The sequence below is a fragment of the Triturus cristatus genome, chromosome 1_1, assembly GCF_964204655.1.
Source record: "Triturus cristatus chromosome 1_1, aTriCri1.1, whole genome shotgun sequence".
In the NCBI taxonomy this organism is placed as follows: Eukaryota; Metazoa; Chordata; class Amphibia; order Caudata; family Salamandridae; genus Triturus; species Triturus cristatus.
Genome location: NC_140579.1, coordinates 1126682726 through 1126754814, shown reverse-complemented (window position 1 = coordinate 1126754814; position 72089 = coordinate 1126682726).

Genomic DNA, 72089 nt, shown 5'->3' with positions numbered 1-72089 from the left:
TGCAGTAATATTAGCGAGCAGCTGCTGTGTTACAATATTAAAAACACACATCACTATTACATGGAAACACAGTTAGAATTTGGACTAGTGTGTCTGTGACACTTTCTGTGACCCTTGACAGTTTCTAGTGCGTGGCATGCAGATAATTCCCTAGGCTATTTCTCTTGAATTTCACAGGATACATAGTTATATCTTGTGTTCTTCTCATGTATATTGTCAGTCGAGTCTATGGAATTGCAGGTTTGGGTTTTTCTTTCAAAGTTTCACGTTATTGTCCATTAATGTCAATTCTATTTCAGACCCTTCATAGTTGTTCTTTGTTCTTCAGCCATAGGCAGTTCCTGAGACAATAAGACCGCTCCTTGGCATTGTTCTGATTGCTGCCTCAGTTAAATAATCTGCTTTTGACAGTATTGTTACAAATGGCATAGCTTATATGTTAAGAGTTTTTCCCAATTTCTCATTAGAACTTTGAGCAAGACAATATAGAGGCATTTCATTAAACGTTGGAGGTTTCAAATCAAAATATACCAGATTTTTGGGCGATGGGGCAAAGTGATAGGTGGTGGGCCGGGCCTCCGGGGGGGCCCCTCCATCTGTTTTGCAGGGGGGCCCCCTCAAGTTTCGTTATGCCACTGTCTCCCTGGGATCCCCTCAATGTTGTAGGTGCCCGCAGAAGGCAGCGCACCGCCGATGGCAGCACAATGGTAGCTACAAGATTAGTACAACATAGGATTAAGGCAGGATCAGAGCAGTGAAGCTGGGAGCACATGTCCTATCAGCCACCATGCTAGGCCACGCCCCCAACTGCATACATAGTTACTGCATATGGGGGCACACTTCCCTCCACCCTCTGGATTCAAACCCTTGCACAAACATCTGTAGAATCTTAAGAATTAGTGCCCTTGATCTTGGCAGTGGACATATGTCATAAACTATTAACTTCAAATGGAAGAGGGATCTACACGCCTGCGATAGTGTTAATCAACGAATGTGCTTAAGTTGCAAAAAAGTAAGTGCCAAGGTCCTCGGTATTTCTTATGGGTCCACTGCAGTTGCTGCAGCCCACATGTCACTTTAAACTTCAGGTTCAAGTCTGAGTTTTATCATTTTTTCAAGATAAATTGAACAGTTAAATGCTTCACTAATAAACTTTACTTAACAATTACACACAGTGCCACCATGTGGTGGATTCTCATTAATAGGTGCCAGTGCTTACAAATAAGTGCAGGTGCAGAGCAACGGAAAACACCAGCACAATTTAATCACTGTGAATGACTACATCAAAATAATATTTCTTGAGGCTAGTAATTTTGACTCTTAGTGCCTGCATCAGTGCTGGAAATGGAAAAAAATCATCTCCGGGAGCCCATAAATTGGGGGTCAAGGTATGGCGGAGACTGACAGTCAATGTATACATTTATTTTTTAAGAACTCTGCCACAAAGGAATTGGCAACAAGGACAGATATGACCGTAAATCTGTTCTATTTTACTTAATTGGTCACAAAGAGGCAGCATATTTAAATAACTTAGGGAGTTAAGGAAACTGCATTGTATGTACAGAAACCTTCAGGGAATAATATTAACGAAAAGATAACTTTGGTGGTTAATGCACTTACTGGAGAGATCGCACAAGGGTCACAGTCATAAAAAGCAGAGACTGACAGTCAGTTTATGAATGTAGTTTTTAAGAACTCTGCCACAAAGGAATTGGTAACAAGGACAGATATGACCGTAAATCTGTTCTATTTTACTTAATTGGTCACAAAGAGGTAGGATTTTAAAATAACTTAGGGAGTTAAGGCACCTGCATTGTATGTACAGAAAATTTCAGGGGATACTATTGATGGTAAAACAACTCTGATGGTTAATGCACTTACTGGAGAGATCTGTTATTGCCTAGTCACAGATTCCTCTAATAAAGTAGCACAGAATGATAAATGTGCCTGCTGCAGGGAACAGCCTGTAACATGCAGATCATAGATTTGCATTTTATGTAGCTAATTATCAGCTTGCAAACTGCAAGGCGGATCTGCATGCAAACTGCAAGTCGTAGGTTTATAATCTTATTGCACTTTTTCTCAATCTTTCGTGTGTCTAAGGTTGCTAAAAAGCGTTTCTTTGGTTGTAATAAAGTCTTATTAGTACAGAAAACTCTAACCACTACATTCATTTTTAAATCCTGAAATTGTGATTTTCCAGACCTTGACTCCTACGTCTTTTAACCCTCATTCTCTTATGTAACTTTTCCTGTACATTGATTTACTCTCCTATTGTTAGAAATTGGGTCTCTAGTTGGCAGAGGTATGTACCCTGTCCAAGTAGAGTACCCAGTCCTAGTAAGTCACAACACAATCTGAATTATACTGTGCTCACCCTCTGGTAGCTGTACTCTGAGGAGGCAGGCTTAACTTAGAAGGCAATGTGTTAAGTATTTGTGCTATAACCCATACAGTAACACATTGAAAACACCACAAAAACACTTCACAACGGGGTAGAAATTTAAAGTATGACTTTATAAATAAAATAAAACCAAAATGACAAGCATCCAATGTATAGAAGTTGAGTTGTTGAATTTTGAAGAAATAAATGCCGTAAACCACTTAGAAGCAAGTAGTGCTGACAAGGTTACTTTAGGTCGCGTTGGACCAGGGCAAAGTCAAAGTTTAGGCTGATTGAGATGGAGCGCCAGCCGACTACAGGACCAGCACCGGCCTCGGGGAACAAAGTACCTTTCCTGGTCGCAAACAGCCAGATGCAGCGATCTTCTCCACGCAGTGAAGGTGATGCCTCCGTTCCGAAGACGGGTGCCTGAGTCGAGAGGCTTCAAGGGATGCAACGGATTCTGCCACACAGTCATAGAGATGCATCAATCTCACTAAGCTGCAGCGACGGTGATAGACTGTCCAATTCGTTGATCTCTGGAGGCAAAGCGTTGGTGTTGGAGGTGATGTACCGCTTTTACTGCCGCAACCGGGTTGATATGCTGGTTCTGCTCCTCAAAGCCAGAAGATTCGTAGAGAACCGTGTTGCAAGTTTCTGGACCACCTTCAGTGAGCCAGGCAAAGGAACAAGGATAGAGACTTTGCTATCACTTCCTCTCAATCAACAGGAGGCAAGTCCTTGGAGATCACTTGGAAGAAAGCAGAGTCCAGCTCTCCTTCAGCAGAGTCAGACAGCAGCAGGCAACAGGCCAACAAACAAAAAAGTAGTATAAATTAGCAGTCCAGTTGACTCCTTTGAGCAGCACAGCAGTACTTCTGACAGAGGTTCGGGTGTAGGTCCAGAAGTGTCTCTTTTACAGGGGTCCAAGTACTTATACCCAAATGCGACTTTGAAGTAGGGAGACTTCAAAAAGTGGCTTTGAAGTGCACCAGTAACCCTTTCAACCCAGTCCTGTCTGCCAGGCTGTCTGGGGTAATCAGTCCTTTGTGTGGGGTCAGGCCACTGCCTGTTGTCACCCAGCCCAGATGTGTATTGGAGACAGGCTGCAAGGCACAAAGAGCACTAACAGCAGAGAAATGCTCACTTTATTAAAGTGGCTTTCTAAAATAGTAATGTTAAATTCAACTTTACCAGTAAAGAGGATTTATCATTACCATTCCAAAAATACGAAACATGATGCAGCTACTCCTTCCTAATCAGGAATTACAGCTCAAAGGTATTTTAAGGCGTTCCCAATGTTAGCCTATGAAAGGGAGTAGGCCTCACAGTAGTGAAAAATGAATTTTGCAGTTTGTCACTACCGGGACATGTAAAATGTAAAAATACATGTCCTACCTTTTACTTACACAGCACCCTGTCCTATGGGCTATCTAGGACCTACCTTAGGGGTGACTTATGTGTAATACAAGGGGAGTTTAAAGCTTGGCAAATGGTTTTAAATGTCAAGTTAAAGTAGCATTAAACTACACACACAGGCCCTGCAATGGCAGGCATGAGACATGGTTAAGGGGCACTTATGTGGGTGGCACAAGAAGTGCTGCAGGTCTACTAGTAGCATGTAGTGCACTTTACTATGGTCTTATAAGTAAATTAAACATGCCAATTGTGTGAGCCAATGTTTCCATGTTTTAGGAAGAGAGTACATGCACTTTAGCACTGGCTCACAGTGCTAAGGCCAGCAAAAAACAAGGTCAGAAAAAACAGAAAGAAAAAGGCAAAATGTTTGGCGTAACCCTTCAGTGAGGGCCATTTTCCAACTGCTATAACATGCTGATGCTACACATTGTGTGTGATGTAAAGCACTCTACATTGGGATGAGTACTATTATCATAAATTAGATTAAAAAAATAGTAAGTGCTATATTTGTTATTACTGTATCTTATACTGACAGAAACAGCTGACATTCATACAGTGCATATTTTCTTTAAGTAATAGTGAAGTAAAACAAGCTGTGTGCCTTTTGTTCCTTCCATTGCATTGACACCAGGGTGTTAGGCTACAGATCACTCCCACTCCCAGTCCGGGTGATACTGAACTAAAGGAGGGCTGATGATATTTTCAGTGACTGTGTTTTGGGCCCAGTGAAAATAAGAAAGCCTCTTCACCGTGGTGCTGAATGGTTTCCAGTTTTAGCACATTAGACCAGCACAAATTCAGGATATTTCACTTGACAAGACAAGATCCAGGGACTAACTCAATAATATTTTCCGAATCTGAGACCCAGCTGAATCTCCTAATTCCTGCACTGACCTGCATACAGTAACACATGCCGGCAGAGCAAACACTGCGACAGGCTATTCTGCACAAAGACATACGCATGCAGGCAGCAACACACTCATACAACACATACAAAGGCAGCGATGTACAAAGAGAACACATAGGGGTATACATGGACAACTAGATATCTGGTAAGTAGGTTCATGTAACATGTTACTCCTGCCTGTCCTAAGTTTTGGTCAAAGCATTTTCTCTGTAAGAGAATTTTCAGCCTATAAGAACATTCCACCCCATGAGAGTGGAATAATGCCAAGAAGTCTGTCTTATTCATGAAAGTGCCTTTTGTGTCATTAATAGACTTAGGGATGCAATAAATCATTATACATGCAATCTGTCACTCATATTTGCACTCATGCTTCCATTCATCCATCCACTGACTCATTCTTATGTTTGCCCTCTGACATGACCATAATAAAACATACACAAACTCAACAACCTATGCAAGATAAATTACAAGAATACAAGTAGAAAAGAAAATATGCTGCTATTAAAACACAGCTGGAATAAGATTGCAATAACAAATCTAAACATAGCAGGAGGTGTCCATCTTGTGGTGGTATTGTACATAGCCTATTGTTTTAAATTGACAGCATAGGCAGCATGTTTAGAACCATGGTGTTGGCCATCTTGGACAACAGCATTCCAGAACGATTGCTTGCTTTAGAAGAAGTAGCTACATAGGATGTGGCACACTGCAAAAGAAATGAACAGTAAGCAAGCGGCCTGTTAGCAGTGCATGGGCGATGAAGTGTGCTCTTAAGAAAAATTAAAGCAAAAAGAAATTAAATGGGAACTAAAAAATATTAAAAGCTAAAGGCTTTGCCAACCAGCCCTGACACTAAAGCACACCCATTTTAAGGTCCATGTTTGCATGTGGGTGAAAATTGAATTATTTACAGAACAAGACAGCCAGTGACTTAAGTGGACTGAAACATTACCTTATGCAGTACGTTATCATGGATGGAAGTAGAGTGCAAATGACACTTGGACAGACCAATAGCAGAAGATGGCTGACTGAAGGGTTATATCATCCTGGCAAAGCAATTCTAGCAAGGATTATAGTGCAAATGTACAATCCCTAGGTTTTGTCAAAGGGGGTAACTATCACCAAATGTTTCTGTACCAAAGTAATCTGAGATTCCATGTAACACCTGATTGCAGGCTTCAAAACAGCACAAAAACAATCCACTCTTAAAGGCCTATTGGCTTTAACATGTGTGTTACAAAGTAAACAAATCGTGCCTACTACCTTTGTAGTAACTTTTCATGATAAACATTTCAGATTTTTGACATAAGAAATGCCTCTTCTTAGTGGAGTGGAGAAGTGTGGCTCAATGGTTAGAGCGGCAGACCCTTATGCAGAGGTCTGGCCTGGGACAAGGGTTCAATTCCCGCCTCGGCTGGTCTTGGTGGGTCTTGGGCTCATAATTCCTCGGACCTGATTTCTTGCCTCGGTGCCTATTCTAATCATGGGTCCTACGCTGCAACTCTGGGCAATAGCTTTCTTAATCTCCACAACGGCCCCAACAGCGCTGGGATGCCTGGCTTCACCCTGGGGATGCCCAGGAGTGGACATTTCACAGGGAAAAGCCAGGAAGGGTTCACTAGCGGTATGAGTACAGTGCCGGGAAACCCCGAAATGGGGTAGCTGTGCGCTATATAAGTACAAACACATTTACATTTACATTTAGTGAACCAAAAAGGCCTATCACTAGTTTCATTGGCTTCTTACCATAACCAACTCAGCCACTTTACTGAGCTGAAGTTTTCTGATAAGGCAACCACCAGGTATACAGTTCGTTAGAAATCTTTACTGTATATAGTAAATTAAAGCCATTACAAAAATACAAAACCAATAAAAACCGCTGAATTTTTAGAATGAAATTAGAGACTAGAGCGTTACAAGTAAAATAACTGAGAAAACGGTGCGAATTGCCAAGGAAACCTCAAACCTGTGTCCTCGTGTGCTGTTGCCCAAGGCAGTATTTTTGACTATTCCCAGGAGAGGCAGTTAGTTGATGGTTTATTGTAATGTGTGTTCAATGGTGAATGAGCTTTGTTGTGCAAAAAAGTCAAGTGAGTCGCAATTTCAAAAGAGGGCACCTCCAGGAGAGCAGCAAAATGATTTCTATCCAATGAAATGGCAAGCTGTTAAAGGCTGTAGTCCTCAGCAGCACTGTTCTTGGTTTGGGATTTTAAGTTCAGGTTGACCTCGGTTCCATGCTGGAAGAGTGGTTGTTTTTTATAAGTTAGATGAGGGCATTCCAGAAGTCGTTTGTGTGTGTGACAGTTTGTCTTCTATCAGTGCTAGAAATGTTACTAACTTGCAGTTTTTCTACGGGTCGTCTGGTTTGAAACAGGATATCACAACCTGTCTCAGTGTGTGGATCCCACGCTAGTTGAACTGCTGTTGGAGCAGAAAAGACCTCTCCTCCTTCAGGCTAGGGCATGTACAGATCAGGTATGCCATGTATTTGTTTCCGCTGCTGCATAGGTGGCAGTGTGAGGGTGTTTGCCCCTTCAGCCATGGTGGAATATGTGGTATAGCTGGGAGTTTTCCCAGCCAATTTTTCAGGAATTTCTTCTTCGTGTTCCTGAAGTATCCCAGGCTGAAATATGGATGTGGACTAAGCGATGTGCAGCCACTGATTTTCATCCAAGCATGGCTTTTCGCTGAGAAGGTGGCTTTGTCTTCTACTAGGGAGAGGCTCCTTATTGCCTTCCGTACTATTTATTGGAAACCTGCATGTGTAGTTTGGACTTACCAGAGCTGGGTTTGTCCAGTGTTTGTGATGAAATCCTGTAGGAGTTTTCTTGCCGGTGACGTCTATCTGTGCTGGAGCTCTTGCCAGAGTAGGTGGTTTAAACTGTTTGGGGAGGCGTTTCTGATTTTGTGCCAACAGGTCATGTAGGCCTCCTGTCTTGCTAGCTGTTGTTTGGTGAGGCTGAACTCCAGCCAAGTCTGTGCAGCGGAGGCACAGGGGCGTAACACAGGCCCCCGCATCCCCTGCGATGTGGGGGGCCCCAGCTGCAGGGTAAAATCAGGAGCGGGGGCCCCTTCCTGTACATTGCAGGGGGGACCTTAAACTTTCGTTACGCCACTGCGAAGGCATATGTTGGAATGTTGAACATGATTCTATAGGCCCTGATTAATGAGCTGTCCAGGGTTTTTGAGTCCCTTTCTCTTAGGGCTTCACTACCATACGTAATAAAGGGCAGTAGTTTGGCTTGTGCAACATAGAGGAGAGAGGGGAGCATGGGGCTAGTCAGCTTGGATTTTAAGTGCCTCAAAGTTATCGCTAGGGCCATGCGTTTCTTTTTTATTATCTCAAGCTGGCTAGCAAATTGGCCTCCATTGTCAATAGTTACCCCTAGATATTTATAGCTAGTTGTAGTCTGAATTTGGGTGTTGCCCCGGTGCCAGATATGGAGTTTATCCCTTTTCCTTTTTATGGACATTGTTTAGGTTTTTTCGAAGTTTACTTCAAGGAAGTTGTCTGTGGTGTATCCATGCAGAGTTATTTAGGAGGCGTTCCATACCCACATGCGTGTGGCTAACTAAGACTGCGTCATCGGCATATAAGATAATGGATAGAGCCTTGCCACCGATCTTCGGAGAATGTGCATTGCATGAGTCAAGGGTCTGTGTCATGTATGCCTTGTTGAGATTGAACAGAGTTGGGGCGAGCATGCATCCTTGTTTGAGCCCTTTGGTGGTACAGATGCACCTTGACAGGTGGGTGCCATCGCCCAGTTTTACCTGCACCCAGGTATCTGTGTGGAAACATGTTAAGCTGCGCTTACCTGATTTTCCAAGTTGCCAGCTTCCACCAGAGTCTTGCTCGTTCTATGTTGTCAAAAGCTGCCCTAAAGTCTATAAAGCAGAGGTGTTTTGATGACTTTGCCATGTCCATAATCAGCGACATGATTATGATGTTGGTTGCAGTCCCTGCATCTTTAGAGAAGCCAGTTTGGTTTAATGGTATGATTTCTTGCTCTGTTGTCCAGCCCTAAACCTCTTCAAATAGGGTGTCCAAAAATAATTTTGCTTAATTCTCGAGTAAGGCAACAAGGGGATAGTTCTTTGGAACAGATTTTTCTCCACTCTTGTAGATAGGAGCAATGATGGAGCCTTTCAAGGGGGCAAGTAGTTATCCCAGTTGTCTGGCTTCCCGAAAAAGTGAATATAAGGACACTGCCAGAAGTCTTAAGTCTGGCTTAAAGAGGACTAGCGGGATCCCATTTGGTCTCGGTGCTCCTTCTCTCCTGCCTATAGCAATCTGGCATTTTATTGTTCTGATGTGAGACGGTTTGTCCACTTCCTGATGGTTTGCGGTGATTTCAGAATTGTGATTTTTCTGGGGGTCCTCGATTGTGCTTGAGCCATGTACTGCATTTTCCAGCCCAGTTTGTTGATTGAAATGGGTTGACAGGAAGTCCGACCATGTCTCTTCGGTGATGTGTGATGTCGCTCCTCCATAAGATGGGCGCATTATTTTGCTCACAGTGGTCCAGAAGCCTGTGCTGTTTTTTGGTATCACATAAGACTTTTGCCCAGAGCTCCTCTTACCTGGACCTTTTGTTATCCCATTTTAGCTTTTTGAGCATGTTTCTCTGTTGCCGTAGTGATTATCTGAAATTCAGGAGTCTCACTGTTTTGTTTATTGTTTTTTCATTGCTTTTAGTTGATTCCATTGGGTGCTGGAAAGCCATCCTGTTTCTGTTAAGTCGTGAGGTGGGCTATATTTGACTGTTGTTGAAAAGACACTTGATAGGTTTGCAGTGAAATTTTCCCATTTGCCTATGGGGCTGACTATACGGTCGTTTTGATTCTGTAATAAGGCCTTCGCAACTTGAAGCACCTCCCCAGTGTTTGCTAGTGAGAATTTGATTCTTCTAAGGTTGATTGTGTGACTAGAGAGAGGACCCAAAGGTAGAAGTTCAAAGGTTGGTGTACTTTCCAAAAAAGTTACCTCTTGTGGTCGATGGTCACTATCCCCCTTGTTCCAGAGGTGAAAAGTGGCTATGCAGTGTAAGAATATGTGTAGTCAAAAGTTGAGCATGCATTTTCAGAGTAGTATGAGGCTGCTGGGGGAAGAGTCTTCAGGAAATCTGCCATGGAGTTCCCTGAAGTTAATGTGCTCCATTGCGGGTTTTTGTTTTATTCCGAAATGTTCCAGGCCAAGGATTGGGCCTGTGTCTTCTCATCTGTTGATGAGACTAGGAGATGAAGGTTTAGGTCCCCTCAGAGAAAGAGATTGGGTGTGTTGTGTTTCTTTATAGATGTCAAAAGACAGTCCACAAGATGCCTTGAATATATAGTTTTTTGTTTTGGATTTATGTAGGTGTTGAATATTAACACTTCCTCCTTCTTCCCCTTGGAGCGGAGAGAGATCTTGATTGCGTTGACAGTTGCTGAGGAGGGGATTTCTTTGATAGTGGTTGTACTAGTTATTGACACGTTGGTTGCCAGCTCGCCTGATAGGTGGCCGTATTGTGATTTCTTGGATGCTGGTGCATGGAAGCATATGAAGCCCTGCAGTTGGAGTGGTTCGGCCATCCATATTTCTTGCAGCAAAATTATTTCAAATAATTTGATTTACAAAATAAAGTCTGGGTCCGCTATTTTGCTTTTTCAGCTAATAATGTTCCATGAGCAAAGCCGAAGGAATGAGTTGCTCTGTAGAGGCGGCTCTTCTTTTTAGGTGTTTTGTCATTGGGTGCCCCTAAGCCAGTTAATGGTTCTAGTGATCCGCTGAGTGTCACAGTGCCCGGGCAATTGCTGTGATGGGGGCTGGGTTTGGCTGTGGCGGCCACTGTCAACCTGCTCCCTTGTAGATGATTGATCCCGGGCTCCCCTGAGTACTGAGACTGTGGTTTTCCTGTTGCTGCTGATTTTGTTCCCTATGTTGGTGAGCAGCGGGAAAGGGTATCCTGTAGTAAAGCGATATGCTTATGCCCCATGACTTGAATGTTAAATGTTCGTCTAGTACTTTGTTGGCCAGCGACGATGTTCTCCATGTGGTTTTGGTGGTTTCTCTTTCCGAGTGCACGTCTGTCCTGATAAATTCTATTGAAAGCAGGTTGGTTGGTCTTATGTCTCTTAGAGTTGGAATAGTTGATATCAACTGCAAAATGTTGTCTCTATGCAGGACATCGCAGTTCACCTTTGACTTGAATTCAGGTTTCAGGAGCATCGGTCTGTTTGCTGTCCGGTGAGACTGTCCCTTGTGAGATCTTGTCCCCTTGGTTGCCGTCCTGGAGAGTGGAGGTTTGATGTCCAGTCACCATGGTTGGCTTGCTCCATCGATGTCGAGTGTTGATTTGTTGGGGCCCAGTTCCTATCGACCGCCAATCAGTCGGGCTTACTGTGCCAGCCGCTCTGGGCACTTGATCTGCTGTGTTGTCTGGCACAATTGGGAAGCCAGGATTGGGGTCATGTTGTGTGCAGATTTAGATTCCGTATATAGGTTTCCCCGATTTATGCCCTTATATAGGTACAATTCACATTGCCCTTATTTGGACATAGAAATCCGGCCCTTATTTAGACATTGTCCGTACAAACCAAATACAGGCATGCCCACCTACATCCGTCCATCCACGTCACAACGAATTCTTGGAAAAGCAGACCCATAAGCCTTTAGGAATTTCCCTCAGCTTGAATATTGATTTCTCCAAGAACTCATTAAGTATGCATGAACATCTATTCCTGAGGGGTTCATTCATGACGTTCCTCTGCCTGACTTTTACGTCAATACTGGCATTCCTAGACACCTTCAAGGTATAAATATACCAGCACTTGCCCTGGCAAATTGAAGTTCCCGGAGTATTCGATCCTAACCAGACTACGCAGTTCGCCACGGCAAGTTCGGAAGGAGATCGAGTTCCAGCCTGATGCACTGACCTGACGCTGCCATCCTCCTTGCAGAGAATCCAGCTCCAATGCTCTGATTTCCCTTGCGGGGGTTAGACTATCGAGTCCAGAAAAGAGATTCCAACCTCTCTCATTGTGGTATGGAGCTGACTAGAACTTAGAGAAACTTTTGGAAACTCTGGGCTAAACTAAAATATAGCTAGCTATACTTTAGAAATAGCACCTACTTCAAACCTCGTACTGCACTTAGTTTAGGTACACTGAGGTAGAACAATTTAGAAGCATCAGATGAGTATCACATTTTAGCATTATGTTATTTATGTGTGTATTTTGATTAATATATGTCATAGCCTCAAACCATACTATTGCAGTATTATTTTATCTTACTGCTAACCTCGTACATATTATACTTCGCAGTCTGTCTTGCGATTGTAGCAATTCATATATCTTGCATGAGAAATAAGACTGTTCAATAAACCCTTTTATTGAAACGCCCGTCTCTCTATTTCTGTGCAACTCTGTAGAAACGAAGCATGCACGATTGACTGAGTGAAACTGTTATCTATTGTTTCCACGATTCTGAGATTGTTCCGATTCTAAAGGGAAACAAAGTTGTCATGTTTATGCGGTTGTCAGAGACTAATCCCTTCTTGTATATTCGAGAAGTTTCTAGTGACCTCTGAGTTAGCTGGCACACACAAGTAATTAAGTTTAATACACTCGATAGAGACATACTGACCTTAGTCCTATGTCAAATCTATAGTGTATGTTATTCCAATGCGCAGAGCCTATCAGGGATATAGGAACTACACTACAGTCATAGGTATCCGTGATCCTTGTGTCTCATCTCCTATAGTTTGTCTGTACAGTTGTTGAGGCTGTGCTTTCCCTGTCATTATCAGTTGCTTAGACTCTGGGCTCTGGGGACTGCTGAGTCTCTGCTAGGGTCTCCCTGTGCGAGATGAGCATGCACGTTTGATGGCGTGCTGGATGTAATACCTAGAGTTCTAAGAAGAGTGACTTGTGCCCGGGTTGGGGGGGGGTGTTTGGATCTCCTTATGTATCTGCAGTGGAGCTTTTGGCTTCTGAGTTTAAGGTGCGTTGTGTGGTGGTAGCCTCCTTTTGGTCTCTAATGATGGATTCGCCACCCTGGCTGGAGGAGGCTCGGTTGATTGATGTTTGAGAGGTTGCACTTGAGTGGGTTCCCCAGTGTTCCTTTGTTTTGAGCAGAAAAGTGGGTATGTTGTTAATTGGATTGTTTCTGGTCTTTTGATGCGGCCTTTTCTCCTGAGTTGTCTCCTTTGTTTGGTGTAGGGGCTTAAGGGTGGTGTAGTTTCTTGTTCCAAGGCTTCACCCTGCGGCTTATTTTTGCTGCCATCCTCCTTTTCTGTGAAGTGAGTTTCTGGGCTGTGAGGGGAAAACCTTGTTTGGTGGGACGAGTTTCTTTGCATTGGTTCCCTCTCTTGGATAGCTCCTGTGCGCATGGCAGCTTTCAGGCCGTGTTCAGGGGAGTGGTGTGGTGGTACTAAGGGCCGGTATGCCCCTCCCTTCTGCGGTATTTTCCCACAATATGTGAGTCATGAGGGTGCCTGTCTGTCTCGTTGGCCTGCTCCACTGCTGCTTGGGGGGAATGTCCCTTTTGCATCGCTTGCCTGACGTGAGGTGATGTGGGCATCGGATGAATGGGATCCTGTAGGCCTTGTATCCAACTACTAGATGAAAATATGGTGGAGCCTGCATCCTTTAGGAAGAGAATTTAGAGGAGATTGTAGGTTGGGAGAGGTTGGTGAAAAAGATGCTCCCTTGGCCCTCCTGATCCCTGTGTCTTCTAGGTGGCATGACCTGCATCGCTGGGTTGAGGGAAATTAATGCATTTTGTAGCTATGTTCCCTCGCCTATGGTTTTTGGGGCCTTCTTCTTGCATTTTTCCCCTCCCAGTTGTATGGGGGTGCCACCCTTGTCTTCCCTGACCTCATTGTTGCTGGCTGTCCCTGGCTGAGCCTTGTGCTTCCCTGACTACCTTGATTTCCTTGACTTGTTTGTGTCTCACTTTTTACTAGTGCTTAAGGCTGATGCTTAGCGGTGGTGCTAGGACTGCTAATAACAATTTCTGTTTGAATGGATTGAATACGTGGAATTTATAAGGTTGATAATCAGGTGGGGTCGTACTGGTTGGGTTGTGTGCTTTGATGTCATTTGCTGGCTGCGGCAGAGGCCTGGTGTAAGGTATTGGGCCCAGGCAGTGACCACCACACCCCTCCTGGGAAGCACAAGCACACACACCCTTTTCGAGGAGATCAGCTGAGTTTGGAACCGGGCAGGGCCAGTCACAATATGCGCCTGAATCTGTCCATTGTTCTGATGTTGATTTTGCTCTGGCTGCGGAGAAGGGCCTATGGTGGAGAGCAGTGCTTTAAATGGGGGCAAAATAGTGCAGGTACTCATTTAAATGTGGCGAGTGGGCGGGGCTTGGGGCGGGGCTTAGGGCAAGATGCCGATACTTATTGACTTCAATACTACTTGCAGCACATACCAAAACACATGAGAAATGTCTTTCAATAAACAAAGCAAGTTTGTTTACATATTATACAAAACAGATGCCAAAACGGCGATATTTTTTAACATTTCCTTGTTTTGTAATATGTGCAACATCAATACTGTTAATTGCTGTTGCTTGGCACAATTCTATGTATTCTCGAGTGACACAGAAAGAAAGAAGCAGACATGCACACAAAGCATTACACACATTTCCTTTAACATAACTTCCAAGAGTGTCTCTATTCTCTCCCCTTTCTCTCGTTTTTCTCTCCACCAAAAACAATTACAGGCAAGCACACAGGCAAGCAGACAAACATAAGCAGACACTTAACAAAAGAATCAGGTGGGATTAAAGCCATTTGAACCTGGTTACCTCCCGCGGCTTTCTTAATTACGCTGTCACCGGGCTGCCTCCATGTCTGTGTTTGCAACCCAGCATGATGTTGAACACCCGGACGGTATGGAAATGAGCACACGCTGAATTGTTCAGCTGGGCTCGGCTCAAGTCTACAGAAGTGCCTTGGCTATCAAAGAAAGGCCGCCAGCACCAGCATTTCATGAGTACCGGTACTCTCCTCTGCAGTAGAGAAGTGCCGGTACTCAGAGTGTTAAATCTAAGAAGTGCTGGTACTCAGTACCGGTGAGTACCGGCCCATTTAAAGCACTGGTGGAGAGGCAAGTGGGACCCCGGGCCTGCAAACCGCACCCACCCTAGCTAGGCCACTTCAGCAGGTACCCAGGACTTGGTGGCAGCTGATACATCTGTCACACTCGCCCATGCCTGATGTTTAGGCCGGGGTTGTTTACGCTGGCAGCTTAGGGCAGTTGGTGGGTGTCGATGGTCGATGTCGCACTTGGTGTAGTGCGGCGAGAGGCAGGAGGGTGGAGTAGGAAGTGGTGAAGTGAGGGAGGAGAGGGCGGAGAGTCCAGGCAAGGCCCGCCGGGCAGAGTGGTAAGCCCTAGTGCCCCTCACTATATCCCCCTCACCAAGGGCCCTTCCCTTACCAGTTAAGGAAAGTTCTCCTGTCAGGCTTGCACCTCTCCACTCACTTTTCCCCCTCTGCTAGCCCTGCAGTCAGCTGCCCCCCAGGCAAGTGTCAGTGTCTGCTCACCTCAGCTGTGTACTCCGCTTTGTCCTGATTCTAGTCCAGCCATGTCCTTGGCTGCCCTCAGCTGCCGCAGACGTGGTAGGTGGGCTGCAGCAGGGGTCAGCTGCCCGGACAAAGAAGGTGGTGGAGGGGGTGGCCATGCCACAGATGCCTGCAGCGGTGCAGTGATGCAAGGCTTAATGCCGTTCAACCCCCTCGGGGTTTTCCGAGCCTACTGCTGCTTTAAAAGCGGATGGGGAACCTGCGGCACCTGTTGCTGAGACCGGCGGGGTCAGACAAAGTCATGTCAGGGAAGGGGTAAGCTCCTGGGTATCTATGTCGTGGCTCTGGATGCAAGGTCTCCTCCTTTCCCCGCTGTTTCCTCAGCCACTGCCTCCGTTGCTGCCTTGGCTGCTTTGGCTGTCCGTGTCCGGCAGTCCGTGTCGCCTCCTCACTTCCAACAAAAGCACATACTCTGTGGGCAGTCAGTGATGGGGGGGGGGTGATGGTGCTGGTGGTGAGTGGGGCTCACCAGGCGCATCTACCAGCTGCAGCGGACCGCCTGGGGCTCTCCCCCAGGGGCGGCCTTAGGCATGTGCAAGCTGTGCACCTGCACAGGGCCACCAAACCCCAGGGGCCACCACGAGGAATCGGATACAATACATATTCGTGGCGGCCCCTGGCAGGGATTTGGCGCATGAACGTCTGAGGCGTGCTAAATCCAATGTGATGCACGCTGAATGGTTGTTCTTATACTCTTTTCCTTTCTAACCTAGTCTCGTCTTTGTGTGGGGTCGGCCTTGTTTCGGGCTCTTCTGGTAGGTCTTGTGCTTGTTTAGAACTTTTTTTCCAGGAGAATCGAGCTTGTTTTAATAGTCCAGATCTGGCACCTCCGGAGGCTCGCATGCGCAGTGCCGCGAGTCCTGCTGCGAAGGGGTTACAGAAGCACCACGCATCACTGGCGGCAGGAGTGTTGGCCGCACCTGTGCCCGGCGTGCAGCGAGCAGCACCGAGACCGGCCGAGGCCATGCACCGGCGCGCCTAGAGACCCTGGGCAAGAAAGGCCGCCTTGCAGAGGATAGCATGCCAGTGTGCAACCTTTGGTGCCAGCTGCGAGGTGAGCAGCCCGAGGGTCAGGGCATGGGGAGGGGGAGTGAGGAGGTCAGCGTGTGCCACTGCAGAGTGAACCCGAGGGAAGGTGAGCCATTGGACGAGGGTGTGGGGAGCCCTGGGGAGTAGGGCAGATCAGGCGTAGGAATGTATCCCAGCCCGTGGGGGTGAGGAGCCGGGGGCGTGGGGAAGGTTGGGTGAGGATGTTATTGTAGATGGTGTGTGTCTTGGTGGAGGTAAGCTATGTGAGGTGGCGAGCTGGAGGTATTCTGGTGGTCATGGGAAGGGAGGGCATGATGAATCGTGAGAGAGAGCCTCTTTCTCACGATTCATCTCTGAGAGGGCGCGGGTCGGAGAGGTGGTCACCGTGCGCCAGGGGTAGGGAGTGCTGTATGTTGAGGGAAGAGTGAGTCAGGAGTGCAGGGGCGGTGTTTACTTGTGGCTGAGGGGAGGCATGGTGACTTTTGGAGGTGTAACTTGGGAGGCACTGTCGTATTGGGGGGAAGAGGAGAGCAGGGTACGAGGTGTTAGACGTAATGTTAAGGATTCATTAAAATGATTACAATTACTTATCAACAATCATGAAAACAGAGTATGAAGCTGATACTTGTGATCTAATGAGTGGATCTGCCTGCACAAATCTTTGAAAACATCGAGTGTTCGAATGTACTTGGCATTTGGTTATGTCTGTTTGTATGGTGTTGAGGCAGACATGAAATGCAAGCACCTATGGATGGACGCCTGGAATCGGATGGCAGTGCTTACCCATGTTAACTCAATCTAATGCCCTTTTGCAGAGACCTTGGTAGGAGACTGGCTTCTTGATCATTTCTTTAATTACATTCCAGTGCTTGTCATGTGACTAGCAGAGAAAACTAGTTTAACTAGTGCTCAGTTTGCAATTGGTGAAGCAGCCTTCTCTGTCCATACTAGGGGCATAGTTACCATTGGTTCAGCAAGTACAGTGGTACTGAGACCCAAATCCCTCAGGGGCCCATTGAACCCTGATAATTGCTATATTTTACTTCCTGAGCAGCAGCCAAAGGGGCCATTTTCCTTGCTTATGCCACGGCCCATGGGGTCGTTGGTACGCTGTGCTAGTGATTCGTACGTCTGCTTGAAAGTTGTCTCCTGACTGGATGTTCCTTGCACATTAATTTTGCTTCAGTGAACCGCTAGTGCCTTTTCATAGCCTTAGGACTCACTGTAATTAATCCTTGTTTAATAGGTGCTCTGAAAGCGAGCAGAACTGGTTGCTGGAATATGGCACTATACAAGAAACCTTAATGAAATATATTGTATTTTGTCTTTTGACAATGTGGTAAAGTGGACGAGTCTTTGGTTACCTGTAGGCTGTCTTCAGGATCAGTTAGTGACGTACTGAGACAGGTCTCTGTGTGCCATGATTTCAAGGTAGCTTACTCTCTTCCTGCTAAGGTCACTTCCCAAATATATCATGAACTATTCTCCAGGCTCTACTGTTCTCAGTGGACTGAGAAAACAGACCTTGTATGCCAAGTCACATGATCTACCCTATAGTTTTATAACACTCTTCAAATAAACCTTCCATATGTGGCTAGTCCTCACAATGTGTCATACATGTAGTGGGAAGGGTAATTACTATCAATCAGTCAGGGTTTGTAAAGCTCAGCTGCTTCACACATAAGGGTCTTGAGGCGGTGTGGGATTCATGCTGCTGGATCATGCTGCTTGTTGGTTGAACAGCGAGGTCTTGTGGTCCTTCCTGAACTGCTGGAGCGATGGTGAGGCTCTGAGGTGCAGGGGGAGGGTTTTCAGGTCTTCACTGCCAGGTGGGAGAAGTAGCGGCCTCCACTGTTTTATCAGCGGCTGCATTGGGTGGCTGCTAGGGAGATGGTTCTGGAACATATTTTCCTGGTAGGTTGGTGGGAATTCACTTGTTCATTAAGGTATGCTGGTCCTTCATTGTGTAGTCCAGGGAAGACATGGCTTGGCAGTTCGGGCTGGACTGTTCCCATGAGGCACAGGGTCAAGGCTGATTTGCATATGGCCATGTCTGAAATGGGGTGTGTGGTGAGCAAAAAAACGATGGATTTAGGCCCAGATCTCTGTACTGGGGTGAATGTAGGACATTGTTCTGCATTCTGTCCATCAACTGTTGTTTTTGCAAGAAAATAAAAATGACACATCAAAATCTTTCAGCAGCCGCCACTGCTGATTGTCTTCTTTTTTTCCCTACCCACTGCTAGCCTCGCCCGCTGCATTGCAAGCAAAATGAAGAGAATTCCAGTACACAAATCTGGTTATTCGAAACGAAAGAGAAAGGTGGCTCAGCAGGCTTTCGTAGTGTCACAGGAAGGAGCAATCCTGAACTTTATCACCCAAGGGAAACCTAAAGATGGAGAATCCTCTGGCCAGAGTACTGCTGATGCACTAGGTAAAACAGGCGCTGACGACCATAAAGAAGAACAAAAAAATGATGATATCCATGAGCAGAATGATACTCATGAGCAGACCAATGAAAATGAACAAGGTGACTCTGAAATTGATACAAACATGCAGCAATTACCAACTCAGGATGAGGATTATTACAAAAGACCCTCAGACAGAGAAACTGAAACATCATTCATCGGTCCATCAACATCTGGCATTCTGAAGGAGGTTAAGAGTTTACAGACGGATGATGCTGGTATTGAAAAGGAAGCCAAAGAGCAAGACCATGTAACAGACCCGTGTTCTGAATATGATTTATGTGATTGGAGGGATCCTACTTTGTGGCCGCACTCTCTTACAGACGCGCAACGTGTTTTTCTTGTTGAAAGGGGTCCCCCCAGAGACCCAGATTCTAAAACAAAGTATCCAAGTGATGAGCACTCAAAAAGTAAACGTCGTTTTTCTGTTACCATGTTACTGGTCATCTAACGCCTTTTCTGGACGTTTTATTAAAACACCTTCCTGAGCTCCGCCCCGCCCGGACCCCCTCTTCCGGGGCCCCCTACCTACGCTCCCTGCACAGGGCCACCATGAGCCTAGAGCCGCCCCGGTCTCCCTCTACGGCAGCCAACTGCCGGCTGCTGCACTTACACAGAACCAGGTACCTCGAGGGGAGCTGCGGGTGCTGCAGGCTGCAGAGGACCTCTGGGGGTCCTGTAGGGGTCTGGAGGACCTGCGAGGATCCTGTGGCAAAAAGGCAAGGAGCTGGATTGGGAGTCAGCAAGTCGGAGGTCCCAGTTCGCTCAACTCGGACTGGCATGTGATGTCAGGCATACAGTCAAAATGCCACAAATGTATACAAAATTACAGTTGGCAAAGCAAAATACTACCTCTCCTAAGAAAGTCTAACATGGATTCTCACAGTGCAAATCTTCTATACCCACAGTTTGCCGAAGGGGCTAAACATCACCAAGATCCTTCCCACTATAGTAATGTGAGATCTCATGTAACAAAGTACCCATCTGTAGGCTTTAATAAAGAGTAATAACAAACCACGTATAATGCCTATTGACTTAACATATGCTTTTCACAATAAATACAACAGACCTACTGCCTTTATTGTAAATGTTTATAACAAACAATCAGGCCACTGACCTTTTATCACAGGCTTATCATTATAACCAACTCAGAGTTACTGTGTTGGGCATAAACTTTCCTATAAGACAACCACCAGGTATACCATAAAAATATACAAATATGTACAAAATTACAGTTGTCAAAACAATATAAAATCCCTCCTAATACAGTCTGATAAGGATTCCAATTGTATAAATCTTCTATCCGCACGGTTTGTTTGGGTGGGTCATCAACACCAAAACCTGTTGCAGTAATATGTCAGATTCCATGATTGGTGTCTACAGGCTTATAACAATGTAAGAACAATACAGCATTATAAATGATTTGCTTTTAACACATTATTATTACAATAAGTATGTCAGGCCGATTGGCTTTCTCATAATAAACAGATCATACCTCATAACTATGGAATCTGGCATAACTTTTCCCAATGAACCAATAAGGTTTATTGCTTTACCATTGGCTTCACATCATAGTCAACATAGGCATATTCAATGAGAAAGCAACCCTCTGTTAGGGATTTACTTACATTAGCAAGTGTTTTCACTATAAATAAGCTAGCCCTACTGCCTTTGTTATAACTTTCCATAAATAGCAGATCAGACAAATAGCATCTGACATTTTTCAAAGTAAACCAATCCGCTTGTCATCATAACCATCTCAGGCCTACCGTTTTGAGCATAGTTTTCCCACAAGGCAACAATCAGGCTGTGGCAGGAGACACAAGGGATCGGGAGAGGGGCCCCCCAGGGGCACTGGAGGGACGTGCTCTAGCGGTCCGATCATTCCTGACCTGGAAGTGGTCGCCAGTGTACGGACTGAAGAGGACGGCGTGTCGGAGGTAAAAGAGAGGAGAGCGGATGTTGCAGAGGAATGTGAGTGAGAAGCGGGAGCAGCTGAGACAGAAGGGAGTGAGCAGAGCAGAGGACAATATCTGGACCTGGGAGGACGACGCGGAAGGGAGGACGGAAGAAGGAGAAGACACTACAGGGATTGCGGAGACAGACCCAAGGGAAGGCGTGACGGACGGGGCTGCCGTGACTCCTGTAGGGGGTCATGGCTCAAGGCAAGTATTGTCTCTAGGGGAGACATTGAAGCAGGTGGGATTCTGCTTGTGGGTAGTGGGCAGGGTCCTGGAGGAGACACGTTGGGGAGGAGAGACGATAAGGGTAAGGAGGGTACAACCACTACACTCTTTCCCTCCTTTACAGACTCCCACAGACCCAACCTACCACATCTGGGAGTAAGTGAAAGGGGTTACAAAACCCCACCGACCTGGTTGCTATGTGATAACACGGTGGTGATTGGTGAAGGGCTTCATGTGTGCTGATATGAGGTATTAAAAGCCACTGCCCTGTCTATTTTTCACAAGGGCAAAGTCGAGGGAAGATAGAGAAAAGAGAAGGGTGAAGATACCTTGGCGTCTCTACGAGTGACGAAAAACTCGAGCGGAGCACAAGAGGAATAGAGATTCATAAAAATAGAAGGCTAAAAGAATAAATCCCTTCCTTCTCAAACATAGTGGCTACGCCTCCTTCTTGTCCTATCACACAGGCTTACAGTCATAAAATGACAAAAGTATACAAAACTACAGTTGGCTAACAAAATACAGCTCTCCTAAGAGGACCTCAAAATGATTCTCACAGAGCAAATCTACTATAGCTATGGTTGGTCATAGGGGCAACCAACACCAAAACCCCAGCAAAACTCCAGTAATCTGTGAAAGTCCACATAACAAAATGTTTCTTTGCAGGCTTTCAGGCAGGACAATATCAATCCACTCCTAAATGAATGAATGTAACATATGCTTTTTGCAATAAATATGTCAGGCCCACCAATTGTATCGTAACATTTCAAAATGAATAGATCAGGCCTATAGCCATGATCAACGGCTTGCCAACATAACCAACTTAGTCCTGCTGTACTGAATATACAAGCCAAAGAGTCCAAAACAAGCAGTCTTTTGAGTTGAAGCACGCATTATGGTTCAAGTCATATACTCAGAAAAAACAACTTGTAGTAAGGCCTAAGCCCCTCTCTCATTGGAGAGACTTACATTTTTTTTTTATGATCACCTTAAGGTCTGACGACAGCTGTACTTTCAAGCCTGACCTAAAAAGCTGCCTCCTGGGAGGTGCAGAAAGTTTACAACAATCGTGCCTCCAAAACTTGAATGCATTTGTGGTAGCTCTTGCTGACAGTTCTTGTGTGCCTAGCAGTTGCTAGATCATGTTCACACACCAAGAGCTGTGAAAGCGGTTAGCACTCTACCCCACTCTCCTTGGATTCTGCCAAACAGTTTTTCATCACTTGGCAGAACCTATAGAGGCACGGACACCCCCTCCCTCCTTCTGAGGCTCCAGTGACACAGAGCAATGGGAGGAATAATGGTGGAAAGCTTGCTGTGTTTCCTCATCCACAGCCTTTGGCACTCACAATCCCCTGCGCAGCAATCTAAATAGCCTATGGAGAGGCAAGGGAGAGTAAGAGTATGGGTTAGGACACTGGTTATCAGGGGCTGCTGGTGACATTTGAAAGTGGTGAAGCGTAGCGTGATGCCAAAAAGCTTACAGATGCCGGCCCTCCATCGGGTGTCCCTATAGATCATAAGGGTGACTGTTTGTTCACTCTGTGTTCTGAGAGCGAGCAGGAAAGGAAGGTAGTTGACTTCCTACAAAAGCCAACGGGAACCCAACCAGTCCCGGAGCTACTCTCATGCTGCAGCAGGGTAACCCAGCGCTCATTTTGAGGCTACGGGCCTATGCCTGTAATCCCCTGGCTGTTTCACACCGCTGGGATTACTGCAGTCTGAAGTGCACGTTGGGCTGGCCATCGTAAGACAGCTGGCCAATCTAACATGCCCATTCTACACGGGCATGGTGACACTTGGAAAGTCATCCTGCAATCAGCAGGAATCAGCCCCGCCCTTGCCCTCACACTAGAACAGCGCAGGCTGGCAGCACAGTGACAGATGTAATAAAATGGTAATGACCATTTTATTAGTTTACATGTACCTGCTGCACTCACAGAAGGCGAGGCGGTGCTTCTCTACCCTTCAGGAGTGTTAGAAATGGGTGTCTCTTGTTGGCAGAGTTAGGTACCTTTGTCCAAATAGGGACCCTTGCTTTTAGTCAGGGTAAGGGGGATACATAATTTAGATAACCCCTGCTCACCCCCTTGGTAGCTTGGCAATAGCAGACAGGTTTATCCCAAAGGCAATGTGGAAAGTATTTGTACTCAAAACACACAGTAACACAGTGATAATGATGGAGCGGGTAAAAAAAAGTTTTGTATACCCCCCCCCATTCTGCATGTTTACACTAATGAGAATAATCAATTATTTATAGTAAGTATTAATGTGTTTGTTTGCTATCTAATCAACCCTACTAATGTATGAATTACACTTGGGATTTGCATTTGCATGGCTAAAATAATTTGTAAACTAATATACGTATGCATGCTAACACTAGAAAAATAGAATATTACATGGTATATGTTGCTTTTGTGATGTAATTGTAAATTGCACCAGATGACATCATTGGGTGAGTATAAACGCTTTAAATGTCACCAATATGCTAGATAATTACACACACATAAGGGAATTAGTAAGGGTTAAACATTTTATTCGTTATTTCCATGTTTTAATTACTTTTTGTGTTTGTTTTGCTTAAGTTGACCAATTTGGCCTATGACAAAATGGCCGACTCATGGACGCGACAAAACAGCTACCATTCCACGAGGTTTCCGACTAAGTGCGCATGCTCCAGGCTCCTGAACAAGTGGCCTCAAGATGACCCACACAGACTGTACCAGAACAAGGTCATGACTGGAGTACTGCCAAGAGCTTTAACAATGGTCAATTTTCAGAAACCGGATGGATCATGTCTGACAGTGTGACATCATAGACTTTGGGAAACCGAAACGGACGATCTTAACCAACCAATCAGAAGTGCCTAAAACTGACTTTTGCTACATTTTGTCATTAATTTCATTATAAAAGAAGGTAGACTAGTGAGTTAGAAAATCTTTTTTTTTTCTGTTTCCTGACGTTATGCTGACTGAGAGGACGGTGACACTGCAGGACAGCTGTTTCCCTGAATCTTTGACAGACTAAATTGCTGCCCATTTTCCTTATGAACTGAGGACTCTTAGACTGATGGGCATTGATCGATGCGGACACGTTTATGGTCCAGACCAATCTTTGGGACTGTAGTGTGCTGCATGACGAATTGATGGACTTAAGAGGACGACTAATAGCCAGATTAGGTAACTATGATATTCTGTGGATTGATTAAAATTCTTACAAAAATTTTGCATTAATTAGATAAAAATATTATTGATTAATAAGCAAATGTGTTGGGTTATTTATTATCGTCCGAATATAAATGAAAAGGATTAGAATCACTTTTCCAAATTCAACTAAATTGATCCATCGGCAAAGTGGAAGGGATATCTTGTGATTCAGGATTAAGATGTGCTGGATTCAGGATATTCAGTGTATGTTTATGTAAATAGAATTTCTTTAGATTATAAGATATTCTTTTCACGCCAGCGTTTGGAACATCTATCTCTCCAGTAAGAGCAGACCAAATGAGTGTGTGTGTGTGTGTTGGTGTTATGGGCCCCACCAATGAATGTATTGAGTGATGGCGTTAGTATGATATCTGGTCTGTGACGAAGGGAGGATAGGAAATTTCACGCTGGAGCAGTTTTTCTTGGTAGCAGAGTTATGGTTTTTATTGTTTTGGTTTGGTGATTATTGCTTGTAAATAGCTTATTGATTGTGGATAGGTATTGGTTTATGTATTAACACTCTATTTTGAGTCGCGTCGAGTTCTATGTTGTTCGCACGACTTCTGGGATGTAGGAAGTCGGAAGTTTTTAACGGTTCCGTAGTAGAGCAGAGGTAAGCGCTGCTCTCGGGAAAGATGGAATTGTTGTTGCCCTGTAGGTACACGGGGAAAACGTGTGACGATTGAAGTTGCACGACGCATTGTCTGGGTTCGATTCGGTATCATCGTCGTGTGTTGCCATTAGAAATATCTCCCGTACGAAAGAAGTGTATGGTAGCGAAGGTCACCTGTGAAATTTTGGTCTTAGGTACCAGGGGTCCAGATGACACTCCGATAACGCTTATCACTAGAAAGGTAATAGGTGTTCCCTAAGCTTGCTAGAAGGATAAAGTAGAGGGAAGTGCTACTTTATTAACGAGTGTCATAATTCTGTAGTAGGACAGACTGTTCGCTGTTCTCGGGAAAGACAGAATTCTGTGTGAATGAACTACATTTTCTGTATGAAAGTGCGTGAATGAAATAGCATTCTGGTTAATCGTGAAACTCTGGTTTTATATCTCAGGAGCATTGGGTCTCCAACTAGGTGTCTTAATTCTGGAGAAACGGTTAGCTAATGCTTGTTAGAAGGGTAAGGTAAAGGGATGTGCTACTTTATCAACGGAAGTAACAATTCCGTAGTAGGGCATAGGTAAGCGCTGCTCTCGGGAAAGACGGAATTCTTGTGAAAAAGGTCTTTAACTATCCTTGGTTAGCGAAGCGGACAATGGTGGCATTTTTATGTCGTTACTAACAGATTTGTAAGTTAGAAAAAGCGAAAAGAACTCACCGAGAAAATTTTGTAAAGGAGGGGTCAGTAGAAGCTGGAGTAAGAGCAGCGGCTGCTGACGTCAGAAAGACCGCGCTGGGATTGGCCAGTCAGCCAGAAACGTAGACGCTCCGGATTGGTGTGTTAGAGTGAGTCGTGCTAGGAGTGGAGAATTACAAGGTGACTTAGACGCTCCGGATTGGTGCGTTAGTGTGAGTCGCGCTACGATTGACTAAAATAACAGAATAGTCGTAAAGGAGAGACTAGCGATACATGGAAAGGCAAAATGATGTTTTACTATCCACCTGAAAAAGAGAAAAAGTCCTGGTTTGGAAAGATCAAGAAGTGGTTTAAAAAGGACAAACCGATTGTGACAAGGGAAGGACAGTTGCTTCCCCCACCGAAAACCCCCGCATCCTTTATGGTTGCGAAATACGGATATCACACTTGTATTTGGTTAGACAATTGGGTAAAATATACCAAGAATGATGGAGTTTTAGCATTTCCAGAGCATGGTTCGTTTAATTTAGCGGTGTTGAGAAATTTAAGAGAAAGAATGATGAATCTAGAACTGAGACCTAGACCAACACAGTTTGAAGCACTGACAGAATAGGAAGATGAGATGCATGACAGAGAAAGACAGAGGAGTGGCGGAAGGTATAAATACATGTTTGGCAGATACGGGCATGATACTCATGATGAGAAAATGAGAAGGTGGCGGAATGCGAGTATGACCGATGGGTTGTTTCCTGTAAGAATGGTTGAAGGAAAAAAGTGCACAGAAAAAAGACCTAATTTAGAACCAAAGGGGTATGGAGTGAATGAACTAGAGGATGACGTTCTTGATGATATGTTTTATAAAAATCCACCTCCGTATCAACCAGAATCTGAAATGTTGACACCAAGTGCCCCAATGAGAGAAACTTTGCGAGTCATTAAGACAGAACAAGTACCTCAAGAGTTGGGGAAAAGTAAAACGATGGGAGAAATGGAGAGAAAATCAGATAAAAAAACGAATAGTGAAAATTCGGCAAAGTTAGCAAAAACAACCTTAGAATTAACTGAAAAGATAAGAGAATTGACCATAAATTTAGAAGCTGTAACTGTTCCAGTGACCATAGGCCCTGTGATGCCTATTTTTGACAAACAGAAGGATAGTGAACATTGTTTAATGGTTCCTTATAACAGTAATAAACAAATTGAAAAGCCAAAGCAGAGCTTAAATGAGAATCAATGGAGACAGACAATGGGTACGATCGAGCCAAATGCCTCGAATACCCCCTTTCTAGACTCAAATATAGCAGGAAAACCTAATGTGAAGATGGAATCAGTATTTGAAACCCAAAGGGACTTAGAACAAACTAATGTAGAGAAATCAGTAGGCCCATCTTCAGAAGAACTGAGCGAATGGTTGAGAAGTCTGCAGAGAAAAGACAAAAGAATCTCAATCAATAGATGTAGCCAAACTACAAATGGTGTTGGAAGAGTTAATAGTAGGAACTATTCCCACAGAGAAGTGAAAAACTTACCAGGATGAGGAGTTGCTGTTTCTGTGTAAAAGCATAACTTGGAGAGCAAAAAGTCTCCATGAAAGATTAGAAGAAGTAGCAAATGAAATGGGTATAGACATTGAAAGGGTAAAGGCTCTACAGAAACCATATCGAATAGATTTCACTGAGAAGGACATTGAAAATTTGAATACCACAGGACGAATAAGTCAGATTAAGGAAATAATTATCTTGCTGAGAAAATGGGGAGATGTGGACAAATGGAGAAGCAGATGGTATCGAAAACGAGATGATGCCTTAGACAAAACCTTTGCAGCTTTCCCTGTTAGAGAAAAGGAGAAGGTAGTAACAGAATGCCCTATGAGAGAAATTCCAGTAGGAGGATATGTACATGTCCCATCGACCAGACAAGATATTTTGTCATTCACAAATGATTTCCCTCGACTACGTGAAAAACCCGCCGAGTGGTATAGGCAGGTAGACTGATTTGTAAAATTATCTAAAGTATTATGGATTAATCTGAATAGTCTATTTGACATAATTGTACCAGCAGATTTATGGACGGAATGCAAACTTATGATAAATTGGCCCACACAAGAATACCCTAGGGATCCAAAGACAGGAGCCCCAGACCCCGAGGTAATGAAGAAATACGAGCAGGTCATTGTCTTTTTGAAAAACAAAGTACCTCCTAAAGAAATAGATTGGGTAAAGATTGACAGAACTCATCAGGAAAGTAAGGAGTCGGTACATGCCTACTATGAGAGGTTGATTTTGGCCTTTAAACAATTTAGTGGTGATGAAAATTTGAGCGAAAAAGACTTGTCATTTTATATATAGATCTGAATATGGTCTACGTCCAGAAATTAGTGAGATGATCAAACAACATACCGTAGATTGGCAAAACAAGAAAATAGATGAAGTATTGAGACATGCAAAATATTTCAGTGATGAGATTGAGGCCAAACAACGTAAGTTAAAAGAAAAAGCCATGTGGGTACAAGTAAAGGTGGCAGAGAGACAGAAAGCCCAGTTAGTGGAACAAGCGAATAATTTAGGCCCCAAAAGGTTCCTTCCTGGGAAAGGTAAGGGAAATTTTAACATAGAAGAAGCAAAAAAAAAATTACCATGTCATAATTGCGGTAGGATAGGGCATTGGAAATCCGAGTGTAAATTTCCCCCAAGTACTAATAATGAAAATGCATCATTGAATCCACAGGTGCAGAATGGGTGAGTGGTCAACCGCAGCGACAGCAGCAGGATGTAACCCAACACAATCAGATGCCAAAACCGCCTTTACCACAGAGTAAAAACTCCCAGAAATATAGTAGTGAGACTGGATTCTATAACGAAGAACAGGTAACTAAGCTGCCGCGTGCTAACGCTGTTTCGCAGTATTGGCTACAATGCGATGCAAGCGATTCGGAAGAAGGTTATTGAAGGGAGGGAGAAGAGTGTGTACTTGGCGCAACACTAGAAGTAGACCAGACAGGCCCATTTGTGGATGGAAAGATAAATAATGAAAATGTTACTTTCCTGGTAGATACTGGTGCTACTAGATCAACTATTAGTTCAGCTGATGTTAAAAATCTTCCTCTCTCAGATGAAACCGTCCAAGTAGTTGGTGTATCCAATAGACAGATTAAAACTTATCTGACAGAACCTGTAAAGGTTAGCATTGGGAAATTTTCTGAAATGCACCGCTTTGTTGTGTGCAATACCAGTCCTGTGAATTTGTTAGGAAGGGATTTATTGTGCAAAATGAATTGCACTATATTCTGTACTCCTGATGGTATAGCATTTGAGACCCCTGATGAAGATGTGTTGTATAAGATGACCATGGCAAACAGAGAAACTGAGGTTACTGAAGCCTATGCTGTATTTAACCCTGATGACCTACCAAAAGGATTGAAACAAACTGTAAAGGCAGAAGTCTGGGACTTCACGGTAGAAGATGTGGGACTAATGAGAAATGTAGACCCAGTAAAAATAACAGTAAAAGGGGGAATAAATTATCAGAATATTCTACAATATAAATTGACACCTGAGATAATTGAAGGAGTTACCCCTATAATTGAGAAAATGATAAAACAAGGTATTTTAAGGGAAATAATGAGTAGTCCATGTAATTCCCCAATTATGGGACTGAAAAAACCAAATGGAGAGTTCAGGATAGTACAGGATTTGAGAAAAATAAACAAAATTGTTGTGCCATGTTGTCCCACCGTACCGAATCCATCTGTGATTCTGTATCAGATTCCCCATGAAGCAGAATAGTATACAGTAATTGATTTATGCCATGCTTTCTTTTCCATTCCATTGCACCATTTTTGCTTTTCGTTTTGGCGAGCGTGTTTTGGCATGGTGCCGAATTCCACAGGGGGGGTATACAGAAAGCCCCTCAATCTTTTTTTTTTTTTTTAATTCTTTTTATTAAACCAATTTGACAGTCAGACAGCAGATATTCATTGGCAGGCGTCGTCGGTTACAATCGGTCACTGAGCACACAACTCAATACATGTTTCAAACAGAGTTTCGTAGCGGTTAGGGGGTTACATGAGCCTCATCAGCAGTTAGTCTGCTCGGTGGGGGACATACATCACCTCTATAGTGGTTCCAAGCTCCCCACACTTTACTCCACTTTCCGGGGCAACCCCATGCCACAAACACCGCCTTTTCTCTCCACATGCACCAGTCTAGGTCCTCCCTCCACTTCCCCAGACCGGGTGGCTGTGCCGCACCCCACAATTGCGCGATGTTTCTCTTCGCTATCATGAACGCCAGCGTAGCCCACTGTGTAGTGCACACGTTGAGGTCAGTAGGCTCCCAGACATTGAGCAGGCACCTACGTGCCTCTGGGTGGATGTCAACCCTAATACAGCCCGCATAATTCGGTGAATACCTCCCCAATACTCTGCTATCCGCTGGCACCCCCAAAGGACATGGAAGAAAGTCCCTGGCTCTCCGCACCCCCGTCTACACTCCCCGCTTTCCGCCCGCCCCATACGAACCAGCCCGGGACCAGTTACATATGTCATATGCAAAATATTGAGCTGTACCAACCTAAGCCGGGCCTGAGTTGCCACCACCCTTGGGGAGGAGACTGCCTCCTGCCAGTCTTCATCGTCAAGTTCGAGGCCTTCACTATTCCACTTCCCCCTGAGGCGCACCAGTGGATCTTCCATATTGTTAATTAGTTTCTTATAAATAAGGGAAATGGTTTTCTCAGGGATATGCTCATCCAACACCCTAGCCTCCAATGGTGAGGCTTCTGGCAGTGACTCGCCCCCCGGGATCCGCGCTAATAACGCATGCCGGATCTGCAGGTACCGGAAGTGCTCAGCGTCCGCCATGCCATACTGCTCCTTGAGGGCAGCAAACGGTAGGACCATGCCCTGTCCCCACATGAAGCCCCTCAATCTTTAATCTGATACTGAAGAAATCTTTAGAAAGCCTGGAGATGCCCGAGAATTCAGTGTTAGTACAATATATCGACGACCTACTTGTGGCTTCGAAGACTCACGAGGCCGGTGTAACGGACACTATAACATTGTTGGATCATCTGGCTGATGAAGGACTTAAGGTGTCACCATCAAAATTACAATTTTGTAAGAAAGAAGTACATTACTTAGGCCATAACCTCTAAAAGGGTCTGAGGAAAATAACAATAGACAGAATCAGGATAATAAAATAAATGAGAGCCCCTATGACACAAAGAATGTGTCATAGGGAATGGTTGGATATTGTCGTCAATGGATAAGTAAGTTTCCCTAATCGCAAAGCCATTGGTACGTTTGACAACAAGTGATGTGAGAGATCCCATTGATTTGAGCAAAGAAGAATTGGCAGCTTTTAAACAATTGAGAGATGGTCTGTGTGAAGCGCCAGCATTGGGAATGCCGGACTATGAAAAGGAGTTTGAGATGTATTGCAGTGAGAGGAATGGATGTGCACTTTCTGTATTAATTCAGAAATATGGAAAACTAAGAAGGCCAATTGCATACTTTTCATCAATGCTAGACCCAGTAGCTGTAGCTTTACCTGGGTGCTTGAAAGCAGTAGCTGCTACCTGTCGAAGCCTGGAACAAAGTGAAGGGATCGTGATGGGATATCCTGTGAAAGTGTTTGTACCTCATGCTGTGGCAATCCTTTTAACAAGGAGTCGCACTCAATACATGACACATAGTCGGCTGACTAAATATGAGAAAGTCATATTAGGTGCAACGAATGTGAGCCTTGAGAGGTGTTTGAATGTGAATCCTTCAACCTTATTGCCTCATGCTGAAAAGGTGGAAGTCAGAGATGAAGCAGATCATGATTGTCTGGATGTACTCGATTTCTATACCAAGCCACGTCCAGATATAAAAGATGTACCATTGTCAGAAAGTGATTTTGTGATGTTTGTAGATGGTTCTTGCTTGAGAACAGATGATGGAATGTTGAGTGCAGCATATGCAGTATGCACGGTTGCAGCAGTAATGGAAGCATCCTATCTGAAAGGAGTAAAGTCAGCCCAAGTAACTGAACTTGTTGCTTTGACTAGAGCATGTAAGATTGGAAGGGTGTGAGAGTGACTGTAATCACTGACAGCCAGAATGGTTTTGGTGTTGTGCACGACTTTGGCCAAATATGGCTACAGAGAGGATTTCTGACATCAAGTGGAACGCCCATTAAGAATGCTGAAGTGCTGGGGGGAGGAGCCTAGCGTGCAACCAAGATGGCCGCATAGGCTTAAGGCTCTCGAGGGCCTCCGCAACCTCCCACGTCTATCCTGACTAAATCCTGGTAAATTTGACGGGCTTTTGCTGATGCATTCGCGCTGAGGTGCCACCCGTTTTCCGAATTCTGATCGGACGCCGGGAACCCGAATGGTTGCCCTCCGAAGTTTGCGGCCTGCTGGTGCCTAGGTCCCGGTCTCGAGTTGGTGAGGTGCCCGGGTACGAAGTGAACAACAGCGGCATGCAGGGCTTGACCTGCCCCGTACCCCGCACTTTCACTTTCGTTTTCAAGTCTGCTGTTTGAGATCGGCTGAGGGACCCTGGTGTTTCAGAGGAGCGCGGACAACGGAGTGTCTGGCCCGATCTTCGGACTATCCACGGACATCCTGTCTGCGATCGCAGTGTCGGCTTAACTTAGCCAACGGGTCCCTGTCCCTGGCGCTGGCGGGTGCCAACCTTGGTGGCCTCCGGACGATGGCGGCGAGACTCGAAGGGGACAAGTCGAAATCTAAGTCAACCCGGAGGGGATCCTATGCTCAGGCCAACAACATGGACCGTTACGCGCAGCTAAAGGGATCCCCCGCTGGCCTGCATAAATCGCCTGAGCGGTCTAAAGAGCTGGCGGGCCCAGCGTCGGAATTTACCCTGCAGGACGTTATGGGCGCCATTGAGGAGATGAAGGCTGCTGTGGGTCAGCGATTTGATACCCTGGTACATAAGTTGGACGCGGTACTGATCGATGTGAATTTGGTCAGGGCAGATCTGTCCAAAACCAACGAGCGGGTCGACTCCTTGTCACAAGCGGCGTCGAGCCTAACTGTGGACGTGGCCGCCCTGCAGATGGAGGTCCGTCGGTTGCGGCTTGCCAGTGACCAGACTGATCGTCGACTTGAGGATTCGGAAAGCAGGGCTAGACGGAACAATGTCCGTATCATCGGAGTGCCGGAAAGATCGGAGGAATCTGCTGCTGATCTTTTTGTGGAGGATCTGGTGATCAACCGTCTCGCGCCCAAGGGATTGAGCAAGTTCTTTGCGGTGGAGCGGGCCCACAGGATTCCGGGTGGTGCGCCCAAAGTGGGTGCTCCCCCGCGGCCTATAATCGCTCGACTTTTTAACTTTCGGGATAGAGATGCTATCCTTCAGGCGTCGCGGGTGGCTGGGCCGCTGAAGTTTGAGAACTCCAATGTTAGCTTTTATCCGGACTTCACGCAAGCGGTCCAGAAACAGCGGCTGGGATTTTTGGGTGTCAAGCGGCGCCTGAGGGACATGGAGCTGAAATACGCGATGTTATTCCCGGCGAGGTTGCGGGTTGAGTTCCAGGGTCGTTCCCACTTTTTTGACCGACCGGAGGCGGTTGGTGACTGGTTGGATGCCCTACCGCGGGGACAGGATCGAGACGATCGGGGCGGAGGAGAGCGGACGGGATGTGGTGGAGCAGGACTAGAACTTGGTTCCTGGCGATGGACTAGATTGACTATTCATTGCACCTTGGCTCAGTTACACTCTAATCCGGCACATCATGCCCTTCAAATGTCTGGGGGTTGCGGGGAGCTTTTTGGGGTCCTTTCCTCCTTCTGGGGTTCTTTTGTGGTAAATGTTAGGGCGACAGGCACACTGCAAGTTGGGGGGGCTGTTCGGGCTCAAGCAGGGGTGCAGGGAGGGGGGAGTTGTGGTTTTGGGTCTGTGGGGGAGGGGGGTTGTTGGGGATGGTTGTTGTTTTTTCGTTTCGCAGGGCAATGTGAAGTTGTTTGCTGATTTCTCCGGGTTGTGCTCTCCGGGATGTGGGTATCATGTGCGGGAGTGGGATGGGGGATAGGGGATTGCGAATCCTTTCGTGGAATGTGAATGGTCTGGGGGACAGGATCAAGCGCGGGGTGGTGTTACAGTTCTTGAAGCGGCTCTCGCCCGACATCGTTTTCCTGCAGGAGACACATTTGGTTGGGAACTCCTTCCAGGCCCTAAATAGGAGGGGCTATCGCCTTGCCGCTCACTCTGGTTTCACTTCTGGCTCTAGGGGAGTGGGCATCTTAGTTAGGACCTCCCTCCCATTGGCAGTGGACGAGGTGCTTCACGATGATAGGGGGCGATATGTGGCACTGGTGGGGAGATGGGAGGGTAGAACCATCTCACTGGTGGCTGTGTATGTGCCCCCGGGGTTGCAGACGACTACATTTGCTGACTTGGGGCGTTTGGTTCTGGGGCTCCCTGGGGGGGTTTTGGTGTTGGGTGGAGACTTTAATGCCGTGGTCTCTGGATTGGAGGACCGTCACCCCCCCCAGGGATCTCCCTAGGGCTCAGGCCTGGTTGGGGAGTTTTTTGGACACTTTGGGACTGGTAGATTGCTGGAGAATGATGCACCCGGGACAAGCGCAGTATACCTTTCACTCGGGGGCCCATGGGAGTCTCTCGAGACTCGACTATATGCTCATGCCGGCGACCCAAGCGGGGATGATTGGGGAGGTGCGTCACGTAGCCAGAGGTATTTCTGACCATTCCCCTATATGGTTGCAACTGAGGGTTGACCCTGGCACAGAGGGAAGAGTGGCACCTATTGGCCCCTGGTATCTTCGTAACCCTAAGATCCGCGCGGAGTTGGTCAAGTCCACTGATCACTACTTCACTGATAATGTGGGGTCGGTGTCGTCGGCCGTCTCCCTATGGGAGGCTTATAAGGTGGTGGTCAGGGGGCAGGCCTTGTCTCTTATCTCCCATACTAAGAGGTGCGAGAGAGCTGAGGTGGTTCGCCTGGAGACTGAAATAGCTGAAATGGAGGAGGACTTGGAGCGTGGAGTTACTGATGAGAAATTGCATGTTCTCAGCCTCAAACAGTCAGATTATAGAGCGCTAGTCACGGAAGCTGCTAAAGGGATGTATAGAGAGCAGCAAGGGCGTCTGTATGACGTGGGGGATAAGGCCGGAAAGTTGATTGCTTGGTTGGATAAGAAGGAGAGAGCGAGCAGGGTGGTGCCCGTTGTGGAGAGAATGGATGGAGTGCGTGTGACTGACCCTGTTGAGATTGTTGACTGCTTTGCGGATCACTTCCGCGGGGTATACTCTCCGGTTTCCGTGCGTTCGGAGGAGGATTCTCATCTGTTGCTTCGAGACATCGCACTGCCAACCTTATCGGAGGCGGATGCAACATTGATGGAGGCGAAGTTGTCGTCAGATGAGATTGCTTTGGCCATTCGCTCGATCGCGTCTGGTAAGGCGGTGGGTCCTAATGGTCTTCCCATTGAACTATATAAGTTACGTCCTGATAAGATAGCGCCGTATCTTCGTGACATGTTTTCGGCGGCACGTGCGGCGGGCTTCCTTCCCCCTGACCAACGCCTCGCCACCATAGTGGTGATACACAAAGATGGGAAGCCGCGAGACCGCTGCGCCTCCTATAGGCCCATTTCGCTGTTGAACGCAGAACCCAAAATTCTGGCTAAGGTGTTGGCTAACCGACTGGTTCGGGTCGCGGGCGACTTGATTCATCAGGATCAGTCCGGTTTTATACCCCATCGGAATACCGCCCTAAATTTGAGGCGGTTGCACGGTGTGCTGGCTAGAGCCGAGTTTATACGGGAGCCGGCCATCTTGGCATCTTTAGATGCTACTATGGCGTTCGACACTTTGGAGTGGCCATATATTTGGGCCGTTTTGGCGAAATTTGGATTCGGCCCTGAGTTTATTGGTTGGGTAAAATTGTTATACGCTGACCCACTGGCTCAGGTGGTGGTGAATGGTAGGGTGTCGGCTCCCTTCGCACTGGGGAGGGGTACGCGACAGGGATGTCCGCTATCACCCCTTCTCTTTGCGCTTTCTTTGGAGCCTCTCGCCGCCTGGTTGCGTTGGGAGCCGTCGTTGCGAGGCATTAGATGGACGCCGGAGTTCGAAGACCGTGTCTCCCTTTACGCGGACGACATCCTTCTATATCTCACTTCCCCCCGACAGTCACTAATGGTATTGGTGGACGTGTTGACTTCCTTTGGCCGCAACTCCGGCCTGGTTATCAACTGGGCCAAATCGTGCGTCTACGTCCTCTCCGGGGAAGCCCCCCTCCTGCCGCAAGACTGCCCTGTTCAGGTTGCTACCCTGGGGTTCAAATATTTGGGAATCTTTATCTCACTGGATCCCGCGGTCCGCTATGAGCGAAACCTTCTCCCTCCCCTCCAGCGACTGAAGGCCGACGTCGCAAGATGGCGACGACTTCCGCTTTCACCGCTTGGACGGGCGGCATTGTTTAAAATGATGTCGCTGCCTCGCTTTTTGTACGCTTTGCAAAATACTCTGGATGTCGTACCGGCCCGCTATTTCCGGGAGGTTGAGGGTCTTCAGCGTCAACTGTTTTGGGACGGGCGGCCGCGGATTGCTCTCGCCAAGTTAACGCTTCCTTGGTACGATGGGGGGGTTGCACTCCCTGATATCAAACGATACTATTGGGCGTCTCAGTTGGCGGCTGTGAACCACGGGATATATGGTCCTGCCTTAAACCCGGCGTTCGAGATGGATAAATTCCTGCTTCCGGGTGGGGATTATAATAGGGCGCTGTACTCGGTGACCCCGGACACGCGGCTGACGGGACCCACGCAGGTGGCGGTGCGTGTGTGGCACGCGGCGAATGCTGCGATGGGGTGGAGGGATCGCTTGACTCGGGCGACGCCGCTGTATGCCTCTGGGCGGTTGGGCTGTTTGTGGGGATCGAAAGGCTTTGAGAAATGGGACATGATTGGTATATGTAAGGTGGGTGATCTTTGGGTGAAGGGAGCTTTCAAAACGTTTGAAATGCTTAAAAAGGAATATAAATTGAACGATAGAGAGTACTTCCGATATGCTCAAGTCCACCATGCGCTGTGTTCGGTTTTTCCGGACGCTGCTGCCATCCCCGAGTATTCCCCACTGGAGGATAGAGTGTTGGATGGCTATGTGCCCGACAGCACTATTTCTCTGATTTACAAGAAACTCATCAACGATCGCGCGGACTTGCTGCTCCGTCTGAGGGAGGCATGGACAGGCGATGGCTTAGAGCTGGATGATGAGGACTGGGTGTCGGCGGTGGCCTCCCCGAAGGAGGTGGCGATCCCGGCCCGCCTCCGATTTGTACAGCTGAAGATCCTCCATAGAGTGTATGTCACAGGGCCCGGTTTGCTGCGTATGGGTTATTCGATGGATGGATTGTGTAAGCGTGGATGTGGCCTGCCGGGAACGTTCCTTCATATATTGTGGGAATGTCCGGAGATTGTGCGATTCTGGAACGGTATCCATACTGTACTGGAGGGGGTCACGCACGTGGCCCTGTTGCCAGAGGCTAGGAGGTGTTTGTTGAATGTCTGGGAACCGATTGATTGCAATGCGACACAGACGCAGTGGGTGACCTTGGGGTATATGGTGGCTAAGCGTAACATTGCACAGCTATGGGGCTCCCTGAGGCCACCCACGGTTGATGTATGGAAGGAGAATATGGACTGGTGTATGTTTAGGGAAAAGACGGTGTATGTGGCGAGAGGTAAGCCAGGGAAATGGAGTAGGGTATGGGGTCCGTGGAATTTATATCGAGGCCGTATCTGCGCCCCGCCTTTGCCATTAGAGGTCGATATTGCTTTGACCCCCTAGCTGCGCATTCTGCGGGAGTGTGTGATGTGTGTTCCATGCTTTGTTTTCCCATTGCCCCCCTTCACCGCTTCTGGACCAGAATCGTTTTGGACACTGTATGTTGTTTCCCGTCCTGGGAAGAGCACGCTGCTATCTCGGACTCTCATTGCCTTGAGTGTGTTTTATGTTTAATAAAAAATGAAACTGTTGTCTTAAACCGCTCCTGGCCTATGGCCATGGTCTGTTATAGGTGCTTACGAACTGCCGGGTACTTTGCCGCTGGTTCATTTGAATGTATGGCGTTACACTGCGGGCCCTCGGGCTCTATAGCAGCCGGCCCTGGTGGTTGTAGGCCCTTGTATGTCTTTTATTGTGTGCTAACGGTTTCTAATAAAATAAAAAAATAAAAAAATAAAAAAGAATGCTGAAGTGGTTGGAAAATTGCTCGAGGCGATACAGCTGCCTAAGCAATTGGCTGTTGTGAAGTGTGCTGCACATAATCAGTCTGGCGATTACATCGCTGTAGGCAATAAATACGCCAATGATATGGCTCAATACTGTGCACGAAATCAGAATTCAATCAATAGGGGAAAGGAAGAGGAAGTGACTTCTTGCTCCATACTGTTTACTAACATTGTGGGTACCTGGGAGGAAGTGAGACAATTACAGGAAGAAGCAGGAGATGAGGAAATGAAACAGTGGGTAAAAGAAGGATGTGCACCAAGAGAGAAGGATCATGTATGGGTCTATCGGGATGGAAGACTAGTTATGCCTGATAGCATGATGTCTGCCATGGCACGGATGTATCATGGACAGGGACATATAGGGAGAGATGCCATGATAAGGTCGTTTAAACAGACCTGGTACAATGCAAAATTTAGACTTGTAGCAGAAAGTCTATGTCAAAGATGTCTCATATGTCCGCAATATAACCCAGGCAGAAAGACAGTGGGAGTCTAGGAACAATAGGTCGAGAAGGAAGACCTTTTACCAGAATGCAAGTAGACTTCATAAAAATGCCTCCTTGTAACAGGTTGAGGTATGTTCTAGTTATGGTCTGTTTGTTTTCAAGATGGGTAGAAGCTTACCCAACGAGAAGAAATGATGTAATCACAGTGGCAAAATTACTTTTGAGGGAATTTATTCCCAGATTCGGGTTCCCAGTAACAATTGAATCAGATCGAGGAGGACATTTCCAGAATGAGATCATAAAACTGATTTGTGAAGCATTAAGTGTACAGCAAAAACTACATTGTGCCTATCGCCCAGAAGCTTCTGGTGTGGTGGAACAAATGAATGGTACTATCAAAAACAGGATAGGGAAAATGTGTTTAGCCACGGGTATGAAATGGCCTGATGTCTTGCCTCTAGTACTCATGACAATTTGATCAATTCCAGACAGAACCACAGGGCTGAGCCCCCATGAAATTATCATGGGAAGAGCGATGCGCCATGTGTTCATACCAGTCAACAAGCTGTTGCCTATAACTGATGACATGGTGTTGGATTACTGTAAAAGCCTGGCTGACGCAGTTCATTCTGTGTTTCATCAGGTTGGAGCGGATGCCCCCACCCTTGAAAAGAAGCAAGCTCATGACCTGAGCCCAGGGGACTGGGTAAGAATCAAAGTACACAGAAGAAGAAATTGTTTGGTTCCAAGGTGGGGAAAACCACGACAAGTGATTTTGACTACAACAACAGCTGTAAAGTGTGCTGGAATCAAAAACTGGATTCATGCAAGTCACACGTTGAGAATTCCAAATGCAGTGGATAGCACAGAAAAGGAATATTTTGATGAGACAGAATCAAGTACTGAATCAGACGAGGAAGAGACCAGAGCAAAAGAAAACCCTGAAAGGGGGGAATTGGAGATAGATCAAACAGTTGTCCCGTGAAGTGTTTCCTTGAAAAGAAGATTGCAAATTTCTGATACCAGCTCAGACACAGAGACTGAACAAGCAACTTTACATTCGAGAAAAGAAAAAGACAGGTCAATAACTGATTTTTCTAACAATGTATTTTTGAAATTACTGTATGAATATGTAAAGACAATGGACGTGAGGTACTGCTACGTCTGTATGGAGTTACCTGTATCTGTTTCGGAGGGAGTGACTTATCACCACCTTCCTGTAACTTATGGAATAACATGTAGTGTAATAGCTAGTTTATTTTATCGAACACGGAAGTTAGAATATTATTTTTCAGATGAAGATAACATATTTTCACAAGTACCGTCAATTAACAAACTAAATAAGGTAAAACCTGCAAAGGTATTAGGTGAATTTTTCTTAGAAACTAAAGAATTAACATTAGAGTATATATATATATATATATATATATATATATATATATATATATATATATATATATAGAGAGAGAGAGAGAAATAATTTGACTTGCAGTTTAAAGAAAGAAGAAAGGACTTTTTTAGATAGGGTTGAAGAAGGAAGACTGAAAATGCAAAGGAAGATCTCTCAAGGGAAGGTAGAAAAGACAGTTTGGGATGTAGATATGGAAAAACACTTGAAGGTAGAAGCTAGTCCAACTATGGCTTTAGATTGGCCTCAGAAAGAAAATGTGTGTATTAGGAGGAATAAGACTGCATATGACAATTACTTTGTAGGTAACAGTGAGTGCCATGATACATACCGAATCATGGGTGGTTGGGGATTTAAAGGAGGAAATGATCCAGTATTTCCCGGATTATATTTTATCTGTGGGAACAGGGCATATTATCGTTTGCCAGACCATTGGTATGGCACATGTTATGTAGGCCTGGTTTTCCCAAAGATTTTTCATATGGAAAGAGGAGAAGATGGTGTACATACTTTAGGTACTTATTTAGCACATAGAAAGAGAGAAACTTGGTCAGAAATTGTAGGTGATATCTTTGGAGCATTGATACCAGCAGTGGGAATATCTCTGAATGCAAATAAAATTAGAAAACTGTCAACAGTAGTGGATCGCTTGTCAACAAGCACCGCTAGAGGATTTTTATTGGTAAATACTGAAATGGTTGCCATGCGTGCCATGGTAATGCAAAATCAACTTGCCCTTGATATTTTATTGGCAAAAGAGGGTAGAGTTTGTGGAATGTTGAAAGTCCAACATTGTTGTACTTACATTCCAGATGAAAGTAAAGATTTGAAAATTTATATTAAAAATATAACTGATTTGTATGACGAAGTTACACCACTGGCGGTTGAAGGTGCTTGGGAAAAGATTGTTAAGAAAATATATTCTATTAAAGACTTCTTAGTAAATTTAGGTAGAACCTTTATAGGTAAAATCTTAACATGTGTGATTTTCTTAGTATTAATATTAAGATTAGGTTGTCTTTGTTATAAAAGGAAGAAAGTTCAGAAAAAGTTAAAAAGAGAAAATTTAAGGAGACAGAATAAGAGACAGAAGAGGGAATTTGAAGAAATAGAATTAGAAGAAATAAAAGAAAATATGTATAAGACAGCTAAAATTGAAGAAATTGGGGAGACTGAGATGTAACAATAAAAGCAAGAATTCACTTTTACTCCATGAAAAAGGGAATACAAAATTTTAATGGCGTGGTGATAAAATCACCAAAGGGGGGATTGATGGAGCGGGTAAAACAAAATTGTGTATACCCCCCCCCCCATTCGGCATGTTTACACTAATAGGAATAATCAATTAATTATAATAAGTATTAATGTGTTTGTTTGCTATCTAATCAACCCTACTAATGTATGATTTGCATTTGCATGGCTAAAATAATTTGTAAACTAATATACGTATGCATGCTAACACTAGAAAAACAGAATATTACATGGTATATGTTGCTTTTGTGATGTCATTGTAAGTTGCACCAGATGACATCATTGGGCGAGTATAAACGCTTTAAATGTCGCCAATATGCTAGATAATTACACACACATAAGGGAATTAGTGAGGGTTAAACATTTTATTCGTTATTTCCATGTTTTAATTACCTTTTGTGTTTGTTTTGCTTAAGTTGACCAATTTGGCCTATGACAAAATGGGCGACTCATGGACGCGACGAAACAGCTACCATTCCACGAGGTTTCCGATTAAGTGCGCATGCTCCAGGCTCCTGAACAAGTGGCCTCAAGATGACCCACACAGACTGTACCAGAACAAGGTCATAACTGGACTACTGCCAAGAGCTTTAACAATGGTCAATTTTCGTAAACCGGATGGATCATGTCTGACAGTGTGACATCATAGACTTTGGGAAACCGAAACGGACTATCTTAACCAACCAATCAGAAGTGCCTAAAACTGACTTTTGCTACATTTTGTCATTAATTTCATTATAAAAGAAGGTAGACTAGTGAGTTAGAAAATCTTTTTTTTTTCTGTTTCCTGACGTTATGCTGACTGAGAGGACGGTGACACTGCAGGACAGCTGTTTCCCTGAATCTGACAGACTAAATTGCTGCCCATTTTCCTGATGAACTGAGGACTCTTAGACTGATGGGCATTGATCGATGCAGACATGTTTATGGTCCAGACCAATCTTTGGGACTGTAACATGCTGCATGACGAATTGATTGACTTAAGAGGACGACTAATAGCCAGATTAGGTAACTATGATGTTCTGTGGATTGATTAAAATTCTTACTAAAATTTTGCATTAATTAGATAAAAATATTATTGATTAATAAGCAAATGTGTTGGGTTATTTATTATCGTCCGAATATAAATGAAAAGGATTAGAATCACTTTTCCAAATTCAACTAAATTGATCCATCGGCAAAGTGGAAGGGATATCTTGTGATTCAGGATTAAGATGTGCTGGATTCAGGATATTCAGTGTATGTTTATGTAAATAGAATTTCTTTAGATTATAAGATATTCTTTTCACGCCAGCGTTTGGAACATCTATCTCTCCAGTAAGAGCAGACCAAATGAGTGTGTGTGTGTGTGTTGGTGTTATGGGCCCCACCAATGAATGTATTGAGTGAAAGCGTTAGTATGATATCTGGTCTGTGACGAAGGGAGGATAGGAAATTTCACGCTGGAGCAGTATTTCTTGGTAGCAGAGTTATGGTTTTTATTGTTTTGGTTTGGTGATTATTGCTTGTAAATAGCTTATTGATTGTGGATAGGTATTGGTTTATGTATTAACACTCTATTTTGAGTCGCGTCGAGTTCTATGTTGTTCGCACGACTTCTGGGATGTAGGAAGTCGGAAGTTTGTAACGGTTCCGTAGTAGAGCAGAGGTAAGCGCTGCTCTCGGGAAAGATGGAATTGTTGTTGCCCTGTAGGTACACGGGGAAAACGTGTGACGATTGAAGTTGCACGACGCATTGTCTGGGTTCGATTTGGTATCATCGTCGTGTGTTGCCATTAGAAATATCTCCCGTAGGAAAGAAGTGTATGGTAGCGAAGGTCACCTGTGAAATTTTGGTCTTAGGTAACAGGGGTCCAGATGGCACTCCGATAACGCTTATCCCTAGAAAGGTAATAGGTGTTCCCTAAGATTGCTAGAAGGATAAAGTAGAGGGAAGTGCTACTTTATTAACGAGTGTCATAATTCTGTAGTAGGACAGACTGTTCGCTGTTCTCGGGAAAGACAGAATTCTGTGTGAATGAACTACATTTTCTGTATGCGTGAATGAAATAGCATTCTGGTTAATCGTGAATCTCTGGTTTTATATCTCAGGAGCATTGGGTCTCCAACTAGGTGTCTTAATTGTGGAGAAACGGTTAGATAATGCTTGTTAGAAGGGTAAGGTAGAGGGATGTGCTACTTTATCAACGGAAGTAACAATTCCGTAGTAGGGCATAGGTAAGCGCTGCTCTCGGGAAAGACGGAATTCTTGTGAAAAAGGTCATTAACTATCCTTGGTTAGCGAAGCGGACAATGGTGGCATTTTTATGTTGTTACTAACAGATTTGTAAGTTAGAAAAAGCGAAAAAAGAACTTACCGAGAATATTTTGTAAAGGAGGGGTCAGTAGAAGCTGGAGTAAGAGCAGCGGCTGCTGACGTCAGAAAGACCGCGCTGGGATTGGCCAGTCAGCCAGAAACGTAGACGCTCCGGATTGGTGTGTTAGAGTGAGTCGCGCTAGGAGTGGAGAATTACAAGGTGACTTAGACGCTCCGGATTGGTGCGTTAGTGTGAGTCGCGCTACGATTGACTAAAATAACAGAATAGTCGTAAAGGAGAGACTAGCGATACATGGAAAGGCAAAATGATGTTTTACTATCCACCTGAAAAAGAGAAAAAGTCCTGGTTTGGAAAGATCAAGAAGTGGTTTAAAAAGGACAAACCGATTGTGACAAGGGAAGGACAGTTGCTTCCCCCACCGATAACCCCCGCATCCTTTATGGTTGCGAAATACGGATATCACACTTGTATTTGGTTAGACAATTGGGTAAAATATACCAAGAATGATGGAGTTTTAGCATTTAGCATTAATCAATATTATTGATTAATAAGCAAATGTGTTGGGTTATTTATTATCGTCCGAATATAAATGAAAAGGATTAGAATCACTTTTCCAAATTCAACTAAATTGATCATCGGCAAAGTGGAAGGGATATCTTGAGATTCAGGATTAAGATGTGCTGGATTGAGGATATTCAGTGTATGTTTATGTAAATAGAATTTCTTTAGATTATAAAATATTCTTTTCACACCAGCGTTTGGAACATCTATCTCTCCAGTAAGAGCAAACCAAATGAGTGTGTGTGTGTTGGTGTGGATAGGAAATTTCACGCTGGAGCAATAACACCACAAATGGACACCACGCCAGTTTAGAAAAATAAAGTATCTTCATCTAAACTCAACAAGACCAAAACAACAAAAATCCAACATACATGTAATAAGAATATGACTTTAAAAAGGTTTTAAACAACATGCCCCGTAGAAAACTATGGATGCGTGATTTCTCTCAAAGTACCTGTGGATGCGACAAACTTCACAAGGCCAAAAGCTGTAGAGATGGGAAGCGTCGAAAAACAAAGAGTTATGTCAGTTTCTGAGACCATGGGGAGGCGATGCAACAGTTCTGCTGCACACAGGAGAAGTGATGCGTCGAATCCGGTCTGTAGGGGGAAGTGATACTTAGATTGCGAGACGGTTCTGGTCCACAGGTGATGTGTCGGGAAAACTTACTGCACAGGTACGATGCGTGGATATTAAAATGCAGCAACTCTAGCAGTGCAGCACCAGTTTCTTCAGCCGCGATCCCTTGAGGCATTGGTTTTTCCAGCAGCGACAGGCGCTGCGTCGGTTTTGGCAGCGGCACGGAGATACGTGGAGATTCTTCTTGTACTTCGGTGCTGCGTCGGTAAAACTGCTGCAAAATGACCGATGCATCGCTTTTCTTGTAGTTGCGTTGCTTTTCCAGCTCCCAACAGCAGGAACAACCTCCAGAGGCCAAACACAGTCACAGGCACCTCTTGGCAGGTCAAACCTCCCAGCAAGGAAGTTCAGGGGAGCTGGGGGTGAAGTCTGTGTGTCCCTGAGACTTCAGAACAGGAGGCAAGCTCTACTGAAGCCCTTGGAGATCTTCCTCAAGCAGGGGGGACACAGCACACAGCAAAGTCCTTCTCCTTTCCTTGTCAGAAACAGCTACTGCAGGCCAACCCCAGACAGCACACAGCAAAGGGGCAGTACTTCTCCTCAGTTTCTCCAGCTCTTCTGATTGGCAAAGGTTCGTCTTGAATTCCAGAAATTATCTAAAGTGCAGAGGTTTTAGGTCTAACACTTATAACCCAAAATGACTTTGTTCTCTATGTGCAGGGGTCTCTGAGCGCAGTCCAAACCAGTTCTGTCCTCTCTTGTGCAGCTGCCCGGCAGGAGGTGGAGACAGCATTGCGTGAGGCAGACAGGCCCTATTCAGGTGCAAGGGAAATCTCCTCCTACCACTCTAAATGCAGACTGGGCCTATTCAGGTGCTAGTGAGAACTCCTCCCCCTACTCTGAATGCAGCCCAGGTCTATTCAGCCCAGCCCTGACTTATTCAGGAAAGGCAGGACACACATCAACCCCCACCCCTGGTGGCTGTCTGAGAGAATGCACCTCCCCAGCCCTTGTCACTCCAAAACCAGTGAGTCAATACACAAACAGGCAGAGGTACACATAGTGGTTAAACAAGAAAATGCCTACTTTCTAACAGTGGCATTTTCGAACACACAATTTAAATACCATCTTTACTAAAGGATGTGTTATTAAATTCCGAGTCCAGAGAGCCTAAACTTTATTTCTCTATCGTGTCCCAATGTGAAGTTATATTTATAATATGGTATAAATAAACTCCCATTCTATCCTATGGGGCAAGATAGCCTTTCAATACTGAAAAACGAATTTGGCAGTATTTCACTATCAGGACATGTCACACAAACCAGTACATGTCCTACCATTCACATACACTGCACCCTGCCCAATGGGGTACCTTGGGCCTACCATAGGAGTGCCTTACATGTAGAAAAAGGAAAGGTTAGGGCCTGGCAAGTGGGTGCACTTGCCAAGTAGACATGGCAGTTAACAACTGTGCACAGACACTGCAGTGGCAGGTCTCAGTTACCTTTTCAGAGCTACTCATGTGGGTGGCACAATAAGTGCTGCAGGCCCACTAGTCGCATTTGATTTACAGGCCCCGGCACACTTCAGTGCACTTTACTAGGGACTTACCAGTAAATCAAATATGCCAATCAAGGAGAACGAATTATAACAACAATTTACACAGAGCATATGCACTTTAAACACTGATTAGCAGTGGTTAAGTGCCCCGAGTCCTATAGCCAACAACCACAGGTCAGGAAAAAATAGGAGGAAGGAGCAAAAGGTTTGGGGATAACCCTGCAAAAAGGGCCACGTCCAACAAGGAGGAACTGCAACTTTTGGTAATGTGCCACAGGCAGGGCCAGGAGCGCACACGCCCACTCATTACCAGGATACCCTTGTGTATCATAGTGTGCTTTACAAGTACACATAACGTAATAGTAGTGGGCCTATGCATGTGTGCACCATTGTCGTTGATGGAGCTGTCAGTGCTTAATTTGAGCTTGTGGTTTCGGGTTCTGGTCACCGGCACTTAATTCTCCACACAGGCACTAATGAAAGTCCACCACTAATTGGTGATGTCTATCTAATTTGGAAATGAATACAACAACAGTGTTTAAAAAGTCAATATAGATTAAAAATGAATAATACCCAGCGCCTTCACCATTGTTATAGATTTTGGTGGCCTGGAACAGTCTGAAATATAACACTTGTAGGAGTGTGATGGTTAGTAGTTGTGTTGGTACAGTCATTAGCAGAGCTGGCAAGAGCAATGGTTGGTGCATCCTGCAGTGGCCTCCAGGTAAGGGCCCTCGCACTTACATTTTTACTAATTAAGGACTGCATTGTGCTAAGATAGACCTAAAATGTCCTGAATCCAAAAATGCCCTTTGCCAAAAAGAAAACCACAGGATATACAGGAGTCATACATTACATGAGCCTACTTGACAGATACCTAGATTTTCAAATGTACCCCCATGTGCTGAATACATAGCTGCAAGTGTATGTGTTGCTAAAGTTTATTGGTGCCTGTTTGCACATGAGCTTGTATGTGTTTGGATCTGTATGCATGAAAAGCCGGTGGCAGTCTTGGCTATGTTGGCAAGGGGCATTGTATGAAGACACTAAATAAGAGACACACTTATTGGCTTTGGTAATACTTATTTAAAGAGCCATCTAGGGTATGCTGGTTCCTGATGTTGGCCTCAAGAAATATTATTTTGATGTAGTCAATTCTCCTCCATTCATTTATTAATACACTGCCAGGCTTGTAGCAATGCATAGGCAGATGTATTGCAAAACCCTTCCCCCCATTTGAAGTTGCTAATAGTTCATCACCTGCCAACTGCTAAGATAAATGGTACTGATTCTTCAGAAGTCACAGATGTTCGTGGTTCAAATACAGAGGGTAGATGGGAGTGCGCCCAAGCAGCAAATCATCTCCGTGCGTCTCATTAACAGTCCTGAGAAAGCCACTTTCTCAGAACGATTAATAACACATTTAAGGATGCAACAGATCACTTTTTGTTACCACTATTCCTTCCACTGACAACAGAGATGCCACATACAATAAATGACTTAACCAAAAGAGCACTGGCAGTCCCAATAGTGTTGTTTTTTGTGTATTGAAAAGATGATAGCGAACTCCACAAACATACACACCCCAACACGCCCAGCATGGGCAGCAGTCATGCCTGGTAACTTACCAGTAAAGTTCATTACTCTGAGTCTACAACCTCCCATCACAGTCCTCACATCAATGAGTGTCAGCTCCTCATCGCAGCCTTACTCAAGCAAAATAAAACAAAACACACTTACAGCTCCCATCCCTTCTATCTAGGCCACCCCCCCCCATCCTGTGGGACAAAAAACCTCTGACCTCATATCTTGAAGTCATGTAATCCAAAGCCATATGAAGCTGAACACAGGAAGGGAGGGAGGGATGGAAACCAAGACTATGACGGGGATGTCATAGACTCGGAGTAATTGACCTTACCAATAAGTAATCGGGCATTACCTCCTCGTCCAACCTCCCCATCACACAGTTCTTACATCAAAAACTACTGAGCAGCACATTAGAAATTGTTTACAGACCACAACACTGCATCGCCAAAACATGTTGAAACACCACCTCCCACCATCAATCGGTAATGTGACATAAAGGTGTGTGGCAAACTCCAAATGGCAGCCCTGTAAATATCAGCTATTGAGACCCCCTTCAAACTAACCCAAGAAGCACCCATCCTTCTGGTAGAACAACCCTGAACTGAACCAGGCACAGACTCACCCATAGACACAATAGTCCACTTTAATCACCTACTAGGAGTAGACACAGAAGGCTTCAGACCCTGTCCAGCCAAACTAAAGGTCACAAAAAGTGAATCCACCTTACAAAAAGGACCAGTACGATCCAGATAGAGAAAAATGGCCCGCTTGACATCCAAGCGATGCAGAAGAACTTCACCCTCTTTCTGAGGGTTAGAACAAAAAGCAGGTAACACCAACTCCCCCGATCAATGGAAAGTTGAAGGCACTTTAGGAACAAACTTAGGATCGGGTTTCAAAACCACCCATCAGGATAGCATTCCAAAAATGGTTCTGAACACAATAAAGAGCCCAACTCGCCTGGCAGACGGAATTGCCACTTAAAAATCACCTTGTTAGTATGAAACAGGAGGGAAAATTCTTCCAAATTTTTATAATGAAGACAACTGCAAGGCTTGCAACACCAACAGCAAATCCCAACTAGGGGTATATGACTTCACCACCGGTTTCTTAAGAAACAAACTCAAGAGTCTTGCCACTAATGGAACCATGCTCTCACATTCCGGATCTCTGAAGCCCTAACTGCAGCCCAATGTGCACGCACAGTGAAAACTGCCACCCCCAAATGAAAACCGTCTTCAAGAAAGTCCAATACTTTAAACTTGTCCCCAGTCAAAGTCGACCAACCTTTCACAGAGCACCATCTCTGAAAAGAAACCCAATGTCTGTTATAAGACTTCAGCATAGACGGTTTCCTGGATTGAAGATTAAAGAGAACAACCTCAGGAGAAGAACGCAAAGACACAAGGTTTAGCCTTTCAACAGCCAGCCCGCAAACTGTAATCTGGCTAGACCCTCCTGAGACAGACTGGGAAAGCTCAGTGGACACTGATACAGGCGAAGCCTCCAACATGGCAACACCGCCAACTGCAACAACAGAGGGAACCACAACCTCCAGCCCGGAATTACCAGAATCACGGATGCTTTGTCCCGTTTGATTTTTATCAGAACCCTCTGAATCAATGCAATCAGAGGAAAGACATACATCAACCCCTCCCCCCAGGGAAATGACATTGCATCCACTTTCGAAACCCTGGTAGACTGACTCAGAGAGCAACATTTGTCATTCAAAGCATTCTCTTGCGTCACAAATAGATCCAATTTGGGAAACCCTAACTTTTGCATCAGAACCTTAAACACTCCATTCTCTAATGCCATCTCTGACAGAGAAAGAATCCTGCTCAAGCAATCAGCATCTGTGTTCAGCACCCTAGAAAGATGAACTGCCCTCAGAGACAACAGATTGAGTTTTGCCCACTAGCAAATCTGCTGAGCTAAAACATTGAAAAAAGCCACTCTCGCACTCCCCTGGTGATTTATATAGCACACCACCACTGTGTTGTCTGTCCTCAACAGAACTTCCTGTTGCAACACAACTGGAAGAAAAGGAACCAGTGCCAACTGCACTGCCTTCAATTCCCCCCAGCTTGAAGACATCCGAGCAACGTGGACTGACCAGAACCATCTGAAATGAGTCGTGAGCTATAACCGCCCCCAACCCAACTCGCTGGCGTCCGTCGTCAAGACCAAATACTGTTGGTGCACAAACAGAGAACCCGTCATTTGATTCCCCACATCCAACAACCAAGCAAAGACTTGTGAGATTCTTTGACCTCCGGAATCAACTGGTCGTAATCCTGCAACCCAATAAATTAAAAGCTGAAGGATGTGATTCACCAAGGGGTACAAATGCAACCTGGTCCAAGGAATAATCATGACAGTACTGGCCATTAACCCCTGTACTCTCAGCCGTTGTTTTCCAGAGGAGGCTGGGGAGGCCAAGAATGTCCTCAGTTTGTTCATAGGAGTAATTCTGCTTGGATCGGAAATTAATAGTTTCCCTTCCATTGTGTTGACGAACCCTCCAATGAACAGTTCCTGTGAGGTAATCAAAAGCAACTTCTCCAGGTGTAATATCTGACTGAACCTCTTCAGAAGACTGCAGACCTACTGAATCTGGGACTGGGCCTTAGGAAAAGAAGAGGAAGAGATCAGCCAGTCATTCAAGTACCATGTAACAAGCCCACTAAAGGTGACAACACCTTTGTAAACACCCTAGAAAAAGCAGAAAGATCAAAGGGTAATACCTGAAATTGAAAATGATCTTCATCTACACAGAACCTCAGAAACCTTTGCGACACCTGGTGATCTGGCACACAAAATATGTGTCCTTCAGATCCAGAAAGGTCAGAAAATCCCCTACCGACAGAAAGGGGAGAATCATCTACAAAGTCACCATCTTGAATGATTTGTGTAGAATACACAAGTTCACTTCCCTCAAATCCCTATTTGGTTTCCTCATCAAGAGAAGGATCGAATACTTCCCCTTGCCCTGTTGACTCACCAGGACTCCCATAATGCCTCTTTTTTCAAACAGGTCCTGAACCCCTCCCAACAGGGCCTGTTTCTTCACTGTCGACCCTGGAACATGGGTAGAATAGAAATCTTCCAAAGGAGGATTCGAAAACTCTATCCAATACCCCAATCTGATAATTTGGAGAACCCAATGATCTCTAACAAACTCCTCCCAAACCAGCAAAATATTTGTGAGACAACCCCCAACCGGGCCTCCTTCCAGAGTCAAAGGAAAGTTATGACTTAGTCTGACCAGCAGAATCGGAACCTCCCTGCTGGTCTCAGGAATTGTTAAAGGAAGAGAATCCCCGGCCCTGTCCCATACCACGAAAGGGCCATTTTGTTCTGAAACACCTGCCCAAAAGCCTTTTTATAGCAAGGAAACTTCCTCTTCTGGGGCTGATGGACTGGAGCCAACAGTTTTTAGTACTCCGGTGTTTTCTTTATCATCACCTCAAACAGTTCCCCAAACAGCGTAGAAACCGTAAAGGGAATTTTCATGAGGACACTTTCTGCGCCGCTTGCGCCTTCCACGGCTTAAGTCGCATCTGCCTTCATGCAGCAATGGAGCCCCCTGAAGCCGCTATCAAAGCACTAAGAGAATCACAAGAAAGGTCAGACAAAAAACCTAACTGCAGCGCCAACATAGCTAATGTCTCTATGGGACCATAATCCTGAAGCATTTGGTCTGAAATACTCTGACAGTCCTTCAGCACTGACTGAAAAAATATAGCTGGTATATACAGCTGATCGGATCACAAAATTAGAAGCGGAAAGTGACCTCTTTACTGCCCCTTCCACTCGCTTGTCACCTGGGTTTGAAGGAGCTGCATCCTCAGAAACAATCACACCCTGAGAAGTTAGACCAGCTATCAGCGTATCCACCTTTGCCACCGTAGGGAATTCCTCCGAAAAATTCCTAAAGCGGATATCTCTTTGCCAGGAACATAGGAAAGGCATGTTTGGCTACATCCTTCCATTCACCTTATAGAACATTCAGGACAGATGTAAGCACAGGAAGAGACTCTGGCTCCTTCCTCTGGTAATTTGTAAAGAAATCCTCTGATTCCTCTGCTGCCTCTGGCTCTGGAAAAGCCAAATTGTCATGCACATGCTGCAAGATACTCTTAAGCTCAGACGCCCTGAATAAACCCCCCCCCTTCACCTTCTCCTCCGAATCAGTCAAGATCTGGAGGAGCAGGTGAATTCAACTTCTGTTTTTTAGGGGCAACAGAATCTCTGGCTTGAAAAGCAGCGGAAACTGCAGCCTCCATCATCCTTTGCACATCAGCAAATGAAGGGGCAGCCTGAGGAACCAGAATCACCTCCTCTTCAATATTTTTACACTTCTCCACTCTCTTTACTCCCTCCATGATTGTGGATAAAGTAAAGAAAGAAAGGAAACCACCATTTATATCCTATCCAACAAACCTGGGCCAACGAAAAAGGCCCAACTCAACAATTCTCACGCTTCCTGCCACTACTGCTGCTAGGAAGCTAACCATCAATGGGAATGTCTCAAATACAACTGCCAGCTACTACTGCTAATCAACCATTGAAAGGAAACCTAACATGGCCCAATCCGCACGTAGCGCATCGCTCTAAAGAACACACCGCAATGAGGGCTGCTGGCCAATCACTGAAACTATATAACAGCAATGCCAGAGACTCGTCCAGCCCAATCATATTCCAGGCATGAGCCCTCCAATCGAGAGCCCCATGCGCACTCAGGCAACGATAGCTTGGCCTCCCGAACTCTTTCCCCAGCCAGAGATGCAACGGCCCCATCAGGCGCGCTCACCACCCCATTAAGGCGTTTCAACCATATAACCAACCTGCCCTTCTCTTCAAAAACATCCTGCCTCTCTAACCCCACACTCCCTTTAACAACAAACAACTCTGGCTCACAAAATACACCTGAATACATCCACGTCATAGCCCATGAAAACAATGCTAAATCACTTTCATCAAAGCAAATTCCATGCTGCACAATCAGCATCTTCCACAGGGAAAAAGCTAAATGTATCTATGCACTTGCAACCTACCACTAAGCTCCCCTTCTCAACCTTCAAGAATTCACCCACCCATTTCCCTGGGTAACAGCCCACATCCCCAAAATAGCTTACCATGAAGTACCACACCCGCCACCTTACCACCTGTGATCAAAGAGGAAAAATCTCTATATATCTCTATATATCAAAGACATGGAAATGGTAACACATCATCTCTTCTACAATTAAAATTGCCTTCAGAGTCGCACTTACTCCAACCCAAATTAAAAAACTCCAGCTACGTCTGCCAATATGCTTGTATGGTCGAAACCCATAGGCTTCTGATTTTAATGCTAGACCCTGAAACACCTAATTTCCATAAATCCACTGGAACCTCTGGCTTGCGCCGCTCCATCTTTTGCGCCAAACCATGGAACCTCTTATACTGCAAACGAGAAACCTGTTAAAGCACTGCACGCAAGATCCTTTAAAAAGGTATTTATTGCAGTAATGAACACACCACCAACTTCAGCTGCCATCCAGTCAGATCCTCGTCTCCAACTGTCCCTATTAGAACCTTCACCATGGAGACCAAGAACAATCCTGGCACGAGCTGTTGGCAAGCAGGCTTAAAGAAACATACACAAGTATAAACATACATAAGTAATTACAACACAGCTCTATTACCCATAACACAGAAAAGCATAGCAGATACAATAAACTTTATATAAAAACAATACACAACGCATGAAGAATCATCATTAGCGGTCTTGGAAAAATAAGGGAAAAAGGAACACTAGATAAAAGCAAATATGAAGATACAAAAAAACCAAGAAAAATAATAAATTCACACTAGGACATCACATAATCCTTGAAGAGTTCTGGAGTACGTCAGGGTCCCCAAAGAGGAACTCCTCCTGGGAGAATAACTAGGCAAACTTGTTCTGCGGCCCGCATCTCAGAACCCGAAGGAAGTTCATGCCCCACTGCACATGGTAACCTGTCACCACAATACTTGATCAAGCGGGTCATACTCCACATGCTACCAGTGTGGACCGTCACCACATTCTTCCTTATAGAAGTTATGGTGAAAGAACCCATAAACTCAGTAACACCCTTCCTCTCCCACCTTGGTTTCTTTATTAAAACTTATTCACCAACACACCACCCTCTGTTCTTCACCGATTTCTTCAAGTCATACCTATCTTTGTACTTTCGCAGATACAACTCAATCCTGGCATCCACCTCTTCTCTGTTTAAACTAAAACCCTTTTTTAATGACAACAAACCAGGATTCAATTTGGACATAGCCACCCTACCCCTCAATAGTTCACAAGGAGAACTTTACATGACACAATTGAGAGTATTGCAATGGGCCCACCACGTGTCTCTCAGAACTTCCTTAAGTGGATTTTGGTTTCCAGGGCCCTCTGAACACAGGCTTTAACCACCCTGTTCATGCGTGCCGCAAGTCCATTGGCTTGCACTGCATAACGAGCTCTCTTCTGATGGGTGATTCTAAAATCCTTCAAAAAGTCTTGCATCTCTTGTGAAGTGAATTGCACCCCATTATCAGTGACCAGGAATTTGGGCACACCTTCAATCGCAAACTCCTATTTAAGGAATTCCAGCACTGCTCTGGTGTTCACAGTGCTCACACATCTTGTAGAAACCCACCTGGAAGTATAATCCACAAGCAACAGCGCAAACCTCTCAGTTGGCCCTAACAGTTCAAATGGGCCCATCAGGTCTAAACCTAGCTTAGACCATGGCTCGCTTGGAATTAACTACTGGGGAGAGAGGAGCAGAATTGGAAACACAAGACTTATCATTAGGAACACACTGATAACACTCCTTGACCACATCCTCCCCTTGCCGAACCTTGCCCGGCCACCAATACCTCTCATGGACACGAGCTTTGGTCAGGCTCCTTCCTAAGTGTCCCTTATGACCAAGGTTTATTATTTTGGACCTCAAACAACTGGGAGGAACAACCCTCTCCCCACGCATAAGTTCACGATGAAGCAATGTGAGGTTTTAAATCAGAACATAAATTCTTAGAATCAGGCCAGCCTTTAACAACATGGTCCACAACCACAGGCAATAACACATCCTCTGCTATTCCCTTTTCTTTTCCGACTCATCTTTAGCAATAGCAGGTTCTTTAAACCAACTCACTCCAGCCGGTTCAACATCACCAACCTCATATTTGCCCTCAATTGGTAGCCTAGACAAACAGTCCGCTGCCTTGTTTGCTGCACCAGGAAGATATTGCACCTGAAAATTGAATTCTTCCAAACCTTCGCTCCAACCTTTCAGTCTGGGGTCAATCTTTCACTTTCACTGCAAGGAAATATCTGCACTAAAGAACAATGATCAGTCCTTACTAAAAAGGGAATGCCCAACAGATAGAACTTGAAGTGCCTGACAGCCCAAGCTATGGCAAGAATCTCCCTCTCAATGCTGGAATATTGTTGTTCAGCTTTCTTCAATGCCTTAGACGTAAATGCAACAACCTTTTCTTCACCTCTATCCAATTGAGTAAGAACTGCACCCAGCCCTCTAAGGCTGGCATCGGTGGTGAGAACAGTTTTCTTCTTAGTGTTGAAATGACCAAGGGTAGGCATTTCACCTATCACCTGTTTCACTGCTTTGAAGTCTACATCACAATCCTCAGACCAAGAGAACTGAGTCCCCTTTTTGAGCAAAGTCCTAATGGGTTCAACAATACTGGCAAAACCTTTGATGACCAGCTCCCGTTCCCAGCAAAAGTAATCGAGAAAGCCAACAACAGCCAACTCACCACATTCATCGAAGAGCACAACATCCTTGACTCCTCCCAATCCGGTTCAGAAAAAAACGCAGTATGGAAACCGCCCTCCTCACCGCAACAGACGACATCCGCACCATACTGGACAAAGGAGAAACAGTAGCCCTCATCCTCCTCGACCTCTCAGCGGCGTTCGGCACAGTCTCTCACCGCACCCTAATACACAGACTCCACAACGCATGAATCCAGGACAAGGCCCTCGACTGGATCCAATCTCCTTCCTCTCCGGCAGAACGCAGCGGGTCAGACTCCCCCCCCCCTTTCCTCTCGGACCCTACACCAACCACCTGCGGAGTCCCCCGGGGTTCCTCCCTCAGCCCTATGCTCTTCAACATCTACATGGCTTCGCTCGCTCCCATCGTCAGAACCTACGGACTCAACATTGTGTCATACGCAGACGACACCTAACTCATCCTCTCCCTATCCAACGTCCTCTCCCTATCCAACGTACCCAACACCGCCAGACACAACTTTCAAGAAGGCATGGAAGCCGTCGCCAAATGAATGAAAGGCAGCTGCCTACAACTAAACACCAACAAAACAGAAGTAGTCATCATGGGCTCAATCCAGACGCCTGGAATGACACCTGGTGGCCCCCGCCCTCGGAAGCCCACCCAACCCTCACGGACCACGCACGCAACCTGGGAATCATCCTGAACTACGAGCTCAAAATGGACCGCCAGATCAACTCCGTCTCGTCCTCCTGCTACCACACCCTGCACCTCCTACGTAATACCTTCAAATGGATCCCCCTCAAACACAGAAAAACCGCTACTCACACCCTAGTCAACAGCAGACATGGCAACACACTCTACGCCGAAATAAACAAAAAACTCACCCGCAAGCTACAGAACATCCAGAACGCCGCCGCAAGTCTGATCCTCAACCTGCCAAGACACTGCCACATCTCCCAGCACCTGCACACACTCTACTGGCTCCCCATCGAGGATAGAGTCACCTTCAAGATATTCACCCATGCACACAAGGCCCTCCACAACACCGTACCAACATACCTGACCAGCTGACTCCAATTCCATGCACCCCAAAGGACCCTACGATCAGCCCAGCTCTCCTACGCCGTGGTCCCCCGCACCAGGAAGACCAGATCGGGAGGCCGCTCCTCCTTCCTCGCGGCCAGAGCCAGGAAAAGCCCTTCCGCTCCACCTCAGACAAACAACATCGCTCTCCATCTTTGCAAGAAACCTCAAAACCTGGCTCATTGACAGTCCCCCTCCTTGATGGACTGGAACGTGCACCCTCCCAGCGCCTTGAGACCCTTACGGGTGAGTAGTTGCGCTTAACAAACGCCTGATTGATCGATTGATGAATTTCAAGTAAAACTCGGCAAGCCCCAGGAAGGACCTCATCTGCTCCTTGTCAGAGAGAGCAGGAGCATTCACAATGCTCTTTGCTAACTGAAGTTTGGGTTGAATATTCTCCCCTGAGATAACATGGCCCAAGTATGTGACAGATGTTCCTTTAATTTTGCATTTTAATTTGTTCACAGTGAGACCATTGTCAGATAATTTCCCTCATTCTCTCCTCAACATACCATCCTGCTCAGTTTCATCCTTACCATATATCAGGATATCACGCTAGACGTATCACCATGGATCATTTTCATAATTCGCTGGAAACAGGCAGCTATTGAAGCAAGCCCAAACGGCATTCTGACAAAACGACATGCACCTAGCGGTGTCAAAAAAGGTGTTAAGTTCATTGAGTCTTGGTGTAGCTGCACTTGGTGATACGCCGAAGATAGGTCTGGTACTCTAAAAAATCTTTGCACCTTCCAGCATGGTAATGGATTCAGCGATATTGGGGAGTGGTTGGTGATCTACCCAATTCCATTTATTCAAACTCCTCAAGTCCACACACAATCTGATGCTTCCCATCTTTAGGTGCCAAAATCACCAGAGCCAACCATTCTGATGATTCAATTTCCTCAATAACATTCAGGGCTATCAGCCTGTCAAGCCCATTTCTTAGAGGCCCCAACATCATATTAGGAACCTTTCTCACCTTGTGTACACATGGCTCAGCATCCTTTTTTACCACAATCCAATGCTCAAAGTCTTTAAGAAGACCCAATTTCTCACTGAACACTTGCAAAACTCGTTGAAGAAATTACTCTTATTCCCACAATCAAACACTAGCATGACTGGATCAGACGCAATACGTGCATTTGGGTTCAGAATAATCCCTAAATCCCTTTAGTGACTCCAACCTAAGAGGTTTGTCTCCTTGCTTGGCCCCATACACTTTCCCAATTGTTTCTCTATTTTTGAATACTATACTCATTACCACATAGCCCACACCATCAATGTGAGCACCTCCATAACTTACTGGGTTGATGTCGGGAGGAAAAAATTGCATATTGGGGAATGTCTTGTCCCATAGTTTGTTACCAAACATCGCAAATGGGGAACCTGAGTCTGCTAAAACCACAAATTGTTTACCCCCCAATGTTAACTTCACATTCAGGCATGTTCAGAGAGTTAGCATCCAACACAACAACACTTATTACGTTCAACACTACTGTTCTCAGATAGTCTTTGACATTTTCCACATTCTCTACAGTGCGTGTTTTCCCACCAGATCTGCAAACCCTGGCATAGTGTCCTTTAATTCCACACTTGTGACAAGTGGAATTTTTAGCATAACAGTTAGGATTGCTAGAAGTATGACCCAAACTGCCACGATAACATTTCATTTTTGAAGATTCAGTAGGAACCTTAAGTCTTGCACCATGAATGACTGTACAAATGTTCCCAGAAAAATCTTATGGGACCTCTCTGTCACCTCGTGTATACTGTTGGATGTAGGAACATTATCTGTGACTGCCATGCGAGTTTTAATTTCTTTAACCCAGCCAGAAGTATTTTCCACTTTTTCCACAAAGGCAATTGCCTCTTTCAGTGATGGATTTCTAGAGAACAGTTCCTTTTGTACTCTAGAACTGTTCATGCATCTAACCAATTGATCACGTAACAAGGAATCTGTTAAATCACCAAATTCACAAGTGCGTGCAAGTGTTTTTAAAGATGCAGTATAGTTGCCAACTTTTTCATTAGGTTCTTGGGCCTTGTAAAGAATTTATGGTGCTCCTGCACCACATTAATGCGTGGACCAAAATGGGACTCTAGCATTTTTATAGACATTTTAAAAACGTCTGAGGGTTCATCATCACCCTCACCAATTGGCAATTCATCTATACTTTCATAGATGTTGCGACCCTCAATTCCCAAGTTGTGAAGTAAAATGGCTTGCTTCCTACATGCAGAAAACTTCTCACCTCCAATGGACACTAAATAGGAGTCAAATAGCATTTCCCACTGTTTCCAAGGAAGCAGGGGCTCTCCTTTATCACACAGAAAGGCAGGGGGCTGAGTCATACTCATAGCTGATATGATGGCAACGGAATACTAATAAATAATTGAGGAAGAAATAGCACGTTATATCCAAGCGATGATAGTTCTCAGCTTTTGTTTTTCCTTCCCTGTGAGTATTTTGAGCAAAACGCTGAACCTGGCAACCTTTCGTGTAGTAGTCGTTGAGTGAAGGTTGCCTAGGAAACAAATAATGCAATAGATTAAAGATGGTGGCTCACGTATGCGCAGCGACGTCATCCATTACGTTGGTTCGTGTCCTGAATGCAGCGTTATCCCCAAGATGCGTTTCCTCGAGACTGTATTCGAATGGTAGCACGAGCGAGGTCGCGAGCGATGTTGTGAGACGATTATAAGACAAGGTGTTGGAGGGCCGAAATCACAAATAAGGTAAAAAGTTAACTTTTTCAGTAAACCGTAGTATCGATCCTTAAGAGGTACGGCTTCAGGTATATCCAAAGTGTTGATCTCGTCAACAGAGGCACATTGTTGAATTACATGGGTTCTCAGGGGAATTGGTGGTGAGCTTGTCTCCAAAGAAGTGTCACTCGTCTCCAGTGTTAAAGCACTGCATGCAAGATCCTCTAAGAAGGTATATATTGCAGTAATGAACACACCACCAAGTTCAGCTGCCATCCAGTAAGCCCTTGGTCTCCAACTGTGCCTATTAGAACCTTCACCATGGAGACCAAGAACAATACTGGCACAAGCTATTGGCAAGCAGGCTTAAAGAAACGTACATAAGTATAAACATACATAAGTAATTACAACAAAACCCAACCACAATTTCATTGATAACACCTAGAAAGTACCATGCCCTGCAAACAATATTACAGTGTAAGTAGCCCAGCACAAATAACCTCAACAGCCTTGCAGCACATGCATCAACCCAAAAATAAATCGCAAAATTTGCGAATCGCAAAAATATCCCAATTGTGATCGCAAACTACCCTGCAGCAATGCATGAACGAAAATATAGCGAAAACACATGTTTTCGCTAAAATAAGGAATCACTAAAGATTCTGAGAATTTATATTGCGAATCTGTAATTGCGTCTCCCAATTAGCGATTTGCAAATAAAGAGTCGCAATTCTATGCATGAAAAATCGCAAATAGCGATTTCCATGAAAATCGCAATTTTGCAAGTGCTAAATAAGAAGGAACAGAACCAGGTGGTAATCATTAGTGCAAATCAGATACAGCTGAAATTCAACATAAAGGTACTTAAACACACACAGATTGACCCTGAACATTTCACAATGGTTGACCCTGAACATTTCACAATGGCAGCGCTTTACCTGATGGCGAGGAGGATGAGGCTCCAGGCTGCAGCACACAGAAGGAGAAGAGTACAGGAGCGCATCTTCAGAGTCCGCGTTACATTGCTAGGACAGACAGAAGAGGAGATATACCACAAGTATAGGACCAATGGTATACCCATGTGTGAGAAGTTGGCCTGGCATATGCTGGTCACTAGTTCTAGTGGCCACCTTGCACCAGTCCAATTCGACTCTTATGGTAGATAGGTTTAAGACAACCTTTTTAAGAAAACTATCCCAGTGGTAGCTGTGGAGGGCAGCCTTCAGGCTAAGTCTCAGAGGAATGTAAAGCAGCTTGTTTTACCTTATAATCTCTTGAATTACCAAATGAAAGGACACCACACAGGTATATATTTCAAATATATATGTATTTATTACTAAACACACTCTACTAATCTCTTTGAGATTAGAAGTCAGGAACATATGCAAATATCAACGTTTCACAATAAGTTAAGCACAAATTTGGCTGGGGCCCTACGGGCGTACCAGACCATATACTAAAAAAGAGGTTTAGGAATGTCGACTTGCAAGGGTACAAGGCCTAGGGCCTGTAGAATCGCTGGGGCCTCACTAATCCACACAAGGCAGGTAAGTAAAGGACCCACAGGAGACGCGTGCAGTGTGAGAACACAGCCGCAGGTTCCCTATTGATTTCAATGGAGCAAGTCGCGGTTGGAATTTTAAAGTTTTAGGGTACTTCTAGAGAGTCTACAAGCAAGCCACTTACAAGGTAAGTAGTTCGAGGGCCATCACCCACAGGAGCACCGGAGTGCACGAGTTACCTCACCCAGGGAAGCCGGGTGCATAGATGTCTTTTGGTGTCGGGTCGCGTCGTTGTTTTCAATGGAAGCCGAAGAAGTTTTGCTGCTTGTGAATACTGGAAAAGTGTCCAGTGGAATCCAAGGCTGGATTCAGGATGAAGAAGACCTGAAAGCAGAAGGGACAGTGTTCACAGTCACTTGCCAGTGACCCGGGGGCCAGGAAGATGAATACCCACAGAAGTCGGGTGATTTCAGGTGATCAAGGGTGTTTTGACTCTTCAGCCACGAGGTCCAGGAGGCATTGACAACGACCAGGAGCTGGATTCGGAGTGTCCCACGAAGTCTGCAGCTTACTGAGGTGTCAACAACCGGATTGGAGCCAACAAGCCTTGGCAACAGCAAGTCTCGTGGAAAGTGAAGAAAGTCAGCGGTGCAGACCAGCAAGGTCTGAGGGACCCACCCAGCGAGGGTAAGTAAGGGCAGGCCTGGAGCAACCAGGGGAGCCCTTTGGTTTGATGAGAAAGTCTTCAGGGGACCCACAAGCCAGCCGGCAAGGGATCGCGAAGACGCCTCGTGAGGATTCGCTTCACAGGAGCCCACGGTCACTCGGGACGAGGTAAGCCTCTGATTTGCGAGGGAAATCCTGCTGGAGGCTTGGACCACACGTGGTCCAATGCACAAGTTCGTAGAACGTCGTGAAGGGATTGCACTCGACAATAGTGCACGGTACCCAGGTATTGCTGTTCCTTGTCACTCGTGGGGTCCACTCGCCTCAGCTTTGCTGGGGACTCAATGGCTGTCGAGGTCAGGAAATCCACTTCCGGGGCTGCAGGGACTTCGGACTCCGGCGGGAGCGGGAAAGTTTGCGACCGTTGATTCAAGTTTTTGGTGCCTGCCAAGCAGGGGAGTCACTCCTTGACTCCAAGGGAGATTCTTCAGTGTTCCAAGGGTAGTGGAGCATATGCACAGAGGAGCCTACTGCTCCCCCAGTGCAGGACTTCAAAGCACTCTAGGAGTGCACCCACCCAGCCCCAATACACTAAATCCTGTCTGGAAGGTAGTTACACCTCCCTGTGACAGGATGCCTATTGTTGGGCCTCCTCCACTGCGAGTTTCAGTCAGCAGCAGGAGGGCAGCCCAGTGTCTGTGCTGGTGGCATCCATTTTGTGATGCCAGGGCTCTTTCAGATTTCTACCGTGTTTCCACAGTAGGTACATGTCTTCCCCTCTAGAAGGGTGGGATCATACCCCCACACCAGTTACTGGTGTGGGGGTATGATTCCAAGTTGTTTGACACCAAACACGACATGTTTTGATGCAGTCATTCCAAAGTTAGAATTTACCGGTAGGTTATAATGCACTTAAGAGTATATGGTTTAACCACATCCACAAACAGCCACAGAGAATAGACTCTGCCAGCTGCAGAGGGGCCCTGCTCAGGCAGAGGCACCCCCTCACATTGTAAACCAAGCACCCTGCCCTCAGGATTGATAGGGCCTGCCTTAGGGGTGACTGATAGGTGTATATGTGTGTGTATGGTGAGATATAGGGAACCTAAACCTCAGTGAGGAGTGCTAACACTACCTTACCCAGGCTGCAGTAGCAGGCCTGTGGTGTCAGATTTAGTCTGCTTCCCAGGGGTGGCATAATACATGCTTCAGCCCCTGGTAGGCCTGTGAAGTACCTATGCCCTTGGTACCTAAGGTACCATATACTAGGGGCTCATAAGGTACCACAGTATCCAATCACTAGTGCATCTAATATGCACTCCAAGTTGTTTAGAGAGAACAGAGAGACTGGGGCCCTGATTAGCAGGGACCCAGCCAGACTATAGCCAAAACCAGTGTTAACATCAGAAAAAAGGTGGGGGCAACATAAGTGCAGATCCTACTCTTCTACACCACGCATGTGCAGGTCCTATGTTGCCTGCACCTACTGGCGTCAGGCAGTTTTCAGGGGGTCATAGCAGTAGCTGGAGGTGTGTCTCAAAGCGCACTTTTATGTATCCGCAAAGCATTCCTCAATGGCATGATATCCCGGATCCAATCCCACATAAGGTTCCCCACAAACGCACAGGACCTGACCAAGATCAAACAGGAATTTTATCAGATAGCCCGCTTCTCACAAGTCTTAGGTTGCATTGATTGCACCTATGTAGCAATATGTCCCACTGCAGGTGATAAATACATATATAGGAATAGGAAATGTTATAAGTCCCTAAACATACAGGTAGTATGCAATGCAAAAAACATAATAACTGACATTGTGGCTCAATACCCAGGAAGCGCACACGACTCCTATATATTCCACCAGAGTGGCATACACACTCGTCTTGTCAGGGGTGAATTTGGAGACGAACATCTGCTTGGCAAACATGTGTTATTAATTCTCACAGACATTGCAATTATGCCAATGCACGACCGCCACTGACCCTTTGCTTACTTCCATGTAGGTGACAGCGCATACGCCTTGCGGAATTACGTCTTGATGCCGTACCTAAATCCTACAACCCCCAATGAACAGAGGTACAATTCATCGCATATCTCCACCCGGAACATAATTGAGCGCATGTTTGGGTTGTTGAAGAGCCGCTTCAGATGCCTACACAAAACAGGTGGAGCATTACAATACGACCCTGAACAATGCTGCAGGATAGTGGATGCATTTGCCATTTTACACAATATTGCCACAAGGGGAGACATACCCATAAAGGTGTCAGACAGCGACTCGGATGACGACAACCAGCAAGGGCCACACCAACATGCAGCACATGGGGCAGGCGCAGCAGAAGGGCGCAGGAGACGTACGGAAATCACACAAGGTTTTTTCTGAGGTGAGCAATGATGAGACAATACACGGCTATTGCAGTAAAAAATAGTTTTTTATCAAATTATAGGGACTTTAGTGTTGAAGCACACATATCATGTGCCCAGTAGCACAGGAATAGCATTAATGAACAAACATAAATGGAAATAATATCATTACTCAAAAGTCAGTCACAACTGTTGTCTCCGTCAATGGTTACCTCACCATGTCTGGATGTCTGTGGCCATGCCAGTCTATCTCTTCCTCCCACGCACACCCAGACGCCTTTCGGATGATGCATCTTCATCCCTCATGTTGGCAGCAGAGGGTGTACTGCTGCGTGTGTTGCGCCTTCTTGCAGTGGTGACAGGCATAGACAGACTCCTCACTCCCCTCTTCCAGTGTAGCAATGTTAGACCCAACTGTGCCAGCCTGCATTAATTCCACTGCAGTCGTCACCTGGCCCAGTGCCTTTGCCACATCCCCACTCCAATGGGACAGCACAGCCTGCATTGTCACAGACCGACATGCCAGCAGTGCAGTGGTGGTGGCCAGCCTATTATTTGATTTAGCATATACGTGCATGCGCTGCATCAGCTGGCGATGGTGTCTCTTCTGTGACATATGTCCCTCCCTCATCACCCTGGTCAGTTCCCTCACGCAATCTGTCATAACAGCGTTGTTGGCTGACATCTTTCCTATTTGAGCCTGCACTTAGCACATGTTTTTCGCCTGCAGGCGCTGAACCCGGAGCATCTGGCCTTCCAGACCACCCCAGGCATCAGTACGTTGGTCCTCCTGCCGTGTGATTTGTGACCTGCCTCTTCGCAGCCAGAATCGGACTGTGCTACTCAGGAGCTGTGCTTGGGGAGTCGGCGTGGGTGTTTCTTGAGGCAGGCTGGTCACTGGTGTTACATGTGCCTCATCCTCTGTTTCCATTGTCACAAGTGGTGGGACTGTTGCCCTGAGTGTAGTAGGGACACGTGATGGTTGTTGTGGTAAATCTCATGTACAGCGGTATTTTCCTGTGTCTCCATGCAGTCACTGTCCACTGCCTCTTCTCGTTCTGCATCTGTGATGTTAAACAGTGCAAATCAGCATTAATTTCTGTCTGTGATGTTATGTCACATTAATCATTATTTTCCTGCAATTAAATAATTTGCTATTACACTATATTTGAGTGGTTTCATTTCTATTTGTGTGTTTACCATAGTACCTGCCTGCATCTCCCATAATGCACTTTGATGTGTTTGGAAAATGTGGACTGGATTTGCATTATGGACACTTGTACTGAACTGAACTGGGCTGATGTGATACCTTTCATATGTATACCAATGGTCACTTGCATGCATCTTACCTTGAGATGTGTTGGCCGCTCCGGGGTGTTCAGCTGCGTCACCCCAACAGCAGCTTCAGGCTGGAGTGTCGACTCCACCATGTCCTCCATGGGTGTGTTCCCAGTCTGTGTGGATGTTCCCCCTCCTGTCTTCCTGGCTTCCTTCAGCCTCTCGGCGATGCGTTCTTTTGCTCGACTGCGCAGGTCGTACCATCTGTTTTTTTAATTAGTCAATGGAGCGGTGTGTTACCCCAACAGCATTAACTTTATTTTAAATCCGGATCCATATTTTCCTTTTTTCTTGCTCTGGTACTTTCAGTGACAATTTCCCAAACAGCTTATCATGGCTGGTTACCACATCCTCAATTAGTGTCTCTATTTCCTTCTCAGAAAATTTCATTTTCCGCTTCTTGGCTGTTTGGCTGTCTTCTGCTGTGGTTGCATCCATTTTTGACTAGGCACAGGTGTTGTGCAAAGTTTTAGTTTCACTCCTGTTCAGCTCCTGCAGTCAGCTCCCTCCTTTCCCTATGACTGTGCACTGAATGAGGCATGAGCTGCTGACTTCCTGGTTGTGATGTCATCAATATGCATCAAACGCGCGACTTCGCTATTAGCTATTTTGCAATTTCGCTATTTGCGATATCGCAAACTGCGATTGTGATTTCCTGCGAATCGCTGTTTATTCGCAGATTTTTTGTTGCATTGCTATTTGCGATTCCTTATTTGCGATTCCTTATTTTTCGCAAATAAGAAATTGCTAATTTTTTATTTGATGCATGTGCCTGTTAATACTTAATCTCCCTTGCCAAAAAAGAAAAATATCTTCCTCCCCTGCTGCATCCGTCTAAATTGCGATTCTCCTAATAACAGGACAAGAGAATCTGGATTTCATTAAAGACACAGAGGCTAACATTATGCATATTTCTTTTAATGCTAACTCCAGGCAGCTACTTAGAAGCAATACATCATAAAGTGAAACAGATCTACAATAGAATCTTCCAGATGTACAATTGCCATGCACACAGTCTGCTCTTTTAAATGTGAGGTAATAAGGCAAGTCTTCTTCTGTGTAAAATTTTCTTTAATTTTTTTTGTGTGCATTCCAAACGGATAGAAATAATGAAGATTGAATGAAGGGGACTCAGAGTTAATTCTTTCTGAACATCTTCCTTGCAGAAACAGCAGTATAGATTAATCACATATGTTGAGTTATCTGAAATAAGAAAGAGTACAAGTGCTCTCTCATCATGTAACTGAGAAAGGTGTAATATCAAAGCGGGCAAGTTATATGACATTTTTAACAATCCATTGATAAAAGGTTGTATGAAACTTTCAACAATACATTGAATAAAGGTTGTATGAAATTTGTCAACAATACATTGAATAAAGGTTGTATCATAAATTATGCATCTATTGTTCAGTAAATCATGTATCCACCCACGAAGGGGAAGGGTGGGATAATGTTAGCCTCCGTGTCTTTAATGAAATCCAGATTCTCTTGTCATGTTATGAGAATCGCAATTTCATTACAAGTCCGGAGGCTACCATTATGCATGTTGGTAGTTTAGTAACACTACATCTGACATATGTTTAATAGGTTTACAATAGTGTTTAGCAAAAGTGTTAGAATTTGACCAAACAGGCTGCTTTAAGAATGTCATCTAGTTTACCCACTTTCCAAAGTGATTCGCTAGCCATAGCGCCCCTTATGAGTGTTCCTGGAACCTTTTTAGGTCAATATCAGCTGATTGCATTGCGTATTTAACCCATCTTGCTATAGAAGCTGATGTAATGGGTTTGAAGGGTCTCACAAAAGAAATAAGTAATTAGTTAACACCATTCGCATGATGTTCGCTCATTCTTGCATCATATTCTTTCATACAGTCTACCACACGTTTTATGCATGCGTTAAACTTTGTGTTGAAAATTGTATCTGACATAGCCTTAGTTCTCTTTAACCCCTTCAGTGCCACGCCCTTTCCCCGCCCTGTGCCGGGTGTTACATTAGCGGGCGGGGTTCATGACGAGATAGTCTCATCATGGGCACAGCGCAACCGTGCTCCATGACGAGACTATCTCGTCATGGGCACTGAAGAGGTTAATAATCTCGAAATGGAGGGAGGAGCCTAGCGCGCAACCAAGATGGCCGCGTAGGCGCGAGGCTCCCGAGGACCTCCGCGACCTCCTGAATTAATCCTGGCGATATCCTGTCCTTGTTGAGGGGACTGTGTCGGTGAACCCGAGCTGAGGCGCCGCCCGTTTTTTGGGCTCGAATCGGACCCCGAACACCGGTGGGAGCATCGATTGAAGGTTGCGGCCTTCTCCTCGCCGGCCCCCCGGATTGGAGTAGTGGGGCGATCCGGGGACGAAGTGAATAACAGCGGCGAGCGGGGCTGGGCGACTCGCGTACCCCGCACTTTCACTTTCGCTTTTGCGCCCTCCTTGCCCCAGGCGGGGTCGGGCTGCGGAGCGGGGTGCGGTGGTGTTGCCTTGTCCAGGTGCCCGGCTGACCCGCCGGCGGTGGGTTGACCCGCGGCCCGGTGGTCGCCCCCGTCCCCCCCCTGACACCCGTGATTTGGTGTGGCGGCCCGTTTGGAGATCTTGGCACGACGGTGTAAGGGCCAGCATGTCCACCAAACAAGATGGCGACCGGGCGAAGATGAAGATAACCCGCCGTGGCACGGCGCACCAGGCCAATAGTATGGATCGCTATACGCTCCAGAAGGGTTCTCCGGAGACAGCGCGGTCATCCCTGGTGGGCCCGACGGAGGCGCCTGCCCAACCGGTGGATCTGACCCTCCGGGACGTCATGGGCGCCATCGCAGAGATGAAGGCCTCGGTGGACCAGCGTTTCGATACCTTGGCGCAAAAAATTGACTCGGTCCTGGTGGATGTGGGCCTTGTGAGGGCAGACTTGTCAAAAACGAACGACCGAGTTGACTCCCTGGCCCACACCACAACGAGCCTCACGACGGACGTGGTGGCCCTCCAGAAGGAGGTGCGCCGGCTTGGCCAGGCGAGCGCCCTGATGGACCGGCGACTGGAGGATTCCGAGGGTCGGGCCCGGAGGAACAATGTTCGCATTATTGGTGTGCCGGAGGGCCGAGAGGCGGAGGCGGCAGATCTCTTCGTGGAAGAATTGATCCTGACCCATCTCCAGCCCCGGGGGCTGAGTAAGCTTTTTGTGGTGGAGCGTGCCCACCGGGTCCCTGGGGGCCGCCCTAAGACCGGTGCCCCGCCGCGGCCTATTATTGCCCGGATTTTTAATTTCCGGGACAGAGACGCCATCCTCCAGACCTCCAGGCAACAGGGACCGGTCAGGCTGGACAACATGGATGTACACTTCTACCCAGACTTTACTCCGGCGGTCCAGAAGCAGCGACAGAGCTTTCTTGGTATTAAACGTCGCCTAAGGGACCTAAACCTCAAGTACTCAATGCTCTTTCCGGCTAAGCTGAGGGTGGAGGTGGATGGCCGTACGCACTTCTTCGACCGGCCCGAGGCGGCCGGGGACTGGTTAGATACTTTGCCGGGAGATCGGGGTGGGGGGGGCGCGGCTGGCGGGGAGGGCCCGCCGGATCAGAATTGAGTGGTGACTGTATAGGCCTTGCTCTGGATATTATTCCTTTACCATATATTGCTTTCGTATGTTCCCCTCCCATGGAGGTCGGGTGGGGTCTGCTGGGGGCTTCCCTCCTCCTCTGGGGGACTAGTTAGTACTTAGCTATGGGGCGACAGGCACACTGCACTTTGGGGGGGCTGTCTGGGCTCATGCAGGGGTGCAGGGTGGGGGGAGTTCTGTTGGGACCGGGGGGTGGGGGGGGTGTGTTGTTTGTTAACACCGCAAGGCAAACCCGCAACTGTTTTGTTGTTTTTAAGATGCTCGGTGGGGGGCGACCGATTGTTTTGACGTATGACGGGGGGTAGGGATTTGATTGTGTTGTCATGGAATGTTAACGGCCTGGGGGATAGGATTAAGCGTGGTGTGGTCCTGCAGTATTTAAAACGTATTTCACCAGATGTTGTCTTCCTGCAGGAGACACACCTTATAGGTAACACCTTTCATGCAATGAATCGGCGGGGATATCGTTTGGCGGCCCACTCCGGCTTCACTTCGGGCTCGCGGGGGGTGGGTATTATGGTCAAGAACTCGCTCCCGTTGGAGATTGACGAGGTGCGCCATGATGAGAGGGGACGTTACACTGTTCTGGTGGGACGAATGGAGGGTAGAGTGTTTATCTTTATATCAGTGTACGTCCCGCCTGGGTTACAAGCCACTACATTTGCGGACCTGGGGCGCCTCCTTCTGGACCTTCCGGGTGGCCTGTTGGTGGTTGGAGGGGACTTTAACGCGGTTGCCTCTGGGTCTATGGATCGCCATCCCCCTAGGGACCTCCCCCGGGCACAGGCGTGGCTGCCCGGCCTTTTAGACACGCTGGGCCTGGTGGATTGCTGGCGCTTAAAGCATCCCGTATTGCAACAGTACACCTTCCACTCGGGGGCCCATGGTAGCCTCTCGCGGCTTGATTACATCCTTGTCCCGGCGGCCCATGCAGGGAGGGTGGGGGAGGTGCGCCATTTGGCACGGGGTATCTCAGACCACTCCCCATTGTTGTTGCATTTCGATGTCTTCCCGAGGGGGGATGGCAGAGTGGCCCCGATCAATGCATGGTATTTGCGCGACCCCACCATTCGTGCCGACTTGATCAAATCCTTACAGCGCTATTTCGATGAGAATGTGGGGTCGGTCCCGTCTGCCATCTCCCTGTGGGAGGCTTTCAAGGTGGTTCTTAGAGGGGAGGCCCTCTCCTTTATTTCCAATGCCCGGCGGCGCGAGCGGGAGGAGGTGACCCGGGTTGAGGCCGAGATTGCAGAACTGGAGGGTGACCTGGGGAGCGGGGTAACAGACGCCAAGTTGCATGTTTTGCACTTAAAGCAGGCGGCCTATCGGGCCCTCGTCACGGAGGCGGCCAGGGGCCTCAGTAGAGAGCAGCAGGGGCGATTGTATGATGTGGGTGACAAGGCGGGCAAATTGATTGCGTGGTTGGACAAGAGGGAAAGAGCGAGCCGCGTAGTGCCTTTGATTGAGAGCATGGATGGTGTGTGCGTCACTGAGCCGGAAGCCATTGTCTCCTGCTTCGCGGATTATTTCCGCGAAGTCTACTCCCCGGTTTCTCCCTGCTCGGAGGAAGATTCCCATGCCTTGCTTCGGGACATCGCACTGCCCTCCCTTACGGTGGAGGACAGGGATTCGCTGGATGCCCCGCCCACCTCGGACGAAATTGCCTCGGCTATTCGCTCGGTTGCATCCGGCAAGGCCATGGGCCCTAATGGTATTCCCATTGAGCTATACAAGCTACGCCCGGATGTGTTGGCGCCCCACCTGCGCGCGATGTTCCTTGCGGCCCACTCGCAGGGCTCCCTCCCGCCGGACCAGCGTCTGGCTACAATTGTGGTGATCCATAAGGAGGGGAAGCCCCGTGAGCGGGTCACATCCTATAGGCCAATTTCGCTTCTGAACGCGGAGCCCAAAATCCTCGCCAAGGTGTTGGCCAACCGGTTGGTTGGCGTGGTGGGCGATTTGGTCCACCAAGACCAATCGGGCTTTATACCACACCGCAACACGGCGCTTAATCTGCGGCGCTTACACGGGGTGCTCGCGCGTGTCCCGTTTGTGCGGGAACCGGCCATCTTGGCGTCCTTGGACGCCACCATGGCGTTTGATACGCTCGAATGGCCATATATCTGGGCGATGCTGGCGAGGTTTGGGTTCGGCCCGGGTTTCGTCAGCTGGGTCAAATTGCTATATTCGGGCCCGTTGGCGCAGGTGGTGGTGAATGGGCGAGTATCTGCCCCGTTCGCGCTGGGGCGGGGCACGCGACAGGGTTGTCCCCTGTCGCCTCTCCTGTTCGCCCTGGCCATGGAGCCCCTGGCGGAGTGGCTGCGGTGGCACCCTTCTATCCGTGGTCTCCGCTGGACCCCCGAGCATGAGGACCGCGTGTCCCTCTATGCTGACGATATCCTTTTGTATCTCGCCTCCCCGCGCAAGTCACTGATCGTCCTGGTTGATGTTTTGCGCTCCTTCGGTCGCAACTCAGGCCTGGTCATCAACTGGGCGAAATCCTGTGTCTATGTGCTCTCCGGGGAGGCCCCGGTCCTGCCACGGGACTGTCCGATCCAGATTGCCTCCCAGGGTTTCCGGTACCTGGGTATATATATCACTCTTGACCCGGAGGCCCGCTATGAGCGGAACTTGCTGCCCCCCCTCCAGCGTCTGAGGGAGGACGTGGTGCGCTGGCGGCGTCTGCCGCTCTCGCCGCTCGGCCGAGCGGCCTTATTTAAAATGATGTCCCTGCCGCGCTTCCTCTACGCCCTCCAGAATACCATGGACTTGGTCCCGGCACGCTACTTTCGCGAGGTGGAGGGCCTCCAGCGGCGCCTGTTCTGGGACGGGAGGCCGCGTATTGCTCTGGCTAAATTGACGCTCCCGTGGTACGATGGAGGGGTTGCCCTCCCGGACATCAAACGGTATTACTGGGCCTCCCAACTAGCTGCAATTAATCATGGCCTTTACGGGCCCGCCTTAAACCCGGCATTTGAGATGGACAGGACGCTTCTGCCCGGTGGCGATTATAATCGAGCGCTCTACTCTGGCGCGCCCGACTCCCGTTTGACGGGACCGACGCGTGTCATGGTGCGTGTCTGGCACGCGGCTAATGCAGCTATGGGGTGGAAGGACCGTTTGACCCGAGCGTCTCCGCTGTATGCATCTGAGAGGTTGGGCTCCCTGTGGACGTCGAAGGGCTTCGAGAAGTGGGACACGATCGGAATCAGCACGGTGGGAGATCTCTGGACGAGGGGTGGATTCAAAACTTTTGAGACGCTGCAGGCGGAGTTTCAGCTGCAGGGCAGTGAGTACTTTCGGTACCTACAGGTCCGCCATGCGCTGGGCTCCGTCTTCCCGGATGTTGCATCCATTCCGGAGTCTTCCCCCCTGGAGGACAGAGTGCTAGATGGCCATGTCCCGGACAGCACGATCTCCCTCATATACAAAAAATTGATTAACGATAGATCGTGTCTGCTGACTAGTCTCCGCGAGGCTTGGGTTGCCGACGGGCTGGAGCTGGACGACGAGGATTGGATTTCCGCGGTGGCCTCTCCGAAAGAGGTGGCCATCCCGGCTCGTC